We start from the raw sequence: 61600 nt of genomic DNA on the forward strand, positions 1-61600 counted from the left end.
TGCATGCTTGAAGAATAACATGTGACAATTAAAATTGTATTCAAAAATTTTGCCATGCAAGAAAGTAGCAGGTACGTCCGAAAGGCGAAGCATCCATTGTAATAGCAAATTAATATAGAGCTATAAGAAGTAAATATAACAGCTTCATCGGCCGTATAAACATGTAAACGTTCGCTTACTGACTAAATAAAGCATGTTGCCCCGCATGCACAGGAAAACATAGAACACCTTAGTCAATGACTGTGGGCACTCGCTATCAAAACGCTGGTGTGAGGAAGACCGGCACGGCATCGAGCGAATTTACCTTCATCCTGCCTCTTGCTTCACCACGAACTGAGCGGCAAGAACAGAGCGCACACCAAAATACCAATCCTTGATGCACCTTGGAGCACCAGATCTCTTTCAAGATAGCGTCCGTGCTATACGCAGCCACCGTCAAAGTAGGACGCACCCGGTGCCTTGCGCGCGATGGAAGACGGTGCGCTTCCTCCCCACCCCCCTCGCTTGCGCGGACGAGGTCGAGCCACCATCCGTAGCTCGCCCGTACACGCTTTAACTCGCACTTGCAGCATACGACGTGCGGCCAACAACGTTATCGGACCTGGACTTTATACGGAGCATCACGGCGACGGCGACGGCGGAAAAGTGCCTGCAGTTTTTGTATAATTGCTAACCGGATAAAACTGTTCATTATTCGCAGTCGCTAGGCAGCCTCTTGAGCCGGACAAGGAATAGGTTTATCTTAATAAAGTTCTCGCAGACGACTCGGATCAGAAGAAACAAGTTCCCAGACGTATAAAACAGGGATAACCTCTTCCGAATCGGGTTTTTCGATCTCCAAGCTGCGACCAACATCGACACTTTGATGAAGAAGAGAGACGAATTCTCGGGAGTTGGCGATAAGAACTTCCTGCACCAATTTACATAATATTTGCAGCAAGCAAACAGTTGTTTAATACCTGACATATAGCTGACGGCGCCAGCCCGACCGACTAGGTCGACTGCTGGCGCCTCTCTACGATAACCAATAGACCCGTGCAGCTTTAACTGCGCTTGACGACACAGGCTCGGCAGCCTACCACAGCACGTAACAAGGTGGGACAAGTGGTGATGTCCCCCGTGGCGCATTCCTTCACTTGAGGATTGAAGAAGTCATTGAAGAAGCTTGAAGAAGTTATTGGCGCTGGGCGATGGCTCTGGTTAGAGTTACTGCATGAGCCCTATAAAATATCCCTAGCATCGGCTGCCTCGCTCCATTCTGTCTGAGTGCGAGGCATGTGCGCGGAAACGTGAGGAAGCGCTCGTTCTTCGCCACCGCACTGACACATAACGTGGTGGTGTCAGAAGAGAACGTATATTGCAGGGGTTTACTAGTCGCAAATAAGACGTTAAGTTTGTTTAAGGACGGTTGTCTATAAAGTTTTGCAATAGCCTTGCAGTTACGGCCAAGCAGATTGCCTTCGCTACTACACGGCTTAAATTTCTCATTGTCAACGTGTAAACCCTAAAGTGCATAATTTGAAAGGTACTTGTTGAATTATTTCCAATAACTAAATGCAAATTGCGCTTTGTCATTCAAGTGAATAGTGCGTTTTGCAGAAATACATATGAAAAGTTGGAACACGGCTATTTGTCATTGGTCATTGAAAAAAAAAAAAAACTTTGGACTAGAGGTTACGTACATGGTAATAGAAACGTGTGTACTCTTTGTAGTGATCAGCTGAAACCGAAAAAATAAAAAAATAATATATTGTGGAGAACGTCTCTAAATTGGTGCTGCGGGAAAAAAGAAACAGGTACCGAATAACTATGAAAGAAAACAAAACAGATTTGTCCTTTTCTACACACACACACACACACACACACAAACATTTAGACGGTAGAGGTAGAAAATTAGTCTACACTGATCACCGGAGGTCGTAGCGGATGCGTTTCGGGTGGCGGACTGCACAGGTAGAAGGTCACATGTTTGCCTCTAGGCCAGAATGCACGCATGGCAGTTCGCTCACATTGCGGGAAAGTGAATCTGCGTTCCTGTGCTTACGACACCGCAACATATGGGCGAGTTTAAGAATTATGGGGTTTTACGTGCCATGGTTTGATTACGAGGCTAGTGGGGGACTCCTGGAGTAATTTCGACCACCATGAGTTCTTTAATACCTGGCAGCCTTGTTCGCCGAGTTTCAAAGACATTAGAATTACTGCCGAAAATGCGATCGCGCCAAACCGGAAATATTGTTTTGTGCCGCTCGAAACGCTTTTGTGTTTAATCGTCAAAAGCACGTGCGCTGAGGTCTGTCTACGCAGAGCATCTTGAGGAGCAAGTTCCGCAAAGCGCGGTACAGATATTTTTACATCTTGACCTTAGAACACGTTGTAGCTTCCTCGGCATTAGCAAGACGCAAACGTTATTTTCTTTTTTTTTTTGAGAAGGCTAACCTTATGGCACACCATGTAGCGTTCTTCCTGTCGCGGATAAGCTAAAGGTCACTGAAATAGCTCCATATAGCTTGAAAGTTTGCAGCTGTGCCTCTAACCAAGTGGTTAAGCAGAGGGGCTTTCAGATATATATTTGCGCTCGTCGCGTCGCTTAGTGAATACAGCGAACCTGTATTTACCAGGTACTTCGTAGGTTGCTGCTCCTTATAAAAGCAGGCGCAAGCAAACTGTCGTAACACAAACATGATTTACTTGCCAAAAAGAAAATTCCGTTCCCCCGCGCCACTGCGGGCCTCCGTAGAACTGATTTGCCATAATTAATTTATCTTTGCCATAGAGGGCAGAATGCTGTGGCGAATATTATGCTTGCCGTGGCTCAGCTGCTTCGGCAAATCAGCGTGAGGCGCTGCCGCTGCCAAAAAACAGTTCTGCGTTAGACACGTGGCGTCACACTTGAGGCGACAACCGCCGGCTTCTTATCTGACCAGTCGTCATCTAGCACTATCTGGTTCATTCACATGTAACAGATGCTCTTACTTGCTTAAGATTATCCCGTGACGGTTGAACCGTAAAGAACGACCAATTAATGACAAGTGGGTGCTGTTTCCAAGAAGCTTTCCTTTTATTTAGTTTTCAGCGCTTGGGCTTATATATAGAGACTGTACTATCGTGGCTTCTGCATATTTACGCGCTGCCTGAACTCAGACGTCATACATTCCAAATGGTTGCTTGTACTACAGATGGAGTCGCGACCGAAATTTCATGATGATCATCACCATTTGCTCGAATGCAAAATGGGTTTGGTGCGATCGTTGTGGCGGTTTTCCGTATAGAACACTAGATTCTGTTTAACGCTTTGTGTGCATTTTATTTAGATGTGCTTTGTGAACTTTCACATCGAAGTCGCGTCGCAGCTGTTAGCGTTTGCCCATGTTAGCGTTCGGCTCGGTATACTGTAAACGTAAATAAACCCACGTGGGAGTTTTCAACAGGCGATGTACCTTAAAAGCTCTCCGTCCTTGAACATTTATTCCGATGTATGGGAGCAATACAGCGGCATTCCCTCGTTTCACTCTGTTGGCTAACCGCAGGAGGATTAAGGCTACATTACGTGATTTTATTGCGCTTCAAAATTTTGTTCTCTTGTGGAAATTACGCACTTGTGGAAATTACGCATGCGTCGCTCTGCAACGCTCACGCAAACAACTTGCGATTAACTAAAGCTCTCTAATAATACTGTAGAGAATACTCTCGGTTAAGATCAAATAACTTTTCGTCTAAAGAACGAAAAAGCTTGCAAAATCCCATCGGCGACAATCAATGCTCAGCAGGTAGCCCTCGTAAAACCAGTGCAAAAGTGCAATGTAACCGTGTCACAAAAAGTATATAACGCGGTAGGCTTGGCTTCATTTTATAGTGACACAATAAGATCAAAGCAGGCAGTCCAAACAGCTGTAAATGCCGGGTTGTTGTGGTCTTACTCAAAGAAATATATTGATGTGGAAGGTCTATCGAGTAATTGTTATACACTGGATTTGCTTTTACATTTCTAAAAATGATAAGATGTGCGTAGCGTGTACACTGATCTGTGATTCCTGTGAAAATACTTCTTTCGATATTGTTTTCTGGCCGTTTACGCGGAAATTCGGGTATTCTAAATGAAATCGTAATTTTTTTTTATTTTATTACCTTACAACCTGGAACGTGAAGAAGAATATTGTCATTCAACCACATTCTAGGCCGAAACAAGAAAACTCATACGGGTTTCTCAGAAAGAAAGCCTTGCAGATGAAGAAAACGTCCTGGTCCGGGAATGAAGCCCTCGACCAACGCCTTTTCGGGGCGGTCGCTCGACAATCTGAGCGAAACAGGAGGCTAGCAGATAGCATAGACAGGCGAACTGTTCGACAACTCGAGGCACTGAGACACTGCATATGGCAAATCCGTTCTCTGGAATCCCACAGGGTTGGGAATAGTGCACGATAAGTGAAAAATTGTCATCCAGCGTTTTCCTGAACGCTAAACCTACGGGAAAATATACTGAAAAGAGTCCCAGCGCAAGTGGCCCGAAAAAAGCGGTTTGTGTTGCTTTTGGCACGCTAATATATTGTCCCTCTGTTTTGCAATCGCGCATATTTCACAGCTGCCCGACATTTTATATAGCCTAATTTACTAGGCTAACAGATAATGAACTTTGTTTACGACGCTATGCAAACGGGGGCAAATAAGCGCCAACGTGAATGAAAATCCTTCATTTAGTCGCATTTCTGTTTACCCCGCGTTCGCAAAACATTCGCCTACCGCTACTAACGCTTCAGCTCCACGCCAGTGCCTTTGTACGTGCTAAAATTCCATCTGAGATATTCCGGAATGAAAGAAAAAAATAAAAAAAAAAGAGACCGTCTCTCCTCATCGCTGCCATTGGCGTCACGAGCAGAACAGCCACTTGCCATGCTCTTTAGACTTTGCACTCAACTCGGCGTTGCTTTAAAGGATGCGAAATTAAAGGCGGGATAAGGGCACACGAGCAGTTTAAACATCAATCACCGGGGAAGTTATTCAGCAGCTCGTACGTGCGTTCGCAGAAAGCTCTAGTATAATGCGCCGACGCCGCGCGCTTAGAAAGGCGCATGATCGGCTGTAGCCATTGTCATCCCTGAAATAAGAAAAAAACAAAACAAGGTGTCTGGAGAAGATCGTCGACGAAAAACGTAGCATGAGGCTCGGATCGCCGACTGCAAATGCGCATCGCGAAATACGCTATAGCATAGAAGGAATATATATATGAACGTAAACGCCTGCGATGGTGAACGCCTGCGACAGAAATGATGTTCTACATTCGCCGCCAAGGTCCGTGGGTGGTGGCGCTGGCTAACACTCCCAGGGCTCTAATAGGCAACCTGAATACCCAAAAAGTGGATGGGGAAACGGCGCCACTGTAGCTCAATTGGTCGAGCATCGCACGCGGAATGCGAAGGCTGTGCGATCATTCCTCACCTGCGTCACGTTAGCTTTTGATTCACTTTCATTTCCATTTGTTATCGTTATTTTAGTTCATTTATTAAGCACAAGTAATTTTGCCTGTGGTGTCAGTGTTGTTTGTTGGCGCCTTGTGATATGACTAATAAAAATCGGGCCACTCGGTTAACCCCTCTCATCTTATACATATATATATATATATATATCCGTAGTATGCGAAGCACGGCAGCAATCTTGGGCCCTATGACGCAAGACCATTCCAGTCTGTTTTTCTTCCAATCTCCCGTCATCAGAAGTGCCTAAGCGTCGGTCGGTGGCACGCATGGTTGTTTGAACCGCCCAATGAAACACTCTCGTCGTCTGTAGGAGACCACTTTAGTTTGTCGAAGCGACTAGCACAGCCTAGTTTGACATCTTTTTCTTATCTAATTGGCTGAGAACAGCGGAGCAATACGCTGAAATGGAGAGGCCTTTGTTGGGACCAGGCTAGCGCAGTGAAAGCAGATAACCGGATGAGGACGGTCGGGCCGGCGTCTGCGATTGCTCCACTACCGTTGCTTAGCTTGCGGTGGCTGCTCGAAAGTCGCGGCGGCGTGCAACGGAACGGTAACAATGGCTCTCGGACGCATCTCCAGCGAAGAAGTGCTGGGAGAGCGATGTCGTACGCGTGCGGAAACGGCTAGACAACGGCTATTGCTCCGTAAAAGATTTTACTAAACGCAAGTAAATCCGTTCTTGGCGGTAGCCCTGAGTAGTCAGCGGCAGAGTGATCGGCAGGCCTTCTATTTCTTTCGGAACGGGGCACTCTGGGGAACGGGGCAAAAAAATACGTTCTGTTTTGTACGGCATCAATAGTTCATCTTTAATTCGTGCAGGTCAACTTGTACATGGTGAGTTTTTGATGTTTTATGACGTCGTGTGACTTCAAGGCAAAGTGGGCGCAGCACGAAATCTTTTAACCAATCGTGGTGGGATAATAGCGACAAAGGTATAGAATCAGAGAAAAGAATCCTTTTCTTCGGTGTAATCATGCAAAATCACTGTATCACTCATATCAGATAGTAAGTTCAGGGCGTTTTCGTGACGTCGCGTGACAGACAGGCGAAGCAGGGGTTGCCTGAAAATGATTGACCAATCAGGCAGGGCCGACGGCATCAATAGAATAAGAAGAGTTTGAAAAATGTCTACGTTATAGGCGCCCCTGGCCATGGTGTGGTCTGACGCTGTCTTTGCTGATAAACGCTTTCATTGTCTTGCTCGCCAATAGGCGCTTTCTCGTGCCAACGCAGACGACCAACGTTAGAAACCCAGGTCAAAACTTCGTCCAAACGCTCAAGGCGCCGACGAAATGTAGAAGAAAAAATAACAGTGTCGTACAGATAACAGCAAACAGGTTTCCCAACTCGAAACCATGTAGAACTGTATCCATCATACGTTCAAAGGCTGCAGGAGCGTTACACATCCCGAAGGGTATTGCGTCGAATTAATAAAATACATATGGTATTAAAAGGCACTTTTGTCCATCTGCTTCGTGCGTAGGCATTTGCAAAGAACCGGCTCGAAGAAGAAGATTTGGGAAATATTCGGCACGCTCTAGTGCGTGAAAGGTATCTTCCATTCGTGGCATCGATTACATGCATTTGCGCGTAAAATTATGTAGTACTCGATAATCGGCGTAAATTCGTACAGAGTCGTCCTTCTTACGGACCAGCGAAACAGGAAACGACTAACAGCTTGATGACTGTCGGTTAATGTCAAGTTTTAGCATGTAGGCGACGTTTCCCTCGAGATACGTTGTATCGGCGGCGGCGCACTATCGAGCTGCCATCGCTTTTGATGCAACGTACTGCCAGGGAAGTGGGACCGGGAAGGTTTGAGTTGACGGGAAATACAATTTAGTCTTTTAAAGCAGAGCTAAAAAGTCACCTTCCTGGGTAACTATAAGATCATGGTTAATTGTGGCGATTAAAGGCTGCAGTCTTCATTAGGCGTTGAATACAAATGTTGTGTTTCCAGGTGAAGAGAAACAAGCGTAAGTGATTACGCAAGTCTGCTTAAAGTAAGTGTCCTAAACGTAAGTGCCTTTTAAGCAAGTCACAGCGTTGCCTACTAGCAACACATTTTGCGAAGAAGTAGTGCCAAATGCCGTGACTAGCGCTCTTCTGTCGGGAAATGCCACGAAGCTAAGAGTGATGGTAAGCTCGCTAGCCCTTTATTGACGTGTGTTGCCTACAGGCAACATACCAGAAAGACATTCTTTCTTGCCGAGTTAGAATATTCAGTACGGAGTTTCTTGCTAAGTGTTTTCGGCCAACATCGAATGACAGGCAGCAGGCGCCATTTGCTTGTTTAAAGCAGGAACGCTGGACCACGAAGATGAAGTTTAGCAGGCGACTCGCTGTCTTTGAAAGAGGAGGCAGGCCGATGCAAGATGTCGACGTGCAGTGCTGTCACACTTGTTATGTAAAGCAAATGAAATGTACACATATGGTTCACGTATGATGAAAGCTGTCTATAGAAATTGAAAATGAAGGCTTAGGTGGTTTGAGGGGAAGACGACTTGAAGCGTCCTGCCTGGGGTTTACCCCTGTTGCTGAAAACATTCTGGCGAAATATGTTTTTTTCTTTTGGTTGATTATGTTTATTTTTGGTCTGTTTTGCACGTTTACATAAAAAATAAACATTTTTTCTCGGTATCTATAGGTCTAGTCTTTAAAGGGCTAGCGATGCGGCGGCCAAATGGGACAAGGAACACATCACCATTATCGATGGTGTCCCAAGTCCATATTTGTGAGAGAAATATTAGGTGAAAGGCAGATACGTTCACCAGATTAAGTGTACTGTTGGCTACAGTGCGCAGGGGGGCAGGGTAAGCAAATAGGAGAAGATAGAAAAGAAAAACGCCTCAATGCACGCAAACTATAGTTTTACGATCACGTAGGTGGCATTGAAGAAGCGCACTAGCATTTTTGAACCAGTTCAGGTCTACGTCACCTGGGACCAGGGCACACGAATTCTGGCTTGTGCAAGGGGACGGCTGTCAGTCTTATCGAGCTTGATGCTGAGGACTTTTCACTGTGCACTGAAACGACGACACCTGCACAGAAGGTGCACTATCGTCTATATGCACCCATAAACTTCACATTGTCAACTTTTGACCGTTCGGACGAGGTAGGAATGGCATTAATAAGGGCTTTTCCAAGCCATAGACTCCAAATGATAGTTACATGCCGTCGTGGTACGACGTGCGGAAGGCAGAGCTCGGGATAAGGATGCGGGGAACAAATGCGCTGGTTTGTAATGACTCCAGAGTTTTATTGGTTAAAAGTGAGCTCGCGAGCGCGCGCACGCAGCTCACCCGCTGCGTCTGTTATTGACTTGGGGATATCGACGCAATCGTAACTGTGGTGTGAAGATTGAGCGCCTGCTTATGTTTACTCGTCTCCAAGGATACCACAGTGACTTGGCAATTATTGAAAGACGATGTCAAGTCCTTCCTCAAATGTTTGATGGTAAATTTTTCTTGTGTCTGCGACAAGTCACTCGTGGGGTCTACAACTTAATGCAGAAGGCGAACATCTGAAATGGCAGCCCTGGAATCGCAAAAAGATGGACCATTTCGGGGACGTTTCCTGATTGGTCAATTGAAGTGCTGCACGCAGAGCTGCAAGTTCGATAGCCGTAGTAGATCTCACGTGCGAAGTACTGAATTCTATCGCTGTAGATTTTGCGGGGACAAATACTGCAGCTGCTGAACTTGACCTGAGCCTGGTCATAACCGACCCATCGGTGCGAACGTGTAAGCTCTTAATGTGTATTTGGTGTAGTATCAAAAATGCTGCCTGTTGCAATGCTGCTAACGGCATTTGTGCTTTCTTGATGTCTGAAATTGTTAAGGCACACTCGAGGTGAACGTAGAGACAACAGTGGCAACGAAGGTCATCCTTCTGGGACGTAACTGAATGCTAGTGATGCTCCGTGAGTTATAAGGAGGCGGCTAAAACTCTTATGCGGCCTAGTCATTGGCAGGCAAGCAAGATGGTGAAAGGGCATACTTGCAACATATGGAATGTGCACTCTTAGAACATTATAGTATCAATGTACATTGCTATGCGATGGCCAGGCGCCTTAGGGATTGTGGCTGCTGTGGCTGCAAACTTATGGATACTGAGGCCGGTCCGCTGAACTTCGGCTTGTATGCTCTGAAGTGTGCGAAGGTTCGTTTTACTGGTGTTACCCAGCATGGGCAGGCTTTATCTTAAAAATACTATAAAGTTTTCATGGCATAGCTGTCGCATAGATTACAGAGATGCCTCCAGGACTTTTCGACGATAAATTTGAATACATGGGCTATTGCCGTCAACCTATCTTTCGTATATGAAATATGTGGTGTCCAAGGCAAATCACCGGTCGATGGTGACTCCAAAGAAACGCTGCGTTGTTTCACAAGCAATCACTTGCCCATTTTTGCGCATAATATATGATAATATACTGAGTCGTTGCTTTGCGTGTATATGCGACTATCGGCAGTTTTCTGAAGATAGTTGTAGCCCATTCTTATCGAGGTAAGGAGACATCTGTGTTACGGCCTTCTCCAGTAGTGCTCGCATTTGCGGACGTGTGACGCCGGACGCCCAGAAGGGAATCTTATCTCCATAGAAGGATATCTGGAGCGTCCTTGGCTATGATCCAACAACGCCTAACAGTGTTACACTTAAGTACGTGGGGCTCAACACTCCGCCTTGTGGCGCACCTTTGCTGGCTAAACGGTGGGATGTCATTCCACCCTCCTTAAGCACAATAAACGATCTGTACTTCATATAGTTTCATGGTCATCAATGCCCCCATGAGTCAGAACATCGAGGACTGCTTGGTGTGCTACATTATCATATGCGCCTTTGAGATCAAGGAACATCGCCAGCGCTAATTCTTTCATGCTTTTATGATGTTGAACAGATGTTACTATATCAGGCACGTTATCGATAGATGACCGACCGTGCCGGAATGCGCACATGGTGATATGGAATCAAACAGTCGGTTGCTGTGACGAAACGCTGTCTGTGTGCGTCGAGTTCAGGTGAACATTCAGTGTCTGTCGTAATAATTACACGTTTACGGTCACAGATCAAAGCTTACATGGAAGACCGCAAGCTCCCTCTTAAGATGTCTTCGTTAGTACAAGAGGACAACGAGACACTGATTGTGGTGACCGACGCCTTCAATGAAAACGTGGACTGTGCAAACTCCGGAGGGCTGCACATGAATGGCATTAGCATGACGAAGGGTTTGCCGATTGTTGGGCGTCTTCATTTTTCGCAGATGGGCACACTAGCGTTATGAAATATATCACCTAATAGATTGCCTGGCGCTCCGGCAAACATGATGTTCACAGCATTAAGGGAATCGTGAAGGTACTCAGAAAAGTTGGAACACCCAGACGATGCGCGATAGCGCACATCAGTGACAATATTTTGAAAGCAAAAGCTAAGGCAACACCACGTCGCCTCCAAAACATAGTTTATAACAACATCGTAGCTTCAAATTTCCACGTTTACAGCAAGAACAACACCATCACCGCCACATTGATTAGGCCTTTGAGAGCGAAATATTTTCTACTGTCTTTAACAGCAAAATAGCTCTTCGTTTAGTGTTTTATCAGAAGACTAAGTTTCGCTTAACGTGACATCAAGAGTTAGCATCGTTAATCACTGCACACATTGCATCTTTCTTAGATAAAAGACTGTGAACGTTAGTAGAGAGCACGATCAGGTTGCTATTGTTAGCGGAAGCGCCGCCGCTTCTGACTTTCTCCTAGTTTCCTGAATATGCAAATGCGTGACGAGAACGAAGAAGCCGCAGAGAGGAGTTAGCTGCACTAGTTGCGCGTCTGGATGGTCCTATTTCACATAACTGCGTCAGCACTGCCATCATAGTCGTGGCATTTTTCATTAGTGAAATATTTGTTATTCTGCAGTTTCAAAGGCTAGTTAAGTTCCCTGGCATAATTAGCTTTCCTCTAACACGATGACTGTTGGCTGAAAAATCCACCCGCATGACCACCTTGTTTCCTTTGAGCATGTGACGCTTCGAAAAAACCGTTGCTTTGGTTTTGTAGGTGGAAAGCTTTACTATGATTGCTCGAATTTTTTTACTTGAAAAATGCCCAATTCTATGCGCGCCCGATGCCTTGGCCAGAGAAGGTTAGTTCAATAGATTGGCGAATAAAAGTTGAAGCATTTTCTTCTGTCTGCTGCGCCATTGAATAAGCGACGCGCTCGTCATCAAGACGAGCGCGTCGCCTGAACGCCTGACTTTAGAATTCTTACAGTTAGTTGACACGTTAATTGGCACTGTGCATTACCTAATTCAGATGTCTGCTTCTTCGTCGTTTTCTAGGCGCGTGGTCAGCGATTGTTGCTGACTCTTAAGCCCTCGGATTTCACTTGACACGGTAATTGGTGCGGCGTCAGTGCGAATGGAGCGTTCATGCGTATCTTACAATTTGTGCAATTCACTAAACTAATCGTTCCTGGTACTCGGATTCCGCTCGACATCGCAGTATCTTAACACATATTAAATTTGATGTCATCTATTGAAACAATGCCACGCACTGGCCCCTATCAATACCTAAAGGCTGTTTTCGTAGATGAGATTGCACATCTGGGGCGCTATAACGTAAAACTATTCCAAAGTTTTCCATTCCAATTCTGCTATCAGCCCTCCACTATTGGTCAAAAACTTTTTTCGACCACCCCCATTCACCTGTCTATCGACGTCACGAAAACCGCGATACCTCCCCATCTCATATGATGTGTACACACTGATTATGCATGATTTGACAGAAAAAAGAAAAACAATTAATTCTGATTCGACGCCTTTTCGCCAATAGCCCGCGACTATTGGTCAATTGTTTTCGGGCAGCACCCACTTCACCTGCCTGTCACGCGACGTCACAAAACCGCGAAAGCTCACCGCGTCAAAGTGACGCGTACGCATTAAAGATGCATTAATATGCCGAACAAAACTGAATTTTCTTCTGAATAGCCGCAGGCTGCCCCGTTCCGAAAGGAATGAAAGATGGCTGCCGCCGATCGCTCAGGCACTGGCTACTCACACCTGCCGGAGAGCATGGGTGTATTTGCGCATAATAAAACTTCTTGCGTTGCCGTGTAACGTTTTCGAGCACTTTCGGTACGTTTACCACCTCATTCTGTCATCTCTTCTTTGCTGAGGGTCCGTTTTAGCGTCATTCTTAAGCTTCCGTTGCATGCCACCGCGATTTTCGACCAGCCACCGCAAGCTAAATAAGGGACCCTCTTCATCCGGTTATCAATTTTCAGTGCACTGGCTCTGCCCCATCGAATCTCTCTCCGCTTGAGCATTCTCCTCGCCTCTTGTCAGCGAATTAGATACGACAAGCCGCTCAGTGAAGGCAATGTTATTCCTTTTTCAAGCAAACAAAGGTGACCTCCTATGAACGAGGAGAGCGATTTATTGGTACGTTCACAACCCTGCCGGTGACCGCCCGGTGCTTGCGTCGGTGGTTACACAAACTTGAGGTCAGGAGATTGGAATAGAAACATACTGGAATAGTTTTACGCTATAGGGCCCCTGTAAACAGAAGCCATGATAACGTGCGATGCGCCAAATTAAAAAAGAATGGCTGTGGCTTAGCTAAGGTTAAGCCCAGGATGCGAAGCATACTAGCCTTTATTTTAGTTGTTGAACCATTGTTTAGCCTGGTGAACTGCTGTTGCTTGGCTATATTTGGTTCGGCTAGTAGAAGAAACAACTCATGCGTTACTCTGCTTCGCCTTCAAGAGTGGAACGCGACAGCGTTCCCGTCGACCCGCCAAGGGGTGTAAGACAATGGGCTACGGCGCAGCGACTACGCGCCCCGCATTGGACGCGGTGAGCGTCGAGCAACGCAGCGTTCGGCGCGGCAACGAAATGTGCGCCTGAGCAAGCGACGCACGCCTGAGCCTTAGAAACAGCTGGTTTCTAAGGCAACACCGCATTCACTAGAGACGCTTTTGTACCGCTTCGAAGCATCGTACTCGTGGCTCAGTGGTAGCGTCTCCGTCTCACACTCCGGAGCCCCTGGTTCGATTCCCACCCAGCCCATCTTGCAAGAGTGAAGCCAAAGCCACCTAGAAAAAGCGCAGCTGCTTATATACCGCCGCGACGCCGCGAGCGACGGCGCGAGTTGGAGCCCCGTTTCTCCTCTGTCGTGACGTCACGGTGTCACGTGGTATTGAAGGCGACACCGCCGCGCCTGAGGAGCTGGGTTGAGCTCTAGTAATATGCTTCGCATAAAAATTACATTATCGGTTCCTACACGGGTAAAACCATGATTTAATTATGAGTCACGCCGTAGTGAGGACTCCACATTCATTTTGATCTTCTTGGGTTGTTTAACGTGCGCCGAATGCATGGTGCACGAGCATTGCTGCATTCCGCCCTCATCGAAAAGCAGCCGCAGCAAAGCAGGATTGAAGCCGCGACGCCGAGTGCAGCACCGCAGCGTCGTAGCCCTTGAAATAGTGTCGCGCGTGTTCAGCAAAAGAAAGGTCAACGCTGCCGTCAACGCGTCGTTCTATGTATATGATCCCGTGACAATGGTCCATCGCACCTTTTTCTGTGGTAGTAAGCGATGCACTCTTTTTCCGTCTGTCACCCGTGACGTCATTCCTAACAGCTGCTTCGTCTGCTTAGGTGCCTGTAAGGCTAAATTAAAATGAGCATCTACGAACGCGTCTGACATTGCGCAGAACTTTCACATTCGTGAGCACTCTGCTGCGGTGTAGGACATAAGTTAGCGAAATCGGCACTTCTGAAATAAAAGCACCAATATTCCGCAGTGAGCTTGTTCATTCGAGATGGAAGATAACACTGCACCGTCTTTTGGCCAAGGTTTTTGCAGATCAACGTTTCCGCGTCCAAATTAGGAGCTAGCGCTTATGCGGCTGACAACATGAACTGAACACTTTAAACACGTGTGCAGTATATCGCGTGTGAGACATTACTCCCTTTCATGCAGTCGTCTTTACACTCACATTCAGCTTTGAAACAGAGAGCAAATGAAAAAAAAAGACAAGCACTCAGTATACGTTCAAAAACTTGCTTATGCTTGTCACCTATTGTGACAGGCTCGTGAGTGCTTCAGTCTCTATATCCTGCGCATTCTTTATTTTGCTATTGTACACAGCCTGCTTGGTACTGCATAGAATCTTAGAGTAGCGCTCATATCAGTTATCTAGATGTAGTTGTTCACAAGCGAAATTTAGCAATTAGGACTGTTACGTTCGCCAAGCTCACTGACTCAACACAGCTTTCATGCAAATCGCTGAGATTGCTACTCTTAAACTCTGTATACATACAAACAACTGCAGCGATATTACGTAGTATTGTAGTGTCTATTGACCCCCTTGCCTTCGACCTCTTCATACTAACCACCACAACTACGAGAGCTACAACACACCACAATTTTAACCTCTAACCACGTCAGAACACTTATAGTCAAAGACTTATCTAATTGAATGGTGCCCAAGTCTGGAAGGGAATTCCGAATGATGTAAATATCAGAAGTGATCTTGCAATTTCATTTAAAGCATCCCTGTTTGGCCACAAGGAAGTCTCAAGCGTTGCTATTGTGTTCCTTTCATACATAGTCTTTCCTCTCATATATAATTTTGTCAACAATTGCTGTTTTGCCTGTTTAACCTGGTACCATAATCTGAATCGAACAAGGCACTAGCCTTGTGGCTATTTGTCCAAACAATACTTGTGAATTTGTTTTTGCACTGTGTGCATGATAAAGAAAAGAAAGAAAACAAAATCTCGGCCACGACAGCTCACTGTAACGCACATGCTCTGGCAGTGCCCCGCGTTAAGCGGCACCGTGTTCAGTAAAGAAGAAGACTGGGTGGACGTCCTGCGAAGCGACGACCACCAGGTCCAGCTCGGGGCCGTCCAGAGGGCTCACGAAAGCGCGGACCCTCACGGGCTTCCCATCCCAACGTGAGTGCGGCCCGCGACCCCTGCCGACCACTAAACCAAGAGTGGATGGGGAGGGGTCCCTCAGGACTCAATAAAGTTATTTCCTCCTCCTCCGCCTCCTCGGCCACGACACTTAAGAATACTTACGTGTGGGAATGCGAAAGCATTGTAGTCGATTTGGAAAAAAAATTTTCGCTTAGTTATTTATTCGTATGTCCTCGTGCACGCTGTAAACTTGCACGACATTCCTTTTTGTGCGGCGTGCTTCCGTGGGCGACCACGTTTCGAGGAAGCCGGAGAGGTAAACGTTTCGGAGTGCATTCCAGAAGACAGAGCACCGATAAAATCCCAAGATCAAGCGCGGGAGACAGCGACGTGACGTGTGCAATGACGTCCGCACTAGGCGCACCTCATTTTATGCATTCATAATTTAGCGTTGAGAGTGCATCGCAGTAGACACAATAGCGATGAAGTCCGAAGAGTAAGCGACACGTGCGAGGCAAGGACGTGACGTCTGCAGTGACGCACGCACCGGGCACAGCTTCAGTCAACCATAAGCGTGGAGGCGCCGTGACGTCGGGGAAGCATGCTAGTCTCGCCACAACGGGGGCGAGACCCAGACCGAAATGGATAAACCCGGACAGAAACACCCAGACCAATATGAATAAAATTTTCCCTTCAATTCCATTCATTTACTTTGCTTACAGAAACCTGCGTGACAGATCTGACGTCTATCCGAGCATTTTTCACGTGTTCTTATTCGTCGCACCGTCGGCCATTTTCGGTACCATCTTTCGGTCACGCTACCGACGACAACGACGGGTTTTCGCGTTATGGGCCACGTAATGCTTTCGAATTAAAAGAAGAGAAAGATGTGCAGTGCACGAAGAATATTTGGCAGGATGTTACACTCCTGTAACAGGTGAAGGCGAAAGCCTGCTGCCCACTTGGTAATGCGCTCGCTCGCGTCGTTACGTTGCTGCTTCCGCAGTTCGGCGTCTAATAATATAAGATTGTCTAACTATTTTTCTGAGCAATCATTACTACACAATTTTCAGCATGGATTTCGTCAGCATTGTTCGACGGAAACCACGCTGCTAAAGCAAAAGGAAATAATCTTAAAAAACTTTCCAGACCGTAATTTAACACTGGCAGTATACGTAGATTTATCGAAAGCCTTCGATTCATTACAGCATGAAATACTATTTGATAAATTGCAGTCGTACGGTGTACACGGTATTGCGTATGACCTCATAGCTTCTTACTTAAGGCATCGTAAGGAATACGTTTCAATAGGAACATCTTCTTCAGATATCAAATGCGTAAAGATGGGAGTACTTCAGGGCAGCATATTGGGGCCACTTTTTTTTGTGTTTACGTTAACGACCTACACTCCTTTACCTTAAATTCACATGTAACATCAATTTGCTATGCTGATGACACTACATTATTAATCACCCGTTAAACAACTGACGATATAAAAAAGATATCGGATGAAACAATGCCGCTGTTACTGGAAAGGACAAAGTGCAATTCCTTACTTTTTAATACCGCAAAAACAAAAGCAATACTCTTCAGACCAAAAAACAAGGTTGTAAACTTGCCGTTGATTACACTTGGTCATAATGTGATTGAAATAATAGAGTGCATGAAAGTGCTCGGTGTATATTTTTCAAGTACTTTAACTTGGGATAACTGGTTCCGTTGTGCAATCATTGCCCGTACATCTGTATGAAAGCAGTCATTTGTATGAAAATTGTTTCATAACTATTGCTGCTGCTGCTGTGTAAACGAGCAGCCCCCTCGTCAAGCTACTAATCTCAGTAGCGTTTAGTGGCTACTCTTTCCTTGTGTATTTGTTCAAGGAGAATAAAAATTCAATTCAATTCAATTCAATTCAAATGTGTAGCCATAGGTGAGCTCTCGTGAAGGCTTAAAAACGCGTACGATCACGTTTAAAGGAAACCTCTGGAACACTTTGGTCTTTTCTCGCTGTCGGAAAAGGCAACAACGCATTTGCTGTTCTGCCGGAATAAGTTAGTGTCGTATTATCGGCAGTGCAGCTGTCCTTTTGCGAGCAAATTTCGCCGCATATCTGACAGCTATAATCATTCCTGAAAGGAAAATTCCGTCGTCGCCGCGAGAAAGGGTTTACATACTCTTTCATCGTTGTAAACCAGGCTCTTGTTTTTTTCCATTGAAATGTCAGAGCGTTCTTTCTGGTTTTAAAAGTGAATACTTTCATGCTTCAAAGCCGCAGATTCTGCGTAGTAGCACTCTAGCACATACTTTGTGCAGTTCTATTACTTCAAACCAGCTGGTAACCGCGAACTACGATTACTAGGTCTGGTAATGTTTTAGAATCTACGTAAATCTCCAGTAATATGGCGCCTGCTCTTCTGATAACCAAAAGGACTAATGCCAGGGAACGACAGTATTTTTCCTGCATCCTCAAACAGATTCATTCAGCGATTCTAAACGTAGAAACAAGTGGCTATATGATAGGTGTCAATCTGACCTCGGTGGAACAAAGCTGGACGGAGTATAAAAAAGCTTCCACTGACGGTGAAACTTTAGAGAAAGGTATATTTTTATTGTCTTCCCGCGAAGACTGCAATACATGGCACAATGCGCGTTTCTCAGTTACGTGATGTTTATTCTTCTTTACGAGTTTTCTCTTGCTATTATCACTACGCAGTATTTGCTTTGGAAATAGCTCTATGCAAGTGTACACTGAGAGACGAGCCACTTTTGACGTCCAAGTGTGTCAACCAAGCTGCACAGGGGAAGGTTTAGTATGCAAGATAAACAGCTTTCTTGTATATTTGTTCTTGGCGTTTTCTGGTTTCAAGAAACTGCGCGAATATATTTCACATGTGGTGAATGCCGCTAATTTAATTAGCGTAATATATATTACACGACCGGACGATACCTTTAACGCTTGCATTACAATGACCCCGATGTTCTAAGTTCCGATGATTTAAGTTAACTATTTTGCACAGAGCGTTTTGAACATTGCAAGAGCATTTTGTAGAAGAGGAATGCACTTCTCTTCAGATTATGCGCACACAGAGTAAGCTTTCCGAACGCTTATTCAGTTACTGCCGCACAGACGCTCCGTACTGAAAGTATAAGCCACAAAAACAAAAGCTCAGCTCGAGAAGGAAACTTTTTTGGATTTACTCAACTGGCCGCGATCTCTAAATCACCAGTATCGCCGTGCGCACCGTCAAGATTTTGAAAAAGGTTAGCAGTATGTTATGCTTCTGTAACGCGTAAAGGCCTAAGCGTACAGTACGCGTGGTAATGCATTAAGTTCTACCATCGAGGGGGTCAGACTTCTCTTAAGACATAACGAGCCGAAATGCAATGGAAACGTATTGCGCTGGAGGTAGACCTCCTCAACGGCACATGCGAACCCCTGATGCACTACCCGAAGGTTCTTTCGTTGTTTCTTTTGTATTTTTCTTTCTTTAGTTCCTTGTGTGTTCGTTCTTTCTTTCTTTTGTCTTGTCTTTCGTTCGTTTTGTCTTGCATTTCTTCATTAATATTCAGCCATTGCATCTTTGCTTGCCTATAGGGGTATGAGCCCGTCGTGATGATTGTACTTTTTGCATCACAATTTTTGCATCACTGGGCTAGACGCGACTTTTTCCGGGCATGAGTCGTTGCTATTGATGTTATTTTTTGCTTAATGCGTATACATTTTTTTTCGTATCACTGCACTAGGCGGCACTTTTTTTCTGGCATCAGCCCTAGCAACGAGTCATTTGAGGCTTTCGTTTTAATAATTAGAGGCCGACGTGAGAACGTGTGTAATGGAACACGTAGTTCGCTTTCGCTCTACCGTCTGTGTATTAATTCTGTGAATACATCCATTCTTGTTATAACCTTCATCGCATCCAGGCTCATTGCCTTTTTACCCGCTCTCGTAGCTCAGTGGCTACGGGAATGCGAGGCTGAGCTCGAGGTCACGGGTGCGGTCTCGGCAGCGGTGGACCCATTCTAATGAGGCTTTTTTTTTTTTCGAAACTGCTCGTGTACCGCACCTGCATATGGAGAATGTTAAGGAGCTTAGTGCGTCACAAATAATCTGGAGTCTCCTACTACGGCGCGTCTCATAATGATATCCGATTTTTGGCACGTAAAACACAGGAGGTTATTAATTTTTCCACTTTCCCCTTCTATCTATAAAACTCAAGGCCTTCAGCAGAGTAACTAGGTCCGACTTTCGGCTGGAGCGATAATTTGACGTGCCATATATCAAAGTACTCTCAATAGATTTTGTGATATTTTCACGTGCTGCATGTATTTCTCATCCTAAAAATTTTCCTAAGACAGCATTTTGAGTATGATATCCCCTTATGTGGATTCAAATGGCAGTGCTCATTGTTTGCATTTATGATGTTACTTACGCTTCTCTATTTTTTCGTTTCGGGAGGATTAGTCGCGAAAAATATGGGAGATCAAGTAAGATTAAAATAAAGCATGTAACTCTGCATCACGCAAACACTGTGGCTATGCCTCTGCAATTTTATTGTCCCTCACACAGCGAGCTTCGGTTTCAGGGAGATGTGGTTTCAATGTGGACTTTCTTAAGATGTTAAGTTTGATCGCTCTAGCTTGCAGGCGATCGAGTCAGTTGGTCCGCTGGTCGGGTAAAACTGAACTGAGAACTGGCAGAGTATGCGGATTTCTTGAGATAGTTTCTGTCGCTTTCGTTTTTGTAATGCGTCATATGCCCTATTAGGCGAAAAGAAGGCGCTGTAGTCGCTGGCATGACCGAATGGTGGTACCAAAAATGACCGAAGGCAAATAGAAACCCGCGCCAAAATACTCGGTCTGACGTCAGATTTCTCAGGGAGGTTCCTGTAATCAAAGCAAGCTACTGCGATTGAAAAAAAAAAAATCAGGCAAATTTCGGTCTGCGTAGGAATCGAAGCCTGGGCTGCTGCGTGCGAGACAAGCACGCATCCCGAACGCCCCAGTGGTTCCACGCTTATGTGTGTCTAGCGGTATCTAGAGAGGTTGTCTAGAGGTGACGTGCGTCATTGCGCACGCCATGTCGCAGCCATCTGCCTGACTAAGCGTGTGGCCTAGTGTGTGCGTCGTTCGGCACGTGATGGCGTAGCCAATAGGTAGGAGGTCGCGCCACGTCATGAGTATATAAAACGAAACGCATTAATGTCCATTTGAACGCCCCTGTGTGGTCTTTTGAGTTATGAACTGCCCGCGGCCACGCCAGCGCGTTTGCATGTGCGCTTAACGAGGAGCCGCTAGATCGTAAGCGAAAGCTTGCGCGAACAAGGAACGGGCGAAAAAAAAAAGCATTTCACCAAAAGTACTATAATGCTTTCGCGTTCCCACACGTAAGCAATCGTAAGTGTTTCTGTAATTGTAACTATAATATAATTAATTTCTGTAATATTTTTTCCTGTAAGATGTAACTTCATAGCTGCCTTCCTTATCCCAGATTTTTTGTTAAACACCCTTTTCTTTGTCGCTGTCGATACTGTTAAAGCGATATTTACTTGTTACTTTTGTGGCGCATTGAACATTTTCACCGCACTGAGTGAATGTTTTTCAAGTCCTACTCTTTTTTACGTTTTGCTTGCGCATTCCTTTCAAGTGACTGCGAAACGCAAGTCTGTCGCCGAATATGGGTGATCGTCAGAATATCCAGCTCCTCTTGAGAGCCTACTTACCGTAAAGTTCTGCCGGAGAGCCGACTATGACTGGTGATAATCGAATTGCTTCCTTAGCTCGACAGTTATTTACCATTACATTTTTTTGCTGTTTCTTTGTTTAACGGAAACAACGTGACATAAACGTGCTCTTCGGAAGGCCATTACCAGTGACACGTACTGCTCCACCTAGAACTTATAAACTTATGCACATTGAAGACTGCAACAATCTCAAAATTGCGCCATCATAATAATGACGCCAATAGTACTTATTTCGAAAGGTGGCAGTGACATAGGCAACAAAGCTCGTTCTATCTTTCGGACGTATCTATTTCCTTATATATCTGCATGACCTCAGCTACACACACTCTCGTTAACTGTCTCCTTGAAAGGAAAAGTATAGCGACGCATTGCTAGTAGGTACTGTTATGTCCGGGGAACACCTTCCGACATATGCAGCGTGTAATGTGAAGATTACGCACTCATTCTCTATTAGGGACGATGGAGAAACTACAGAAACACCATGTAGCTAATGACGATGAGCTGCTTTATAATTGTACCGCACAGTAGTGTCTCGTGTCTATTTTGAAGGCGGCATAAAAATTACATATTGAGGATTGTGCATGGTCTGAGGTGATGCAAATCTTTAGAGCAATGTGGACTGTTGCCGAACGGCAATATGGCACTTTGGTAGAATATCTGAAAATAATTTAGCGTGTTAGTAGAAAGCATTCGAAATGAAGTATGACTATTGGAAGGAGATGGCTGTTAAATCTTGTGAACATATAGCGACCTATTATACGATAATAAATATTACAATGCAGGACGAAGGCCTCCCAATTATCACTAATTACGTCGGGTTGTGCCAACTGACACCCTACGAAGCTTGCGAATTTTCAAATTTCTTTGCATCACCTAGTTCTCCACCAGCCTAGTCTGCACATTCATTCGTTTTCCGAATTCTGCAAGCAACTCTAATAGACCACCCTTTACCTAACCTGCATAGTATCTTGTTTTCGTAAATTCAATACTTGCTCTCAATTTCCACTTACCTATTGGCTACTCCCCTTTGCTTTCTAATACGCGAACCCTTCTTTCCCTTCTCTTCAGGTTACGCCTATCACTTTTCGTACGGCTCCTTGAAGCGGCCCTACCTTCTGCTCACATTCTTGTTGGCCTCCAAGTTTCCGCGCCGTATGCAAGTATCGGTAGAACGCAATGGCTGTCCCAGTACAATTATTACGTTATTCAGGCAATTGTATACCCACATAATTCGACAGCACAAAGAAGAGCAACGAAGTTTGACTTTGCCATGCCTTCGAAGCGACTCGGGGTATTGGAAATGTCTGATCCTTCTTCGTCATGAGGGTAAATTTGTGAATTTGTTATTGCGCTTCAACGCCCGCTCAACTTCTTTACTATCTGATCATGCTGACTCTAGAGGCATTTTGATAAATACGGAGGTATGTAAACGGTAAACGCCTGTCGTAAAAGCGAGACCATGCGATGACTGAGATAGTACGTTTATTAACGGCAAGTGGCTGCTCGCAGCTACTGCGTTAGAAAACGTTCATAATTGGAGCCATAAAACATGCTTTTAGCCCTTCTTTGAAATAAACATAAATTAGAAACTGCTTGCTCTGGAGTTAATCAAAATATGTTTTATAGTGCGTTGCACTATTGAAAAGGTGGTTATCACTGTCTGTTTGTGCCAATGTGCAGGGATTTTTCTGCAGGTCGGAAAAAACGTCAAGGACAATAGGCTGCAGGATGTGCGGGCGACACGGTACGGTCTTTTTTGTTGTCGTTCCATAATTACGTAATTACATAATGTCTTTAAGCGTGCTTCATTAATTAATGCGTTTTCTGCGTTTAGTAGCAATGCCTATAGACTTCCAATGGGAAAACTTTATTGTTTGCAGGTGTAGTCATCACGAGTTTGACAAAGTACCATACTGCCACGTAATTATTTTTAAATGGCAAGCAAAATAAAGCCGATTATTGACCGATGTCGATAAACACAAATTGCTACTTTTCATTCGGCTGAGAAAATAGTCAGTAAACTAAACGCTAGTGAAACAGCCAATTAATCTTTCGAGGGGATCTGTGAAAATTCCGGAACGTCATGCCGTGCTATTGAAATATGTCATTTGCATGTTTTGCTAATGACATTTTAGCTTTGAGCCACGGCAATTTCGGACCTCTAATTCGTCAAAGCACCAATTTCATTTGACCACATTGTGATCGAACTTTGCCCGAGCAGGGTCCGGGCTTGTCTAATAACCTTGTAATCAATTTGCACAGCGTTGACCTTACTCGCGGATAACATAGTGATACGTAGGATTCTGTCGCTCTGTGCAAGGTATCGCTCATGTCTCAGTGGCAAGGAAAATGTGCGAAGGATTGCAGTAAATAACTACAAGGACAAAAGCATACTGCATGCCCTTGAACAACACACAAAAATGCGCATCTAGCACAACATTAACCGTTGTACTATGTGACGCGTTTGACAATAACGGTACGTGTGCTTGTTTATCCGTTTTCGGCGGACTGCATTTCGAAAATAAAGTAACAATCTAAAGTTATCGCTCAGCGCATGACGCGTCTGCATGATTTGGAACTTGCTCCAATGTTACTGTTGATTCCATCTGCGTTCCATGTTCTCGCTGAACCTTGTGTATTAGGAGTGCATGCGCAAGGCCAATAGTATTGTGCTTTTTAGGAGACATGCGAGCACGTGCGATGAGAATGGAACCTTCAATGAGTCATGTATAAAAGCCGGTGCGCATGACCCGCTGGTGACATTTTCGACGATCGACGAGTGCGCTTGCCACTATCACTGTGCTGTATTTTTCTTGGCACAGGTTCGCTAAACAAAGACTTAGATTGGTAACCCAGCTTTTCCCCGGCGTCTATCAGCTCAATACAACTCGATAATATGGTTGCGCAGGAAATGTATTAAGGAAGAGGAAATCGAAGCTCTGCTAAATTCACGTATGGGCGCTTTGGAATTGTGAACGTCCAGCCATCGCATTACCATTTCGAGAAGAAGTCGCTCCTGGTGGCAGCTCTAAGCCGTAGATATCGCGCTGAAAGCATTTGCGACATGGGAAAAACAAGGCTCGTGACAGACGAACGACACATTGCCGGATTGAAAGTTATAACAAACAAAGAAAGCGAACAACACATAAGCGAACGCATTGTCATCAGGGCAACAACGGTACAGGGTAACTCCCCAGGAGTTGTATTGTGTTGACATTTAGCGCTGATCTGCAAAACAACGAGGCAACACTGGGGCGCACAGCGGAATGAAAAGAAATGAGAACAATCATCAACGCTTATGTGCCATCATCAATATTATACGCGCTAAACTCTGTTTACAAGGCAGGATCTCCAGACAAAGGGTTGTTGAGCTGCTGCGTGCATTAATCATGCTGCACGTAGGAGTTTTTTTCTTTCTCCACAAAACACAACTACGCAGCAATATTTTTGATAGGTAACCTCTCTGTTTACCTTGTACCTCTGTGTGCTCCCAAATTACGAATGTTTTTATAGTGAAATGGTTAAAGCTACAGAATTTAAATGCCAGAAAAAAGTGCCATTTAAACGTTGGTTGTGGCAGCATTATGACCACTGAGTGAAATAATTTCGGAGAGATGATCGCTAAAGTTTTCCAGAACCGCAGTTGTTTGTTTACGCTGAAGGAAGCAGCGCACCTTCCACACCGAACAACATCGTGAGGTGTCACTAGAAGTCCGAAAAGTAACTTACAGTTAGAAAATAAGCAAAACTATGACGATACCTGTAAGGGGCATCGCAATTTCACGGGCGGTATAATGGCACAAAACGCGTACTTTGTTACATAAAGTCTGTGGAGCACACTCACAGGAGTAGTGTGCGAGAACGAAAGCTATAGAAATTCTGAGAATTGCCGACTAATGCCTAAACATTGTTTGACTCGGCTGTGACTTTGTTTTTGCGTAGTTCTTTTACACTTTGGCTTTAGAACTTTGCCTTTAGTGGACAATTGCCAGCTTTTGTAGCCGCATCCAGCCCTTTAATGCAATTGTATCAATTGAGCCGGAACGCCGAACAAAAGCGCGCCTCGACGGAGCAGAGCGGTCGAAAGGGAACACCAGCTGCCGCACTAACGCGTGAGGCGTTGCGTGATGGGAGAGTGCATCACCACGACGCGATGTCACTTTCGTTGTCGCTCTCCCAATGTCTCCCTTTTGGTAGAACGTGCGTTTGCTAGGTCAATACTTTCCACCTCTTCACTCCCTCCTTCTGCCCTCAATCGCATTCTCACAGAATCCCCAGCAGCTTGTCGGCGTTTTATTTTCCACACTTTGCATCCTACCACCACGTCCATACTCGAATCCTTCTTATCATCCACTTTGTATAAATTTCGGTTGGTCTGGGTGCTTGGGCACGCAGCTATCCCCGGTAATGAGCGCTCTCATGGGCTGGCCCGAGACTCTCATACCGAACCGCTAGGGGATTGCTCTGCCATCATCCCACCGCTACCGTTCTCGTACGCATCCCAACTTGCTGAGGCGCGCCTAACTCGGCCACACTACCTGATCCTTCTCTTACTTGCCGAGATGCTCTCTGTTGGCGACAACTACAGACGAATACTTTCCCGACACCCCTTTCCTGCTCTTACCTCTGCCCCTCCCGTGGCCCAGCTGAATGCCCGCACTGTGGCGACCGCCCCACGCTACTGTATGCGCTCTGGCTTTGCCAAGACATTCCCAACTTCCCTCCCGTTCCGAACCCCAACCTCTCCTCCTGGAGGAGTGGCTGACCGGTACGACGGCAACTGGCCAGCGATGGCTGGTAGACCGTGCCGAGGCGGTGGCAGCTACCTATGGGACCCCGGAAAAGGGTTCCAGCTTCGCGTTCTGACTGCACCTCGGTAAGCCCCATGAAAACGCGCCAAGCGTTTGGACGCACTCGCTTGCTCGCAAGGTATTCATAACTTGAACGACGCTCAGCAGCATTCAGTTGGACATTGGGTCACCCCCAAAATCTGAAGTTGGCCCACGCCCATATTTGAAGTTGGCGCACCTCCAAATTGAAGTATGCGCTCCCCCGAATGTCAAGTTGGCCCAGCCCGACGTTTCAATTGTGCCAATCCGAAATTTTAAGTAGGACCACCCTGAAATTGTAATTGGCCACTTATATATTTCAAATGGGCCAACCTACCCTCAAACTTCAAGCTGACCCACGCATAAGTTTAAGATGGCGAACATGCAAACTTTAAGTTGGCCCGCCCCCGAATTTCACTTGGCTTACCTACCCAGATTTAAGTTGGCCCATCCCAGATTTCAACTTGGCCCATCTCTAAATTTAGCGCCGTCTTTCGTTCTCCTTTTTCTGTCCTTTCGAATCTTTTTTTTTCCAGTTTTCTGCACTACATCACAATGTTGTTCCCAAATTTCAACTTGGCCCACCGCCCAAATTTAAATTGGCCCACCGTAAAATTTCAAGTTGGCCATCCCCAAAATTTAACTTGACCCAGCCCCCGGCTTCAAGTTAGCCCAGTCCCAAATTTAAGCTGTCCTACCTAGGCATTTCAAGTTGGCCCACTTGCAAATTTCTAGTTTGCCCACTTACAAATTTAAGTTGCCCACACCCAAATTTCAAGTTGGCCCATGTCAGAACTTCTGCTGACCCACCGGCAAATTTCAAGTTGACCTAACCCCAATTTTCACTTGGCCCACCCCTACTATAAGCTTCCCCCATCCATTATCTAAGGAGGCCTATTATTGTCAATCGGTGTTCTCTTTTACTAACATAGCAATTGATGGAAACTCCAACGCCTCTCTACCGTCGGCGTCACCGTGATGTTCAGTATAAAGTCCAAGGGCGATAACACCCTGCTGTCAGGTGCTCATTTGCTATCACAATCGACGCTTCTCCTTTCCGGCAAAAGTGCATCTTTTTATTTGATATTTTTGCTGTAAGTTGTACCTTATCGCTTAAAACCTAGAATTCATCTACATTTAAGCTACTAGAATGAATAAATGTCGTTTTAAGTTGTGCATTTTTGTACGGATGCAAGGCATTACACTTTTCCCGACAGGGCTGGGGAGCTCACGAAAGAATGCTTACGCATTGATATTCATAGAGAGCAGGAGATACAGATAGCCATTACCAGCCACATTGTCATGTGCAGACAAGTCTTCAAGCCGACCGTCGGCACTTTCAGTATCTTCTTTAGTGTTCACTGCACTGCCTTAAGTAGACGGACGGCCTGTATTTGAAATGAGCATCTTTCACATACTCAGGTATGTTATTTTCATGGCTGCTTCTCGCCATGTGTCTCCGTGACTATAACGTCAACTCAACGAGAGCTTATGATGCATGCGTGCGTTTTCTAGCAGCGAACTCAGTTTCATAGCTCTAAGCGACAAGAAAGCTTCGCAGTAGTTTCGCAGTTACTTCAATGCCCAATTGATAGAGATACCAAAATGTCAGGTTGATCATAACATTAGAGAAGCCACGATGGAACAAAAATGTACATCAGTTGAAGCTTGGGTTTTAGTGAAATGCAGGAAAATGATGTTAGACAAAATACAAAAAAGTATCGATGTTATATTTGCAATGCTAGAAATAATATGAGTGAGAAAAAATGCCACAGAAAAGCGCTGTGCAAGGCACACCGTAAGCAACGCGTAGTTTAACAGTAAACCAGCCGATAATGAGCCGGCGAAGGTGGATCGCAAATAATGAAGGCATAATATTGCACGCAACATCGCAACTTACGTTATAGTATGAAACACTTGTATTTGTCTATCCACGTCCCGCAAACTATCGAGGCTAGCATTGCGCTCATGGATGAACTTAAAAAAAAACTATTTGATTTCAACGCGTATCCCTTCGTTATTTCAGTATTAGGATCAAGCTATGTGGTGCAGTTGCACGTTTGCGACAATTAACCCATGGCTGCGTCCCCTCCCCCCCACTTCTTCCGGCGCCCAAGGTTGGCTCTGTTCGTTTATTTTTCTATAAAGCTTAGGTATAGCGCACGTAGTTCAGGCCACATGAGCGTGGAAACCGCACACTCTCGCGTGTTTGTGTGCGTCCCTGTCGCTCTGGTGTCCTGTGGTGGTGGTGGTGGTGGTGGTGGTGATGTTGAAGCAGGCGGGGTTAGCCTGGCATACATAGCCGGCAATTGTTCCGCCTGATCCTCCTTCGAGTTGAGATCAGGGGTGTGTCACCAGGTGTCGATGAGCCCCGTGTCTCGCAGGAAGGCTATCAGCAGTCGTCGCGCTCTCTTCCTGAATGCCGCGGGCCCTCCGGGGAAAACAACGTCTTCAAAGGTCCTGTGCGTGAGACCGCTTTTTTGCAGGTTGTCGACCAACGCTTTTCTTTCTGTGTCAAACTGTGGGCATAGCCAAATGAAATGTTCGATGTCACCAATGTCACCACAGAAAACACAGAGGGGGCAAGCGCGAAGCCCAGTCTTGAATAACCAAGCTGGGGTGTATGCGGAGTCAGTCCTGATGCGGTATAAAAGCGTCGCTTGTTCGCGTTTAAATCCATGAGTCACACAGGATTCGTATGGATTCTTGTGCATCTGTCTAAAGTGAAGGCGGATTGCATCCTTAGGGTTTTGAAAAGCTTTTGGAGCTTTCACTTTTGGGACACATGTCAGCGCTAGGCGTGCAAGGGCGTCAGCTTCCTCGTTTCCATCAATTCCTACGTGTGATGGAATCCACTGAAACCTTATGTTAAATCCTTTGCCTGTGCTCTGTGCACTACGCCTAGGCTCTGTAGCAGTGCATTAAAACGACATTACTACTTTATTTAAAACACGGTACATCAAGCAATAAAGAAATATGCACATTCCACGCAGGGCAGTAATTGATGTGAGCGGAGGTTTGCGTGCTGTTTGTGTTCATCGACATTATTAGGCGGTGATATGCTGACGGCATAGGACAGTCTTGACGTGATCTGAAATGTTACCTTGCCTGATCCACTTGTGTTTGTTCTTACTCCACTCGATGTTTTATGCGCACCTTCGTTTCTCGGCACTAAGTGCGCGCATCGGCGCCATTCTGGATTGTAGCGTCGTAGCGCACAAAACTGCTTCCCCCCTCTCTCTCTATTCCTTCGCTTACTCTCTCCCCACCAGCTCCCTCTACTTCCGTGCTGTTGTGGGTGAGCATGGAGACAAGCGCGGCAGCTCCTGCACTGAATTCGTGGGGGGTCACGCCTAGTCAAGGCGTCCAGAAGGCATTGTGCACATGCGACGCGGCGTAGATGTTGACATGAGCTTCTCGGGTCGTATTTCCTTCGTGCCACACTCCTCTCAAGGACTAACGTGATGGCATTAATAAGCGTTAGCTCGGGCCCAACTCCGACGCGGACTATTCAAATACACGTAAAACGCAAAAACGTTTTTTTGAGGTACCCCCTGTAGTGCATTCAATTATATTTGTTGCATTTGAGAGAGAAAGTTAAATTCCAGGAACTGTTGGAAGCGGAATTTCGATTTATGACACGAATTTTGTTAAAAAGATTTTCAGAAATTCGAAAGCTTGAAAAAAAGAATAGAAGCACGAAATTTGTGTTAGTAGCTCGGCATCAAGAACAGATATCGCGGTTCTGTAAACGGCATCTATTAGAACGTTAAAAGCGGACAAATTCGATATGCCATATTATATCTTACGTGAATTGGTTACGTTGTGTACAAGGCTTCCGCAACAGCTGAATTTCCATATTACTAAATTTTTCTAGATTCATGTGTAACTTAAGAATTTTGTCCGCTTTAGATGCAAAATTAGATGGAATTCATACAATTGTGGTATAATTTTTCATTGCTGAGTTACAGTGTTGTAAATTTTATCATTTCGTTTTCTTAAAATTTTTCATTTCCGCCACTTTTTAATAAAAGATTGACGACCTACACCAAAGATTGAAAACCAACAGTCACTAGATTTAAATTTTTTTCTTATAAATTCAACAAACCTCGCCAAATTTGGCGCAGCAGTTGACGAGAAAAACGAATTCTCATTTTGCATGTACTTAGATAGGAATAAGCATTCTGAACCACAACCGGTCAGGCCCCCGACGTGGCGCAGATCTTGCCTTAATTTGATACAAGTTATTCTTCGGAATTTCCAGAATGACAGCTCATAAACAAATGTCATGAAACAAAACACCAACAGCGCATGTCTTTTATGATTTTGTGACATGGCCACGTCTAAACCACGCCTCGACGCGGCCGGCGTTAACCAGCAGCAGCGGAAAGTCGAAGAGGCAAATAAAGCTTTGCTTTAAAACAGCTCCGCTGTAAAATAATAGCGAAAAAACTTCGCTCGCATTCGACATTCATTCAGTCAAATGACCTTATTGAGTGCTCTGCCATTTGGTGGGGTGGGCGTGGACCCCGCCTAGGTTTCGTCCCTGGGTTGTTGGTCCTTGGTGGCTTCCTCGGCTCGCTGGACGGCGCGCCGAGGAATGCAGCACCAGAGTTGGTGCTGCAGGTCCGAGCTGAGCAACGCAGACTCCCAGCGCGCGCGGAGGCTGTCGCTGTTTGAGGCTGCATCATTCGTTATTCTGTACTATAGCCGTACTTTCCCATAGGATATGCTCCAGGGTGGTTCTAAAGTCGCAATGTCGGCACTTGTCAGTCGTGTATAAATGTGTGTGTGTTAGGTGCATGATAGCTGGACTCGGGTAGGATCTGGTCTGTAACTGCCGCCATTCGACCGTCTGATTTTCGCTTAATTTTGAGTACGGCCCCGGGAATGTGCGCCTCTGCAATCTATGGTGCTGCGTGATTTCGTGAAATCCGGGCAATCAATCTTCCCACTCCCACTCGTGGGAGAGGCGGAGCTAACCGACGCTCGGTCCGTAAGCGTTCGACATTGCTGCTAATAATTTCAGTGACTTGGATACCTCAGTCGGAATTATACCCTTATTACACGGGCTGCCTTGACCGCAGTCTAACTTACCGACGGTCACTTAACCACGGTTAATGTCAAGTTCAGTTGGCGGCAATTAGAAGGCCAGACGCGTTTTTCCTTTGGTGCTGTCGGCGCGCCGGGCGTCGACACCCGGACGCGCCAGCGGACGCAGCGTCCTCTGAGGAACGCAGGTTAGTGTTTCGCAATTAAATTTGTGCAGGCAGTACACCGGTAGCGCTTGCTAGTATTGGTTAGCTTCACAATGACTTTTCGCACAACGTGTCTGCACCGCAGTGACACCTTTATTTCAGAACGCAGCTCGATCAGGCGCCCGTACCTGGGTTAAGCGTCGGCGTCCCTCTACGCAACCGCGTGAACCCGCTCGTGGCACTGCTCGCGCGTTCATTATCTCCTTCCTAAGCTGTCACCGATACCGCTCATCATACCAGCGTTCCCATGCTGCCCCTCGCGCTCGTAGCACTGCTCTTGCCTTCGTCGTCGTCTTCCACCGCTTGCTGCGATGCCGACGCTTCGCCGTGCTCCCTCACGGGTTGCAGAATCAAGCGTCCTTCGTTTCTTTAGATCACTATCATCGTCATCCACCGCTTGCTGCGATGCCGCTCATCGCGCCAGCGTTCCCATACTGCCCCTAGCTCTGCGAAAGCGCTGACGGTACTGGTTCGCTGCCCAGTCGGTGCGGTAATTTTGGTCTGAAATTCTTCGCCTCAGTATATCGCGAAATGAAAACAACTATGCAGTTGCACTTGCTGTTGATGGGAACATCGTACCGTAATCGTCGGACATTTCTTGGATGGCGTTTACTGCCAAGCTAATGACGTTACAAGACCAGTGGATGAAACATGCGCGTATCCTTCAAGCAATCAGAGGCTTCTAAGAAGAATGAGAGCGTGCTGAGAGCTCATGGACGCGGCTGCTAGCTTAAGCGTATGCAAGCGGCACTCATGGATGTGTGCGCATGGAGACTCGTGGTATAAAAGCACGCTAACCCCACCTACCTGAAAGTAAGTTCAGGGAGAACTGCTTTATTCGATGTACCTTCACATATATTGTCACGTAGTAGTTACGCGAAGATTGCTGCGGGGTCAAAATTGAGAGTAACAAATTTAACTCTTTATTGGGTGACCTTGTGCCCACCAACACAAGTAACCTACAATCGCAATGATAACGGCGAGCAAATTCGATGGCAGTCGAAAATCTGATCTGTAGATCAAGCGCATCGGCCCCAAGGGTGAATCTCCACATGACGGCCATTGGCTGTTTTTAAGCAGACGCTCTTCCGACGCTAGCGCCGAAGTCCCTGTCAGTTACGGCCCTAATAGGGGGGGGGGGGGGGGGGGCGATATTTTGGCAAAATGACGGCGCACTCGATTCTTTACATTGTGATGGCAACAGGAACACCAGACGCGTGGCGCCTCCTCACACTAGCGCTCTTAGTTTTTCTTTTTATTATGACGAACCGCGGCGCTCCCTTTCCACCCTTCCCCATGTCCCGCACACCTTTACTATGGCTTTCTGTTTGCCATTCCGCGGCTTTCCGCGGGCTCGGATCACGGCTTTGGATTGGCATTCGGTGCATGAACGCACTAGCACCTCTACCAGATTCCCCTTAGTAGTGACAGTAAGGAACGCAGTAGCGAAACTAGGAATGGCGAAACTAAGTTTTTATTGGGCGAATCTGTGCCCACACAAATAGGTTACACTCAAAGCACGACGTTAGCGGTTAACGCAGTAGGAGATTGTCGATAAACTGATCAGCGCGTCAAGCACGTCAGCTTTTATACGTGAGTAATCGAAGGTTAAAGAGTAATAGCTGGTGCCCGCGTGTCTTTAAGCAAGTACTACATAATTTGCGTCTTGTATACATGCAATCAGATTACGCAAGGCTCGGCGACAACAAATAGTGGATCGAACCACCGATAACTTTCGAGAAACTTCCGATACATGCGCTGAGCGCTAACATTTGTTAGACAGTAAATTGTGGTCACCCGATAAAGGTTAAAAAAGTACGTGTTTCACTATCCCGTACGCGCTGTCACCCTACTTTCGCACTATCCCACCTGAGGTACGCACTAATGCTGACGTTGACTGACGTCAGCTGTTTCTGATGCCGAATTTCCTTGAACTAAAACCCGATAAAAGGTATTTCGGTTTCACTTCGAAACAAAATAATAAATAACTTTTAGGTTATGTTTTGGTTTTGGACAAGCATATTGTGATTTTTCTCGCGTATCATTTTTCTTGTTTCATTCCGACAGACTGGCTAACATGCTTAATTTCAAAACATACCTTTCAGTTCTTGATGTTCTCATCTCATTTTTCTTAACATGAAGTGCTCTAAAACGGTGCCCGAGCGTGAACCTCTGTTGGTACAAAGAATGGAAGATGCCCAGAAGAAAGATGTGACTGCGAATGGAAAACCGAGGATTGTCAAGTAAGCAGCCAGCTTGTCGAACTACCAGCTTTATTACGTTTATTTTGTGTCTCGAGGAAAAGAGGCTCCTCATAAACTTTGCTCTATTGGTTTCGGTAGTCTCTGGAACAAAATATGACACTTATTACTACAAAGCAATGTGTCTTGGTGTTGTTATTTATATGGTTGCTCAGTGGATACGGGATGCTGAGCACGAGGTCGCGGGATCGTTCCCGGCCACGGCGGCTGCATTTCGATGGGGGCGAAATGCGAAAACACCTGTGTACTTAGATTTAGGCACACGCTGAAGAACCTCCGGTGGTCGAAATTTCCGGAGACCTCCACTACGGCGTGCCTCATAATCAGAAAGTGGTTTTGGCACATAAAACCCTATAATTTAATTTTATATTCCGGCTTTGCAATAGGCAGTGGCACTGTGTGCATGTTGTTATCTGTAGTGTAGCTCGGGCTTTACACTGAGTTGCGGAGATATCGCTCGAATATGACAGCACTCAAAATATGACCAATGTCAAATAGAGAGAGAGAGAGAGAGAGAGCAACAGGGAGCTAAACCAGTACAAACTGGCTGGCTACCTTGCGCTCAGGCAAGCGCGTAATGGGAATTAAAAATGATAGAAACAATCGAAATCTGCGTCATTGAGCAACTCGTGTTATTCCTAACATAACGTCTTTTGGAGATCAAAGCGCTTTCTGTGCTTAATAGCTCTTTGTAAACCCATCTACCGCAACTATAGATATTACAGGCATGTTCAAACCGACCTGAAATTAGTGGCTGAGATTTTAGAGCGAGTGAGGCAATCTATCAGTGACATTCAATAGAGTGCACATTATAGGGAATTCAGATAACTCTCTTTTGCGGATCCGTTTGGTGATGGCATTGGAAGCAGTGCCTGTTTTAAAGAGTTGTGTTAACTTGTTGCTCAGTTTCATGCCGTTGGCGCCATTGTCATCAAGAGGCGACATCCACCGATTGCCTCGGTCGTTGTTCCAACGAAGTCATTTTTCCTCCAATATTATTACGCAGTCACGCTGTTGTGATTCAATCCTGATTAAGACGCCATACACATGCCTTTGTAGACACTGAGTCACCGTCATACAGTCGATGCCGTTGTCGTCATTATAATTCCATCATTCGAGTTTCGATATCAGATGCGCACCATACCACCAGCCACACACCATTGCGATGTTGTCGTCAGAGTCGTCCTCATACACTCGTGATTCCACTGTCCCTCTGGCGCCGTCGTCACGCTGTCGTCGTTATACCGTGTTCACAATTTCAGAATCCTCATTGCACCATCATCATACAGTCGTCATGCATTCGCTATGACACGGTCGTAGCCCCGCCCTCGCGGTCGTTTCATCGTCGTCACTCTAACTTCATATGGTTCTCGTCGCACCATCGTTGTCACGCTATTGTCCTCATACACTCTTCGTCCTGCACTTCTGTGCATCCATTGCCGTTATGCTGTCGTTGTCATACCGCATTCGTCACACTATCGACGTTATACCTTCATTGTCACTCCATTCTAGTCACGCTGTGTCATTCAGTAGTAATTACGATGCCTTCGTCAAATCATGGCCGTCATACCGTCGTAGTCATGCACTCCAATTGGCAATGTACTATCGCGCACTTTTGTTCAAGAAAACGGTGTACCACAGGGAGGAGTGCTAAGTTGCACACTTTTTATAATCAAAATGAACTGTCTCCGCTCTGCTATACCATCCAGGTGTCTTATTCTGTCTATTTGGACGACTTCCAAATCAGCTTTGAATCTTGCAACCTGTCCATATGTGAACGCCAGATACAGTTGAGTGTTAATCGGCTCACGAAATGGGCAGACGAAAACGGGTTTTGATTCAGTGCAGAAAAGACTTCCTGTGTCCTGTTTTCTAGACGAAGAGGGGTATCTCCTGACCCCTGCATTACGATGCGTGGGAGAAGCCTGCTAAATAAAAAAGATGGAACATTTCTGGGTGTAGCCTTCGATAGTAAGCTAACCTTCATGCAGCATACAAAACAGTTGAAGCTGAAATGTCTTAAAACTATGAACCTTTTAAAGATTTTATCTCACCAGTCGTGGGGAATAGATAGGTATTGCCTCGTATCTCTCTTTAAAAGCCTTGTGTTGTCACGCATAGACTATGGATGTATTGCCTACCAGTCGGCTTCAAAGGCAACACTTAAGGTACTGTCTATCCTGTCTATCACTTAGGTATCCGCCTGGCACTTGGTGCCTTTCGTACTAGCCCTGTCAAAAGTCTCTATGCAGAGCAGGATCCGTGGCCACTGGATTATCAGCGTACATATCTTGGAGTCACCTATGCAATAAGAACCATGTCGCTAAAACAACGTCCATGGAAAGCACTCGTAAGTGATCAGTCCACAAATCAGTTGTACTTAAACAGGCCTTCACACGCCCTGCCGTTCCCGTTAGCAGTAAGATCTGTTGCAATAAAACTCGGAGTAATTTTCACAGATCTGCAGGAAAGCGACTATGTTGGACCCATCCGACTTTGGGAGCAATGTACAATCACCTGTGACTTGTCCTTTACAGAACTTAACAAAAAGAATTGTCCAAATGCCCTCATCGAGCAACCTTTTTTCGCCCTTGAAGACAAGCATCAATCTGTGGCATTTTTCACTGATGCTTCAAAGTCTGCAGCTTCGATATCATGTGCAGCCCATGGCCCAAACTTCTCCAACTCTAAAACCTTGCATAACCATAAGAGCATCTTTACAGCGGAAGCGTACGGTATTCTGATAACTGTTGAGTACATAGTACAGCACAAAATACAAAAGTCTATAATATACACAGATTCTGTAGGCGTTCTCACAGCCCTGCCTTGTGGCAAAGCAAGCCGAATCCCTGTATTAAACATGCTCCTCAAACACATTCACGTAGCGTATAAACAAAACCTTGCTCTTGCTGTATGTTGGGTGGCCGGCCATTCTGGGATCGCAGGCAATGAAATGGCGGACAAAAATGCTGGACAAGCGGCTCATCGGAATACCGCTGATGTAAGCTGGATACCTGGTGGGGACATGAAACCTGTGGTACGAAAGACGCTCCGTAAACATTGGCAAGCTGAATGGGACAAGGAAGTGGAAAATAAGCTGCACCTGCTTAAACCGCAGTTAACCAAATCTTTCCCACTGAAGCTTGATAGACACACCGAATCACCCTGGCACGACTCAATAGGACACACTTACGACACACACAAATAGCTCTTGACTGCAACTGACCCACCGACATACACACGATGCGGCGAGAACTTAACCGTCCTACATGTCCTCATTCAATGTCTTGAACTTCACCGAGAGCGAGTGGCTCATTTTATGGAACTTTACTCAAATCATATACCCCCATCCCTCAATATTCTTATCAGAGAATGCATTTTTTAACTTTAAAAGAGTGTTTATCTTGCAGAAGTTAACTTTCTAGACATCATCTCATATCACCCTAACCATTAAATTGTGCCTCACAGGTGAGATACTGTCTGATGCACAAAAGTATGTCTGAGCTAACGCGCTTCTTGCGGAAACAAGAATTGTACGCAAGGGACTCGGACAATCCACAATAATTTAACACGTGTGCCTGTAACCAATGCATTTATGGCCCTATATTTATCTTAGTAATTATTTTAGAACTCATGCACTAGTATTTATAGATGTATCTTACGTGTAGGCCCCTATACCGCCTTTATTTTATGTCATAGCCCTAAACTTACAATTTTACTCTACCAAAAGACATGTCCTGGCGCTCTTCGGCCTTAGATACCCTTAGATAAACTTCAATCATCATCATCATCATGCATTCCTCGTACCGTCATACTCAGGTCGTTGCGGTGGCTGCAGCCCAGTGTAACTTCCTCATTCAGTTCTCATTATGTTCTATTCAATACGTCGTCGTCGGCACGCCTCTTCGTCACACACTCGTAGTCACCCACTCTTATCATGCAGTCATCGTCACGCTGCCGTCATTATACGATTGTTATCCCAATAACATCATACCGTCGGCGTCATAAAACTTTCGGCTGCGCCAGTCTAGGCTTCATTGCGCTCCCCTGTGTCACGTTGTGTCCGCTTCATATCCAGTGTTCGTTTCGTCCCCGTGGTGTCTTACAGTACTCAGCACACGAAAAATGAATATACAACAAGTAGCCCAATTCATGGCTCTTCCGGTCTGTTCTTAGAAAGCCGGGAAGCACTCCAGCGAAAGAAAGGAGCGTAGAAGTTAAAAAGAACACTATAAAACGTGGTTTGCATTGACGTTTAATGGAGGAAGCCGTATCTTCAGACTCCGAAGCGATTCGGATAGCTCGAGTTCGAGAGGCAAAATGTCAAGCCAGGACCACAGCTAACGCTTAAACATTCGCGTTATACACTAGTCTCTAGCGCCAGCAGCTTCGACGCGATCGCTCTAGGAAAGAAGACGAGGTTAGGCGACGCCCCAAGCGGCGCGGAAACTTAGTTGGCTGGAACCACAGAAATGAAAGTTGGTTGAGTTTGGGCTCCAGTACTGGGTCTCGTTGTCTTTTATCTCATGGGCTCTACAGCTGGTGACCGCGGACGCCTGAATCAACGCTCAATCTTTTCCTGGCAATAAAGCCCCACACAAAAAGGAAGTGCAGCCATGTCGAACACCGACGACGAATGTCAAGAAGCCTCCACTATCCTGGAAGCCGCTGAGCGTGCTTCAACCGCTGTAGTTGTCTAGAACGTCATCCGCGTGACAGAAGTTTGGGAGCGGAACCCGACGGCGTGGTTCATCGAAGCAGAGGCTCGCTTCGACCTCTCGCGTATAACGTCACAGACTCGCCAGTATACCGTTGTGGTCAATACGTTTCCTGCGGCCTTTATCGACGAGATTGCTGACCTTCTCCTTTCGTTCGCGTACACCCTCTCAGCGTCGGCTTATAATGCACTCAAGGCCGCTGGACTGGATCGTACGCATGCGCCGGGACGCTCACGAATACAACAGCTACTCGTTGGAACAGCTGGGCAATTAAGGCACAAGCCAGTTACTGCGTCGAATGCTAAAACTTCTCGGCTCACGCGATTCCACCGTGGACAATGCCCTCCTACGGGCGCTACATCAGCGCGTGCCGATCGATGTCCAGATGGTGCTGGCCACTGCTTCAGCCTACGATCTGTCAGAGCTCGCTAGATTGGCCGACAAGGTGATGCAAGAAGCCACTCCCCTTCCGCTGGTTGCAGCTGTTATGCCGACGTCCGCGTCGTGCACTGCGCGTTCCTCACCTCCGAATCGGCCAGAGACAGCATCGACAACATTCCCCATCATTGAGTTGTGCGATAGCCTGGACGAGCTCCTGGTCGCGACCACTCGTAGGAACGTTTTCCTCGTTCCCGTCGTCATCGCCGATTTTCATCTCGTCAAAGCGGTCTGTTCAGCGAGCGCGCCGGTGATACAGTGCAGCATATCAGCCAGCCATTTGCTGGTATCACCGCCATTTCTGTGCTGCCTTTTTCCTTGGTCTTGGTATGGAGACCGCCCGCCGATCGCTAACGGCAACAAGTGGTCGCGCCACCATGCCATGTCGCCTCTTCTATGTCATCGATAAGGTAATTGGACAAAGCTTACTGATCGACACGGGTGTACAGATCGGCTTTCTACTTGCTACATGAGCTGATCACACAGCTGCTCCCATTCTGTACTTGCCAACCATGAGTGGAACTCGAATTCCGGTATTTCGACAACGCTCACTCACCCCTAACCTTGTCCGGCGAAGGGTATTCCAATGATTGTTCATGGTTGCCGACATGAGCTCTGCCATTGTCGGTGCTGATTTCCTAAGCGACCATGGCCTCATTGCACGTCCTGGACGCGACAACCTCTCTCTCTCTGTGCATGGCATTGCTGCACCCGAAACCACAGATTTAGCGCTCTCTTGGGCTACGGTTTCCAATGGGCCCTTCGAGGCTTTGTTACGAGAAATTCCCGAACTGGTCACCCACCTTCGCAGAGTGGAACGCCTCCTCAGTTTTTTTGTGTTTTTTTTGCCGTTTCACAGCTAAGGAGAGAGCGCCTCGCTGTCGTCTCAGAGAGACGCGCTTGTTAAGCGATGTGAACGTCCTTCATGTAGCCGCAGGTGCTAAGCAAACTGTGGTAAAACTGTTTATTTTACCACCCCTGGGATCGGTCCAGGTCGTAATGGTATAATTTGCAAACTCGGTTCACCCAAATGAAAAACAAACGAAAAAGAAATACCCGCCACGGTTGCTTAGTGGCTATGGTGCTGGGCTGCTAAGCACGAGGTCGCGGGATTGAATCCCGGCCACGGCGGCTGCATTTCGATGGGGGCGAAATACGAAAACACCCGTGTACTTAGATTTAGGTGCCCGTTAAAGAACTCCAGGTATTCCAAAATTCCGGCGTTCCCACTACGGCGTGCCTCATAATGAGATCGTGGTTTTGGCACGTAAAACCTCATTACTTAAAAAAATAAGAAAACTGTCGCCATGCCGTTTCCGTGACGCTGTCACCGGTTTGCAGTGTCTTCACACTAAAGTTAGTGGCACACTGCCAATTTTTCGCCTTATATAAATACGTTGGTCCATATGGTACTGCACTGAACAAACCAAAACAATGCTGTAAAGCGGGCTATGTGCAAAATGATTCGCATAACATTAGTTGGCACATTGCGCGGGATCTGCTCAATCTTTTTTTTTGCTTATGACGAGTGCTACGTTACGGAGTGCTTTTAACTAGAATTGATATCACTTGTGAACGTCTACCGTACAGTCTTGTAGACGGTGTATCGCATATGAGCTGCAAAATTTGGTGTCCAAGCTGGGGTTTCAATTCTTCCATAGTTATTCGTATCTGGTTATCAAGTAAACGGGTACCACGAAGCTTTCTTTGGACAGTGGACGTGCCTCTTACTATAGTGTGAACTGATGTGACTCAAAAGCATGGAAGTGTATTGCTGAAATTCCGAGTGGGCTTGTCTTGCTCCTTGTTCTGTGCAACTCCTTCTCAACCTTTTACAGGAATTGTGCGCCTGTTTTGGTGATGAAAGAAGGTGTGAGGACATTACCGAAATATATCATACAAAAACGCGTAGTGTCTCTCACAAGAATGCTGTCGAGTTGTTCATCGCTATTTTCGCAATATATTAAAAAAATCTTTTATGCATTTTAGCGATATTTTGTGTAGGTTGAAGCAGCGAACGCTATTTCGTTCGCACGATTGCTTATTCATTCGTTTCTTCCTTAACCTCTAGGGTAGACCTGTATGAAGAACACAGCGAAGCTACGGGCGAAGGCTTCTGCAGAGCCCCCAGATTGAGTTTCGTGGAGTGCAGCTGTCCTGATGCTACTGTTCTCGAAAAGAAGAAGAAAGGCGAAGCAGCCGGCATAGACAAGTGCTGGTGGGTGGTAGCACTTGCTTTCGTCATGACCACCATGGAGTCCTCGACTAGCCGCTGCTCGGGTTTTCTATACGTGGGCATCATAGAGCAGATGCGTGTGGAGCGTGGCCTTGCATCGTGGCCCGTGAACCTCATAACTTCGGTGAACGACTTCGGAGGTAAGCTCACGTAGCTTGGTTTGATAGGAATGCTGGCGGTAGGGAATTTCACAGAGACTGCAGGGATTATCTGCTTAGGGTTAATGACAAGTTCAAACGACAGTACGGAAGCTTTAGGAAAAACGAACTCAAGTTTATGTTACAGGACACTTTTCAAAGTTAGAGCCGAGGTACCCGGCGTCAAGTAAATTACATCACTGAACAATAGCATGAATCTTTGGCAACACGAAGCCGTAGGCTCAGCCACAAGGCACTCATCAAAAGGCAGCCAAAGAGCCCTGCCTACGGCTAACGACAACACTAAACAATACCGTAGAACACTAGCACAAGGAACTGAAGGTTCCATTATAAGTCATTCTTCGAAATGACCGCAGAGCCGTCCGTCATATATGGTTAACGAAACCCCAAGCGATAGTATAGGGCTTTAGCAACCAGGAACACAAGGCTAGTGATACCAAACTCTTGAAAGGGAGAATTGAGGTACCTTTATTATGGTTCGGGACAACAGCAAACGATAATAAAGGAAGACGCGTTTTTCTTTCAAAATCATGCCAAACGACTTTGCCCTTACAGCTACTCTTTCTTTTACGGCGAAGCTGTATACTTGTTGGTCCGTCCGTCTGCCTCTTGCACTGCAAAAACTCCTCCGCCGGGCTTAGCAAAAAGAGACGTAAGCTCATGTTTCAGGATACTCTTCAAAGTTGTTGCCGAGGCGCCCTGTTTACCGAAAACACCAAATGATAGCGTATAGTTTCAGTGATAAGTTACCCAAGGCAAGTGATAAATGACCCAAGGTTTGTTTTCTGGCTTATTATGATATGATTAATAAAAATTGGGCCTCTCGGTTAACCCCATTTCTTGTCGTTCATTACATAACGAGAGTCTCGTATCCAGCAACACTGATGCCTTCAGGTAGCACGTGAGGTTTTATTGACCAGTCGTGTTCACCCAAAAAGATCACGTGATCATGACACCTGTGGCAGAAAGAACGTTCCACATCCGCCGCGAAGGTTTGTGAGTGGTGGCGCTGCTAACACTCCCAGGGTAAGTTGTAGTGGCAACAGATAAATACCCCAGAAAGTGGATGGGAAGACGGCGCCGGTGGTGTCTCAATTGGTAGAGCATCGCACGCGTAATGCGAAGACGTGGAATCGTTCCCCCCCTGCGGCAAGATGTTTTTTCATCTACTTTCAATTCCATTACTTTATAATTTTTTAATTGCAATTAGTAAGTGCAAGTAATTTCCCCTGTGTCATCCTTTCGTCTTTCTTGGCCTCTTATGATATGATTATTAATAATCAGGCGCCTCGGTTAACCACAGGACGCTCCTTAAAGGGGCAGCTGAGGCGCCCTGCTTAAATTTACAGAATAAAGGAAACGACATAGTATTGAATTTTGGAAACAAGAGCCCAATGTAACTACGTTACAGTGCGCTCTTCGAGGGGCTGCACAGGGGCCATCCATAGGGTTACGGACAACGCCAAATCTTAAGTTTTTTCGGGATAAGGGGGGAATGCCAACAGTGCTCTGCCTTGGTACGCTAAGTACTGCGGTTAGTGCACGCCTGCCACTCAACCGCAGTCCGGTAGAAGCTAGACGAAACAACAGTGGCAACGACGTGTACAGACGAAAGCATTTATTACCATTGGAAATAACAGAGCAGGCTAGCTAGCTATAGTTGACATCACTGAGGGTGCGCTAGGTGCGCTATGTAATGCCCTAGGTAAAGGAGGCCTTCTGAGTTACCAGCTGGCGGGAAAACCGGTTGTCTCGGCCATTGTAGCGGAAAGAAATTGGCAGTTTTGCCCAAAAGGCGAAGCATCGATTGCGATATGCAAATTATTGAACAACTTTACGAAGAAGTGATAATAGATTTATCGGCCGTATAAACTTGTAAACATAAGCATACTAAGTAAATTAACAAGCATGGCGTAGCACGTGCACAAGCAAACATGAACACACCTAACTCGATGACCGAGGTAGCTCGCTGTCGAAACGTTGGAGTGAGGAAGTGCGGCTGCAGCAGCGCGCAAATTGACCTTCTTGCTGCGTCTCGCATCAATGCGAACTAACCCGCGAAAACGCAGCGCGCGGCTCACTCCGGCCCCGTCGCAGATGATTTTCAAGAGACAGGGGCCCGGGCAGGCCCGCGCGGCCGCCCAGGCCGCGTGGAGTAGAACGCGCCCCCCTCCCCACCTTCTCCCCGAAGCCCTGCGCGTGAAGGAAGACAAAGGGCTACCTACTCGCTTCCCTCCTTTGCGTGAGCGAGATTGACCGTGATCGCTGGCTCACCCTCGTACGATTTCACTCGCATATGCAGCATAGGGCGTGCGGCAGCGATTTTGTCGCCTTTGGACTTTACAGGTAACCTCACGGTGAAGGGAATGGTTATCGCATAAATGCTACAGGGGTGCCCATATAATTGCTATCGAGCTAGAATGGAATGGACCCACCACGTGCGGGAAAACGGGAGCGGCGCCGGTGTCTACCACACTCGCCGATTGCTGGTGACCAAAGAGACTTGGGTGATGTCAGAGGGATCTCACATGACAAACCAAGTGGAGCTGATAGAGCTTGGGATTAGCGTGCGCGGCACGCGGAAGGAAGGCTTTCCCTCTCTCCGACCTGCCTGGCGCGCGTTCGCCGGACGCGACGCTAGCTGAGACTCGAGGATCCCCACAAGCGGAAAGCTAGTAACAAGGGAGCAAATGTTAGGCTACCATGCATTCTACAAGGGGACAGCTGAGGCGTCTTACTAAGTATTGCCGACAAAAAGAAATCATAATATTGAGTTCTACCAAGAAGGAATTCAAGGTTAGTCTGCGCTGCTCTCCGCACGTACCAAATAACGGAACAGGAGTACAAACGAGCACATACATTGTTGGGGTTTTATAGAGTGCGCTAAGCAGCTTAAAAATGGTGTACATATAGCACCTTCTATATTCATGAGCATACAGTTTAGCTTCGGCTTCGTGTCAGCCAAAAAAGAGGGTATAGGCTATGTCCATGTCTGATAGAGGACGTGGATGTGGCGTCTAGATGTATGCCCAGCAAATGCATTGGGCCCGCGCACGTGCAGTGATGACATGTTTCACGTGCCAATCTCATTTCCTACTATGCTAAAGAACACTATTTCCTCCATTTTGCGCAATAACCTTGCTAAGAAAATGGCACTGAATAAGTGTTTATTCTGACGCTGTCTTTTCTTTCTTTCTTCCCTTAGTTTACGAAACAAAGCCAAGTTAATTTATTTTATCTGTAGATACATTTGGCCGTCTTGAACGTGGCAGGATAGGTATAGAAAATCTGCATATAACATTTAAAAATGAATTAAACGTCCAGAAGACCCGTAGAGAACAGATGTCAGAATATACAGGACAACATATATGTTTGTCTCACTATGACAAATATAAGGACCGAAACATACGTATCGTATGTAGGCGTCTCACGCGCATTATGAATTTCATTGGGATAGTTTTTAGGACATTCGATGATGGCTGGCACGATGTTTACGAAACTCGTATGACATAAAATACATTTAGCAGTGTCTTCAAACGTTCCAGTGCAAATGGAACGGAAGCACGATTTTGAGCAGTTTTAATATTTTATCACTCGTGGAAACACATCTGATAACCGCATGCACGAAGCAGTGCACGTGAAATTGCCAACAGGCAATGATTGCTTTATCTGATGATTCTAGATAAGTTGAAAACAATATAGAGTATTCCCTTTATATTGACTATGGAAATAAATTTAGGTGTGTATTTCCGGGTGTTATGCAGTGTTAACAAAGATAATAAACCTAACAACTCAAACACAGCTACCGTGAGAGAATACTGTGTTAAAGTGGGCCTTGTGGCTTTCATTAGTTAGTTTGGTTCTCAGGTAATCACTTGTTCTGGCTTCGAACGAATCCCTTATGCCAGAGGTGTATTCTGATCTAATGTAGATCAAACTTAAGTACGCGCATTGCTTAAATGGTAGAGTTGATAGCTGTATGTTGAACAATGGAACGACAACTTTTTTTTAGATGGCAATTATAGGGACATTCTAGGTAAATCTCCCCTGTCCCCGTCGGCGTCATGATCCGCATAAACATGAAGGAAGGAACAAAATTACAAGGGAGCATCACATGTGCAGTATCGCCCCCGAAGCCGGCCAACCGAGGGGCCTAGCGTCTGGGACGACAACGCAGTGAGGTTGACGGAGATGCTTCTTTCATGTGGGAGAGTCGGGCCGAAGAGGCGTTTATTCGGCTTCAAAATCATTTCAAGGACAGGTTATATCATGCCATTTGCTATTACACAGATGGCGCGATCGCACTTGATTGGTAGTGCACAGGTGGTGCGATCACACTTCCTTGGCCCATTGAATTCATACAGATGCAGAGACATGGAGGTTGCCGTTCCATCATGCGGACATTGCCGATAACAGTGTACCGAGAGCTACTTATGACACCACATAGGCCAACGCGACACAACAACGTGATTCCGCTACCCACGTCAAGCCAACCTCCTCTGACTCCGCCCCTCGCGTTACCCAGGACCACGTGCGCGTTGCCTCTTGTGTAGGAATCGGCCCATATGACTCTCGGGCTATTCGAGATTGTGTGGTACGTGGTAACATTTAGTGGCGCCTGCCCTCACTGGCGTGGATGCACGTAGGAAGTAACGAGTGTTATTCTGGTGGCGCGCGTCGTTCTTCGCTTCAAATGCGTTGCCTTGAAACGAGGAGAAAGGCTGGAGGGGGGGGGGGGGGAACCATAACTTACAAAGTTTCGAACAGTCACTGGCATTTACCACCGCTGTTATAAGAGCTGCCAGCACTCTCGCCTCGAAATCCTCTCCATAACGCCCGAGCGTGGTCTGTTCTTCCCGCGTTTCCCACGCACTTCTTAAATTTAATCAAATGAGCTGTTGTGTACACAGCACTGCGATGCGCATTTTATTGATGAATTTTGTTCCTCTGTCTTGCACCTAGAAAGAGACGCGATGTCTTGAGGCAGACTTTTTTTGTAGCGTTTTAGCTTAGTAAAAGGTATTGCTCGGGGTCTTTCGTTTGAAGGAAATATACATAAAGCACCAGCGTGCACTCTAAGCGCCGGACTCCGCATTTACATACACTATTTTGTAAGATCTTGTGGTGGGATGACGTTAGGCCGTTGAGACGTGCCTGTTGAGCTCTCACTCGTCTGCTGAGAAGCTGAAGACTTTGAGAAGAACAACAGCGCCGACTGGGACCGTTTGCCTTAACAATTGGCTTCGTGGACTTCAGTATGTTCTGTGCCCTCGTCTGGCCAGTCTAACCTTGTGCAAAGGAATGGAAAAAAATTTTTGCCATTGTAAAGCAGTCGCTGCGGGGCCTGGGTTCTCGCCTAATCGTCTGCATATACTTGCAGGAGCGAAAAGCGTCGTTGGTTCCCGGAATACGTGTCCAAACACGACGAATCACCGTGGGAAGGGGGGCTTGGTTGCCTGCTCTCGTTTGCAGGGCGAAAGGTTTCATCGTTCCCTGAAATTACGCTGAAACGGTACTAGTCATCCCTTAGGTGGTTCTCGGGCTGTTGTACACAATACCGGGTACTACAATGAAACTTGGTGCTGGGCTAGTTGCTGATGCATTCTTTAAAACTGATCATGTCGTCGTGTCTTTTCACCGTGTGTTCGTCCCTTTTAGCGCTACCATCAGTTTTAACGAACTGGTTACTAGATGCCTTCGTTCGCTACAGATTTACGGTCTGTCTGCTGTTTAAGCAGTGAGCGACGTTTACGTAGCGTGTGGTGGTTAGGTGCCTTCTGACTGACATAAAACAGACTCGACTGCTTCACACGCGCGAACCTTCATTAACCTCGACGTGCGTTTGTGAATCCTTGTATGCGCGCCTCTCCGAAATTCCCGCAGCAGTCCCAAACAAAGCGAGCAGACTATAATTTACCGGTTGTCTAGCACGTGACTAGTGAGTGAGTGAGTGAGTGAGTGAGTGAGTGAGTGAGTGAGTGAGTGAGTGAGTGAGTGAGTGAGTGAGTGAATAAACATTTATTGGGTCCAGCAAAACGCGATAAACCGCGTACCCGGCTAATCCCACGTCGGGACGGGCAGGTCTAGCCTGCCGGTCGGATCGCGAAGCGCTGGACGGCCAGGATTTGCCCTTCAAAAACAGGACTTCGCAGGAGAGCGTCCCGCTCTTCCTTAGTGAACTTTGGGCCGAATGACCCGCACTCCCACAGTATGGGAGACAATGTAGCAGCCTCACCACAGGCCGCGCAAGAACAATTCGGGTAAATGTCAGGCCTACTTTTCCCTTATATTTTTCACTAACGCGCCCAACTTTCTCACAATACTGTTTTCCTGTACATTCAGTTTCAGTTTCAGTTTATTATTACTTAAATACAATGAATTACAATGACAATACAAGAAACGAAATACAAGAATGAAACCTGATGGTCCCTCCTAGCGTATTCCGTCCCCCATGAGTGCAAACTCCAAGCGCGATACGGTCCTAGGGCGCCCCACGGCACTGCTTGCTCGGCCAGTGTTGTGCGCGAAAAGGGAGGTTGCGGGCGCGAGCGCGCGTTAAGGGGGGGAAGGGAGGCAGGTGAGGGTACTGGGATTGATTCCTTTGCATGGACGCCCGTACGATCAGAGAAATCTCGAAACTTTTCGGTAGACAATCTTGCTTCGAAATGTGCGCTTCCCTAGTATTACAGTATTACGGAGGACGCGCGTTGCTACGTTTGTCCCTAGCTGAGCAGAACTACGCAACTGCCAATAAATACTCCGTAGTAGAATGTCCCTCAGTTAGTTTGCCGTTAGATAGCCGACACAGCATTGCGCGCGTGAGTGGAAGGTCTGAAGATCGCGCGGTTCAGTTGACGCACGAGCTTTAATGCGTTTGCGTGGCGACTTTCAAAGTGCAAAAAGAGTAGTGTGGAAAGCTGGACACGTGGTAGAGTTTGAGGGGTTATGGAAGAGGTGAGAAGAGAGCGTGTATATAAATGTGTGTATATATATATATATATATATATATAGTGTATTGGAAGGGTACAAGAGCCATACGTGAATATATTGGAGAAACTACAATGACTCAACCACTACTTTATTTATCTGCAAGCACTGTGGAAAATTAACTAGCAAGACAGGGGTCAGTCAACGAAACATCATTGTTACAAAGTTATTCATTGCATGCTTCGAACAAGTATTAAAGCTATTAGACTGGGAAGGCTGAGGAGTGAGGAAGAACGGTCGATATCTCGACAACCTAAGGTAAGCCGATGAAAGTGTCCTGTTCGACAGACACTGGGGATGATTTGCAACAAATGATTAAGGACCTGAAGCGAAAAAGCGTAAGAGTGTAAGAGTAAGTAAGAGTGAAGTGTAATGTTCAATATCCTGGCAAGAAAACAGTAGTACATGATCGGCAGTCAGCCTCAGGAGTCTGCGCAAGAGTACGTTTATCCGTGTCAATTACTCACAGGGGACTCTGCTCATAAGAATAAAAACGAGTTGAACGGTATACGACAGGCATTGCCAAATCCAGACTGGGACCTTACCACTCTCGTTGAAAAGGATAGTGTACAATAATTGCATTCTACTGGAGCTAATATATGGGAGATAAACATGGAGATTGACCAGTAGCTCAAGAGCAAATTAAGGGCCACACAAAGAACGATAGAACGAAAAATCTGAGGCGTGAATTTAAGATACAGGAAGAGTGCTGTGGATTAGAGGGGAAACTGGGATAGCCGTAGTTAGCATTAAAAGAAATGAATGGAACTGGGCAGGCCGTGTAACGCGCATGCTACCAAAGGAAGCCAAGCGCAGTTATGAAACTAGGAAATTTGCAGGCACAAATTTGAATCAGGCAGCCCAAGACAGGGGTAATTGCAGATTGGCGGGACTGGCCATCGTTCTGCGCTGGTGATGAAAATAGGCTGCTGCGGATGATAATATTATACGTTTGTGAACCGTGCAGATAAATTTGAGCGGAGATATCTACAGAAGCATGAACGAAAACTAGAACTGCTTAAACCAGCTGCTATGCATGAACAGTCCGACAAAAGTTCGTCACTCACAACCATAGCAGCGAGGCATTCATCGAATGAAAGGTTCCCACAGAACCTCTTTAAGTATTGCATAAAAAATGAGCGATTTTATGTCATAGTATTCAGCTTAAGTAGAAGTCAACTACGACTTTCAGCCATGGCTACTGCGATAGAGTAGCCATGGCTGAAATATTATTCCTATCATTGTGGCTCTTTTTTCTCTTTTGGCTAATTTGTTTTAAATCTGTAGTTTTGCGGGCAGGAAATGGGTCGTGTTGTTATTGTTTGCCGATTTAACTGAGATTTGTGCCGTGAAAATTTCATTGACGCGTATATGACACCACCCGTTTGCAGGTCTCGTGTCCGGTCCCTTGAGCGAACATTTCAGCACTGTTCCGGTGATGGCAGTAGGATCCGTGTTGGCGTCTACAGGCGTTATAGCATCGGCTTTCGCGCCGGATGTCACGTGGCTTTCCATCACTCTCGGTGTAGTACACGGTGCGTTATTTGTTTTGGAACTAACCCTATTGGTTCACAGAGTCTGATTGGTTCCCTTGAAGCCGAATGATACCTTTGGTATCGCAATCCTAGTAACCCAAAACGCTGTAGCGTCGGAACATTATAGAGGCTGTAAAGATATTGAAACGTTTAGATGTATGATGTACACCACATAATATCCGTCCCAAATATATTATTTTGCTGGAGTTAGCATCTCTTCTTTAACAGTAGGACGTACAATGAGTGGAGAAGGCTGCCAACTCCAAAGTCACAGGTGTGACGCTGATCCGCACGAGAACCTAAATAACACAGGAATTATACCCGTGAAGTTGGTTCATACCTTCATATTTTCATTGGCCGCTGCGATATACTAGGTAATCGTCGGATATCATTGTATTAAGGGTGCCTGGAAACACAACTAGCTCTCAAAATTTGTGACAGAAAAAGCCTTGGAGAGCACTAACGCTGTCCTGTGACCATGCGGCAAGTACGGTATACAGTGCGGTATTTCCGTTCCTAACTTACCGTGACTGAGAATCATTTATCTGCGTAGGCCTCTCGATGCGTACTGCGCAGTGATAATCATGATAGAGGCCGATATCCAGGCTTTTCAGGATCCTTTAAAATTCGCTCAGGTGTAAGTGCCACCCCTGACTGAAGTTTCCGGGAACAGTTTTCTTCCCTCGAGAAAGTGGGATTAGGGAGGCCTAATAACTCCAGAATAAAAACAGGAACAGCGCAACACAGGACGAGCGAGTAAAGAGCGCAGGGCACAGTACTGTCCGGTGCTCCGTATGAAAATTCGTATGAAACAGAAATGACTTGCGCTGGAAAGGTGGTGATGACAGTGAACGGGATTACACACATTCCAAAGCAGCAACCGGCTTACTATGCCGGTTCCAACACCCGAACACATGACACCGGTACTTGTGTTCACATAATCAACAAGAACCTGCTGGATCTTAAGCGAAACGGTATGACGCCAAATATGAAAGAAATAATGGTGGTAGGTGTGGAGCCACATAACATCAAGTGGCCTAGTGCCATAGTTTGTGGCGTTCTGTGAGTACTGTTATCGTGTTCTGTTAGGCTTCGGCTGATACGTTCGCTAATGTTTGACTGGGTTGGTAATAGTGCCGTTTTCTTATGTTCCAGAAGTACAGCTACACATGTGTCGCTGAGAACTTTGCTAGTAAAGCACGTCTTATGACACGCTGCGAGTTGCATTGGAAAACCTTATCTAGTAACTGACTCGGGCAACTTCTCCCAGATAATTTTAGAGTTTAGACGGTTCAAAGTGCACAACCAAGTCAATTTAGAAGACCGGTCCAGCAGTACGAAGGTGCAGGGGTTTTCTTGTGTACTTGTTGGGTATGGTCCTATGATGCCGCAAGTCGCGTTCGGCCAGGGTTAATAGCTATCGACGGCTTGTATAAGACCATGTTCAAACAGCTTTTAGTACTGTCCCACATATTCAGGTACCTGTTCATGTTCTATGAAATAATTTGAACGAATTAATATATGTTCCTGAGGTATATGAAGTATTGTAACATTATTATTTGATGATGATATTGTCCAGATGAGCACCGCAGCGAATTCGGGCTGTAGCAAATGCCCTTTAACAAATGTTTCGCCATCTGTTTGCGTAGTAGCGTGAAACAAATAAAATTCTGATTCTGGAGTATTTAAGAGCCAGAACAACGATTTGATTATGAGGCGTGCATTTGTCAGACACTCCGGAATACTTTTGGCCACCTGGGATTCTTTAACGAATACCAATGCACGGTACACGATTGTTCTTGAAATTACCTCCCTTTGAGTTGCGGCCGTCCCTGCTGGTGCTCTATCCCGCGCGCTCAGGCAAAATATCGCCACACCGTAGCCGCTACGCCGCCATGGTAGGTGGCGAAGCAGCGTAAGCCATACAGCTGGGGAAATCATTCTTTCCGGGCCCCTTGAGTTACCTCACCTAGTGCGTTTGAGGCTTTTTGTGGGCTTTGGTTTACTTTAGAGCGATCGTAATTTGCTGCGTGATATTGGCATGTCGCCATTATTGACCAATATCGAAGAATGGATGCACCAAGGGGAGCCAAGCATAATAAATGATCATCATCATTAGCCTGGTTATGCTCATTGCAGGGCAAAGGCCTCTCCCATACTTCTCCAACTACCCCGGTCATGTACTGATTGTGGCCATGTCATCCCTGCAAACTTCTTAATCTCATCCGCCCACCTAATTTTCTGCCACCCCCTGCTACACTTCGCTTCCCTTGGAATCCAGTCCGTAGCCCTTAATGACGATCGGTTACCTTCCCTCATCATTACATGTCCTGCCCATGCCCATTTCTTGTTCTTGATTTCAACTAAGATGTCATTAACTCGCGTTTGTTCCCTCACCCAATCTGCTCTTTTCTTATCCCTTAACGTTACACCCATCATTCTTCCTTCCATAGCTCGTTCCGTCGTCCTCAATTTAAGTAGAACCCTTTTCGTAAGCCCCCGGATTCTGCCCCGTACGTGAGCACTGATAAGACACAGCTGCTTTACACTTTTCTCTTGAGGGATAATGGCAACCTGCAGTTCATGATCTGAGAATGCCTGCCAAACGCACCCCAGCACATTCTTATTCTTCTGATTATTTCAGTCTCATGATCCGGATCCGCGGCCACTACCTGCCCTAAGTAGATTTATTCCCTTACCACTTCCAGTGCCTCGCTACCTATCGTAAACTGCTGTTCTCTTCCGAGACTGTTAAACATCACTTTAGTTTTCTGCAGAATAATTTTTAGAGCCACCCTTCTGCTTTGCCTCTCCAGATCAGTTAGCATGCATTGCAATTGGTCCCCTGTGTTACGAAGCAAGGCAATATCATCAGCGAATCACAAGTTACTAAGGTATTCTCCATTAACTCTTATCCCCAATTCTTCCCACTCCAGGTCTCTGAATACCTCCTGTAAACACGCTGTGAATAGCATTGGAGAGATCGTATCTCCCTGCCTGACGCCTTTCTTTATTGGGATTCTGTTGCTTACTTTATGGAGGACTACGGTGGCTGTGGAGCCGCTATAGATACCTTTAAGTATTTTTACATATGGCTCGTCTACACCCTGAGTCCGTAATGCCTCCATGACTGCTGAGCTTTCGACTGAATCAAACGCTTTTTCTTAATCAATGAAAGCTGTACATAAGGGTTGGTTATATTCTGCAAATTTCTCTATCACCTGAGTGATAGTGTGAATGTTGTCTGTTGTTGAGTAGCCTTACGGAATCCTGCCTGGTTTTTTGGTTGAGAGAAGTCTAAGGTGTTCCTGATTCTATTTGCGATTACCTTACTAAATGCTTTGTAGGCAACGCACAATAAGCTGATCGGTCTATAATTTTCATGTCCTTGGCGTCCCCTTTCTTATGTATTAGGACTATGCTAGCGTTCTTCCAAGATTCTGGTACGCTCGAGGTCATGAGGCATTGTGTATACAGGGTGGCCAATTTTTCTAGAACAGAGTGCCCACCATCCTTAAACAAATCTGCTGTTACCTGATCCTCCCCAGCTGTCTTCCCCCTTTGCATAGCTCCCAAGGCGTTCTTTACTTCTTCCGGCGTTACTTGTGGGATTCCGACTTTACTTGTGGACTATTCTCTCTCACATTATTGTCGTGGGTGCCACTGGTACTGTATAAATCTCTATAGAACTCCTCTGCCACATGATCTATCTCATCCATATTAGTAATGATATTGCCGGCTTTGTCTCTTAACGCATACATCTTTAATAAATATAATAAATACATCGCGCCCAATCCGCGAGATAAACCTCCCTGTTCAGCTCTGCCTGTAGATGGATAGTCATTGCAGCAGAACTACAGCCAGCGTACTAAAGATAGAGGGGGATGCTACGGAATTTCAAGCAGAGAGGGAGAAGGTGTTGTGATTACAAGATATACTATGCCGTGGTAGCATTTAGGCATCTGATTGGCACTGAGATTGTCACTTCGCGTGCCTGGTAATGGGTCCATAAGACTTCGCGATTCACAGATGGCATGAGGATATGCAACAAGCCACACAAGAAAGTGATCGTTTACATATTCACCATGAACTTCTGTGATTGCTGCCACAATAATATTCTGTAAACAACCGTGTAACATTTTTGGTTTCTTTTTCCCCACCAGGTTTTGGTATCGGAGTCGTCGCCACCATGCTGCAAGTCATCATAAGCATGTATTTCAAGCGGTACAGGGGCACCGCCCACGGCATCATGTTTGCGGGCTCCACAGCGTGCGCATTCTTCTACCCTCAGCTCCTGCTCTTCCTGAGAAAGACGTACGGCTTCCGGGGAAGTCTCCTTCTTTTTGGTGCCATCCTGATGCATATGTTTGCCTTAAGCTTCGTGTTCCGCGAACCCTCTTGGGTTTCCAGTGAGAGAAACGAGAAAAGACGCCCGACAGCAGCAAGTCTACCGTCGTTTCCAATGACCGAATTCGAAACTCGGCGGCAATCGAAGTTACGTCGCTCATCGTGCCCTATCACTGAACTAGAATCCCGACTCGCGGCAGAAGCACGTCGGCTATCGATTCCTGCTAGCGGTCTGAGAGCACGAAACCAGACACAAGCACCTCGGCCATCGCTTCTTATTACTCAACTGGAAGCCAGCTGCAAAACCGTGCCGGTCTCCACCTTGCAGGCTGTGCTGCAAAGTGTTCGCGAAGTCTTCAAGTGCAGTATGTTCTACACGCTCATTGTTACTTGGCTAGTGCTCTGCTACAACACGGATATCTTCTTCTCCACAATAGTGGACCTTGCTTTGGACAAAGGCGTACCGCTGCGGGAGGCTGTGGCCCTCATCCCTTACTTCTCAATAACGGACCTTGTGGGAAGGGTGTTCCTGCCGCTACTGGCAGATCGCAAATACCTGCGGCGCACGACCTTGATGGTAGTGAACTACATTCTTCTTGGTGCGACGGTGGTGTCGGTGCCATTCACCGATCGGTACGTCGCTTTGGTTGGCGCGTCACTGTGCGTGGCCATGTTCATGGGCTGCGGCATGACAATGCACAGCGTTATGATGGCAGACTATTTGGGACTCGAGCGGCTAGCCGTGGGGTACAGTATCATGGGCGCCATCTGTGGGCCACTGCTACTGGGAAAGCCTCCTGTTGTGGGTAAGTATCATGTTTATTAAGATAATTTTAGATAATTTTAGGCGTCGTAGTACTCACGTATCGTATCAATTCGTATCGGGACGCAGGGATGTATTGCACGCGATAAATGGAGATTGTATGAAGACAAGCATTCCAGGTTAGGTTATGTGCTTCGAGATTATGCCAGCGGGCGCCATGACCTTGTAGGCGTCTCACACGCGCCTACCGTCTTTAGAGCTTTCACCGATTGCTTCCTCCAGGAAAACTCACACTAACTCTGCTTATATTTGTACCTACAGGTTTCCTGAAAAAAAAAAAGAGGGGCAGGGCAACGCTCTGGAAACTCCTTGCACATCTATTGGAAGAACAGAATTGCAAAGTAATATCATTGATCGCTTGTTGCACAGGGCCAAATTTAGATTTTTTTGTTTGTTTTCACGGTAAACATTACGGAAGAACACCATATAATAAAGAAAAGGAAGAACAAGGGGCATTATGTAATAGTCGCGTTAGAGTATCGCCACAAGGAGACCTATTCGCTGCACTAACGCGTTTCTTGGAAATTATTCCGAAGTGTTACTTCAATGAAATATTATATCCCACTGAAAATACTCCTCAGCCAATGGGCAAACTTGAGCCTGAACCCTATGATGTCAGTTAACGTGACCTGCTGCCTTTTGTTTATCGTTTGGCTGAAAAAAAAAAAAAACCTAACATGGCTAAGTTGAGTTAACAAAGTCGATGACTTAATATGACGACGAGCATAAAACTTGAGCGAGCTGAACCTAGGTAGGCGGTTTTCGTTACTCAAACACCGATGAAGGCGTACGTGGCAGAGTTGAGGTTTTCTGTTACGACAGCTCGAGTGCACATGAAGTGGTGCCTTACTGTAGTCCCGTCCACTAGTGCCGGATATCCTACTGGACTCAGTCCTCGTTAGACGCCCTGTCTTCTATTGATCCGGTCGCAATGATCGGCACACACCTGTCGGCATATTACATAATCATGACCGAATTCTCGCGAAATAATTTGAGGGTTATCGTGCGGAACTTGTGCAATTTATTCATTTCGACTACATTATTTGGGCCACGAGTGCACGCGATGCTGCATAGCTTCGTCACTATCATTTGAAAGCCTCTTTCTCTCATGCAGATCATATGCGAAGCAGACGCTACTTGCGTGGTTTGCCTGCTGAACAAGGTCATAATTAGGTGGCCCTAGTTGAACACTTGCGTCGTTGACATTGTAACTTTCGTCGCTGCAGTAAGCTGAGTATGCGTTCGCTTATGATTTGTGCAAGCAGTTATGTTGAGTATATGTTGGTATAATGATAACCTGCGTACCTGTGGCTTCGTAATTCACTCCAAGAACAAGTGAGTTGCATCTAGATGAGCGTAGTTCTGCGCAATATCAAGTTTATATCCCTATACAGCGGACAAGCTCTGGCTGCCGAGTGAGAGAGAGAATTTTCTTTATTCCCATATGCACGCGACCGTAGATATATACACAGCATTTCATTGTGTGCGTAAATCATGTGTGACTTATGAGCTATTCATAGCTTCCATGGTTTCGACTGCTTAGATTACTCATCAGTCCATGGCTTGGAGAGCTGTACGGTGTCTAGCGTGTTCCTTTTTTGCAGGCAGGCAGTATTTGACAATGCATCTTTTGATTTCTAGTATTCCATTGCATGAAGTGGACGATGCACATAGACACGACGTGCTCTGACAAAGGAAAATAACTACGAAAGAAAATAACAGCGGGACGAAAAAAAGAAATGATACCTTGCCCTAAGTTACCGCCAACCAGTATTATGAACACTGTGCCCTCAAGTCCCGCTTTGAGGAGGCCAGAGAAGGAACGAGAGCGTTTGACATAATTGCTACTACTTTGGAGAGTCTTTTATGATTTCTGCGCCTTAACACAGACTCAAAGGCAGTGTATAAAGCTCACTTTAGTCCTTGTATTTAACTTCCATGGCAAACGCATTCATCCCGAGAGTAAGATGACTCTTTTCACTTTAAAAATTAGCTAATAATTGCTGAATAAATAGGTTAACCTAATAAAGAGCTAGATAAGCAAGCATAGTTTTAACTGCACAACTTGATGAAAAGGTGGAAGTACGTCTTATATGGTTCACCTATGTAGGATTCCGATTGTAGCAAATAGTGGCCATGCGGCCCCGATGGAACGTAATGCGATAATCGCATTTGGCTTGGCATTTATAAAGGAAAGTATCATGCTGTAATGTGTCTCATTGTTTGGTAAAGAGTGTGCTGCTCCTCCTGAAGTTTCTTTTTTTTTTGCCAGGTCTCCATTTATTCGGTGATGTTACCTCAGACAAACGGACTTTTTCTTGCGTCAATTAGCGTCGCGCTTGTGGACTGCGTTGCGTCCGGTTACTTGCCTCATTTGTCGGGAAAGCCAAATAACACTATTGATTTTTTTAAGCCCCATTAATCGAAATTTAACTAAAACTGTTAGCCTTGCAGTTAGAAGGTCTAGTCCAATGATCCTATTGTAGCAGTTTCTTTTATTTTCTCACATTCAGTATATCCTTCTGAGACGTGAATGCAGCTATAGGGCATAAGCGCTCTTCCAGGTGGTTTTTACTGTCTACTCTTACGCTATGAACGTGAAACACAATTTTTGAAATTTATATATCACGGTCAGATGCCAAAACCTCCGCCTCCATGTACATGAAAAGAAAAACGATAACAACTATCTCGATCATCTCCTCATGTTTTCTCTGATAAAAGCAGCACTTCATTGCCTAATGTATGTATGACTACGTTAGTAGGACTGGGGTTGCGTGGCCGATGTGATATCCAGTTGGTGTCGTGGCAGGCAGTCATCAGGACATGTTGACGAAAGGAAGAAAACCTTTATTCAGGTATTTGCATAATCAAAGGATGTCAGTCAACAGGATGTGGCTTTTCTCCGTGCACCGACTTAACTAGTCAGGCTGGGGTCAGTCCCCGTTTTTCCTTTCTCCTCGCGGTGGCCAGGAAAGCACCAATCTGGGAACCCTGGGTAACCATAATTCATGAACACGCATTTGCACTGGAACTGAGAGGGCGCGTTTCTTCCTCTCAAAGGGCAGTGCCCGATTCACGGATCAGGAATGTCGCGGTGGGCTGCTGATAACCGGCAATGCCTCTGGCAACCCTTTAAGAAATTTGGTAGTTCGTTGAAATTTTGTTCTCCAAACTTGATCGGCGTTTGGCGCCAAACAGGGCAAATCGCCGGTGTGCCAGTCTTTCCTCCCCCAGGTCGTTTTCGGCCGCTGAGGGGGAAATGTGGAAATGTAGCCCCTGTGGCCGAAATGATACGCGCGACCTCAACCTCAGCAGCCCAATGGCATGCTCACTGGGCAACCACGTCGTCAAAACGCATGGCATATTACACACGCCTAATAGGCAATGTGTTCTCTAATACCAAGAACCTACGAAAAAAAAAAAAAACGAAATGTTATACGTGTCATCGAACGCGTTAGCCTGAGGCAGTGTAAGTAAATGCTATCTGTAGAGGTCGCATCCGATGCAAGATCACTTTCACTTTGCATTATCTTGCACGCACGAAGAACTTGAAGTTCATTTGAATAATTGAATAACCCTCATTCACTTCGTATGCGATTACAGAGCATAGAATTCTATATTTTCTAGCATTAGACTTTGCCAAATGTCGGACACAGTACAGTGGTTGCAACGAACGGGAGTATCCGCCCCATGCAGGCAGCATTTTTAAGGTTACCACAGTACAGACATGATTTGGTTAATATTTCATCAATGACCTTTGGAAGTATATTGGTAAACAAAAACTCAATCCACTGCAGTGGAGTCCTTTCTGCCAGCGTCGAAATTTTGTGTAGGGCCTTAAACTTTCTCGGGTATTGCATGACATCGAGCTATTCATAATTTATAGCGGTCATTGTTTAATTTATTGTCCGGGTTAAAATTGTCCTTGTTAACGACTCTTATGAAGTGCAGGTGCAGCTAGATGAATGTTTTCAATGGCATTAAATTTGATTGGTTGTGGCATTGTATTGGGCCCTTGGCCAAACCTCGTATGCTGCTCGGTGGGTTTCGTTGCCACGTTCCCTCAACCTGCTGTAAACATTTTTCTTCCTGATTAGGCACAGCACTACTGAGTTACGGTTTTCATCAAAACAAATTTACATTCAAAGTCATGCTATGCATACATTGTACGTGTCGTTCGCACAAAATCTGTAGAGTTAAGCGGTCACTAGCTCAACTTCGTTTAATAACCAAACTTCGCGAGTTTAAAAGCTGAATAATCAGCTCATATTTCACTATGCCCGTTGTCTGCTTATTCTTCAGCATAGAAAAAAATACGAAATGAGCAGGAAGATCTTACAAACTCATTATGAGCTATTTATTCATATATTCCATGGTGCTAAAGTTTTCTGAGAGGGAGTGCTGCTCAACCATAGAGGACGCCCATGGATCCTTCCAACTTTCATGAAGAAAACTGATTTCGCCTCTCGTTTAGAGGCATTTTTTCCGTGTTCCTACTTTCTTTTGTCGGTGTCTCTGTCATTTGTTTATTTCCTATTTTTTTCTTTGTTTCCTATGTTCTCCCCTTCTCTACCGAAACAGTAGGCAGGCGTTGAGCCCCCCTTCGTGCCAGTTGTCATCTTGCTCCCCTGTTTCCTTTGAGTCCTTGTATGTTTCCATATCTAATATTATAATTTTCGATTCCTAAATAGTATTATTCTAACTCTTCAGTATAGCGCACCATTTGTTCGTTATGGGTAAGCTTCTTCGGATATGAGGACTAGAGATGAGGATATATATGAGGATATGAGATTAGAGAATACGCTTTCTTCAACTGTTGCAGGAAAATAGATTGAAATTTTATATAGTGGCAGGAACAGGAAATCACTAAACCATAGATGCTATAAGGTTTATAGAGTTCTTTGTCTTCGTTTTTTTCGAGGATTTGTAGCAGTGTGTGTTGTGCTAAAAAAATTACATATAACGTTGTGCTTGCTGACAGGCAAATGCGGACCATTGCTTAGCGGGAAAGGTTTTCTTGACCAAACCCCCAATGTTCATTTGTGAGCAGTGGAGCCACACACATACCTGGAGTTGCATGATCATGTACAGACAGTTTGAACTTTATTTCGTGGTATGGTCTAGCCTGGGAAGAAGCTCGCCTCATTCTTGTTCTGCTGTTTCAGGTCTCTTCAGGGACAATCTAGGCTCGTACGATGCCATGTTCTGGCTTCTGGGAAGCCTGTGCATATTCGTCGGCTTGCTGTGGATGATTGTGTCGTGGTTTGAAAGGAAGAAAGTTCGCAACTGGGAACTGGACATTGCCAGAAATATGCCATGCACGTTGCACATGTGAGGATTGAAGCCAGCTAGAACAACCTATTTTAGTAAAAAAAGTTACATGAGAAAATGTTCTTCATCGTATATGTGATGGCCTTCGAAAGCGCCATTTCCCCTTGAGCAGTATAAAAATTTGTCTCCAGAAGTAGGTCCTCATCGTAAGCGATTTTTTTCTTTAGCCTTGAAACTGCATGTGCATTGTGCTGGAATATTGTAACAGCATGGGACTGTGATAACGTGATAGAATTCAATGGCATACTCGGGTATTGTGAAATGGTGCGCAGCAAGCCCTAATACCGGGGGCCAAAAAATCTCGCATTGACACTTTATGGATGTTGCCGCACTTTTCCTAGTGAATTAAGTCTGGGCCGCTCCAAAGAAAGCTCGTGGCCAGCTGAAACCTAAAAACATATGCTTTTTCGTAGACCACTGGGTTATAAAATTTCATTATATACCGGTCTTTACCATTAAAATATCCGTAACATTAATAACAATTTCGATGCGAATCCTGCTGCACAAGTGCTTTATATGCTTTTGTGGACATAATTTTCGCTAACAGATGGAGCAAGCAAGCACAATGCTAACAAGAAGTTGTTAATGATGGTCCTAATTTTGCGATTATCGTACGTGCTTATATTTAAGATTTGAAAACAATCATATGCGAAGACACTCCAACTTATCTGATACGCGTTCCGAGATGTTCGTCATCAATGTTGACGCTGTTTCACATTTGTAGGTGGCAGTCTCGATTCAAAGACGATCTTCCTATGTGACGCAGTCGATTGTCGGTTGGAGAGAAAAGGGCGAAGGCCGCCTAGTTTTGCCAGCTGACAGCTGGAGCACACTGGAGCGCACCTGTTATCAGCTCCGCCTTGCGTTTCGACTGACGTGCTGTACGGAGTGAACTACGTCATAGGTGGGCGTTTGCCTTAATGCCGGGACTCCCGCCTCTTGAAGCCAGGTATAATTTTGGGCGTTTACCAAGTGCAATTTTGATGTAGCACAAGTCTGCGCTTAATGTTAGAGGTAATGTTGTGAGCGAAAAATGGCGCTGAATTGAAAAACGAGTGCCATCACTGCAACGAAGTTACCACGCTGACTGATCTCACGGAGTTTGACAATGTCCACAATGATCCGGCAAATGCTGATTAGTAAACAATTAAGAACTATGTGCATAGTACTGTGGATGAAATACATACTCAGCTTGACAAGTTCCGAGAATTGTTCATGAAATATAGATGCTGAAATATGAGAGTACGTTGAAATCAGTGTGGTTATACTGACGTGAGCTTTCGGGGAGAAATTCAATAAAGCAAGCTTCGCTTTTCAGTAATAATGTTATCTGAAAGGAGATGGTATCATTACTGACGTGGGCTACTCCTTTACGCAGGGCAGGCAAAACAAGTGCGCAAGTAGTGATATGCACTGGTGACGGTCAAATCATATTCACATTTGCAAAGTTATACTCACACAAGAAAGCAGAAAGGATACTAGACGACACACGCTTTTCTATAAACGAATGAAAGTGCACAAAACAGACTGAAAACA

General features: G+C 45.8%; 1 protein-coding gene across 4 annotated transcripts; it reads left to right on the forward strand.

Moving 5' to 3' along the window:
- The first annotated feature begins 22800 nt into the window (after window positions 1-22800).
- On the forward strand, window positions 22801-60122 carry LOC126538395 (monocarboxylate transporter 12-like). 4 transcript variants are annotated; one of them, XM_050185243.3, is made up of 6 exons: window positions 22801-22887; window positions 33373-33473; window positions 40719-41023; window positions 49420-49563; window positions 53727-54716; window positions 59899-60122. In XM_050185243.3, exons 2-6 carry the CDS (start codon window positions 33418-33420, stop codon window positions 60066-60068), a joined length of 1665 nt encoding a protein of 554 aa, XP_050041200.1. In that variant the 5' UTR covers window positions 22801-22887; window positions 33373-33417; the 3' UTR covers window positions 60069-60122. The 4 variants fall into 4 exon arrangements, with proteins under 4 accessions (XP_050041200.1, XP_054930418.1, XP_054930408.1 ...); XM_055074443.2 differs by lacking the exons at window positions 22801-22887; window positions 59899-60122 and adding an exon at window positions 55848-56005 and having other exon boundaries at window positions 32845-33473; XM_055074433.2 differs by lacking the exon at window positions 22801-22887 and having other exon boundaries at window positions 32855-33473.
- The last annotated feature ends 1478 nt before the right edge of the window (window positions 60123-61600 follow it).

This window comes from Dermacentor andersoni, chromosome 3 (genome assembly GCF_023375885.2).
Source record: "Dermacentor andersoni chromosome 3, qqDerAnde1_hic_scaffold, whole genome shotgun sequence".
Taxonomy (NCBI): Eukaryota; Metazoa; Arthropoda; class Arachnida; order Ixodida; family Ixodidae; genus Dermacentor; species Dermacentor andersoni.

Excerpts from the sequence above, each read along its gene's own strand:
- LOC126538395 (XM_055074433.2), top strand. The coding sequence starts at position 33,367 with ATGAAGTGCTCTAAAACGGTGCCCGAGCGTGAACCTCTGTTGGTACAA. Across the intron at positions 33,474-40,718 it reads GGAAAACCGAGGATTGTCAA|GGTAGACCTGTATGAAGAAC; the intron begins GTAAGCAGCCAG and ends CTTAACCTCTAG. Across the intron at positions 54,717-59,898 it reads GGGAAAGCCTCCTGTTGTGG|GTCTCTTCAGGGACAATCTA; the intron begins GTAAGTATCATG and ends CTGCTGTTTCAG.